This window comes from Plecotus auritus, assembly GCF_963455305.1.
Source record: "Plecotus auritus genome assembly, chromosome: 14".
In the NCBI taxonomy this organism is placed as follows: Eukaryota; Metazoa; Chordata; class Mammalia; order Chiroptera; family Vespertilionidae; genus Plecotus; species Plecotus auritus.
In genome coordinates this window covers 16,503,225-16,564,172 of record NC_137780.1, presented here as the reverse complement: position 1 = coordinate 16,564,172, position 60,948 = coordinate 16,503,225, and the positions used below count along the sequence as shown (strand labels likewise).

The window sequence follows — 60,948 nt, the reverse complement described above, 5'->3', positions numbered from 1 at the left end:
TTGGCTGGCGCAGGGCTTTCCAGGGTTTGGTGTTTGGAAGGGGCAGTGCGGTCTGCCCCCTGGCACACTCCGGGGTTTCACGGACACTGGCCAACCTCCCTGTTGTCTTTGTGGACCTGGCACCGTGAAGACTGACTAGACCTCTAGTCAGGATGAGACCAACACAATACACAGAAATACAGCAGCCACGTTCATATTAATGGAGAATTATTATTGGCCCTCGGAAATGTCAGTGATTTAACGGGGAAGACAAAGTTGCTCATAGGGAAGTCAGAGTTTCAAATGCAACTTTCAATTTACTCCACTACACACCCTGAGAAGGCCACGGCCAGCTGCCTGCAGAAAAGGAAGCAGCTTTTGTTCTAAGGAGGAGAAATGGTCACCGGTCTCCTCACACCCTTCACCAGCAAACACCCCAAAGCTAAAAGGGTGACAATAAATGCCAAAGGAAAAACCTAAATATTATGAAATTAGTTTTTATTTTTACCTCAAAATAAATGCTTAACATTTTTCAAAACTAAAGAAGAACACTTAAGTGTAAGGTGGAAGATTAGGTTTTCCTTCCCTGGGGAACCAGGACGTCAGAACTTCTAACGTGGCCTGGTCTCTCCTTAGGACTAGTCTAGACAAAACCCTGCCCCTCCCGTTTCTCCATTGTCAGTGTACCCACAGGGTTATGGCTGGCAGGGAAACCCCCAGACCCCCCAATCCACCTGAACAATGGATCTGAAAAGTTTGGAAAAATCGTTGAACATGTGACCCAGTGTTCAAATCTCCCTGAGGGGTTCCGTGAAGGCACGCCCTCGGCACCCCAGCTGCGGCCTCTGCCTGCCATCAGTGCCAAGCACACCAGGCAAGTTCATGCCAGTGGCTGGGCTGCGCCTTGGCCTCGCGCCAGCTCACCACAGGGACGTCTTAAAGTTGAACTTCAGCTTCAGCAGGTACTTCAGGTTCACCTGAGCAGTGTCATAGACAATGTACCTGGAGGGGAAGTGTGTCAAGGAGGCAACGGATTCCGAGTGGAGAGTGCGCGCCCCAATCGGGCAGAAGGCTCGGCGGGCGCCCCCTGTAAACTGGGCTGCTCAGGCGGGTGCCAGGCCTCACTCGGTGTAGGGAGACCAGTGAGGGGAGGATCACCAGGAGGCCATCCAAGGGCAGCCTCACCAGCCCACTGGCTGCACACGGGACCACACGTGAAGGATACTCGTTGTACAGCAGGGAGGTGTCATCGACACCAGACGACACCCCAGTCCCGAGAGGAACCTCCACCCCATCCAGAGTGATACTAGCGGAAGGGTCAGGGGTCGTCTTGCCCAAACCTGTGAAACAGAAGACACGAGTGAGACCACTGTGAGCCGACACGGCGAATGTGCCAGGGCAATGAGTCCACTCCTGTCAGATGTGTCGTTTAAAGACCAACGTCATCATCTGTCTTCTTCCAGACAGCACACGGCAGGCTATGATCGCGTTCCCAGGGCACCAGCCTCAGGTGATTCTGATGAGAAGGTGCATGCTGCACCCGCCCCCAACTATACTTGGAGCAGAATTCCAAAGCAGTCCTTTCCCCAGGCAGCCGGGACTCCCGACTCCTCAGGTGCCGCCGGCTCCTCAATCCCCTACGCGCAAGGGCCACCCGGCCCCTGAGGGGCCCTCAGCGCCAACGCACCTCGCTGCCGGTGCTCACGGATCCCCGCGGCAGTTATGGCACCAGGGCAGGCAGCGGGGGAAGCTTCCGAAATGAGCTCCAGCTGTGTCACAGCCGAGCCCCAGGCCTGCTGCTTCCGGGGAGCTCCCGCCTGTGCCCCCAGGTGACGGGGACAGAGCCCAGCTCTGGCAACACTTACCTTTGACGCTGTGCTTGCCCTTGGGCAGCTTGCTGACGTGCAAAGCGTGCTTCAGCTCGTACCTGTTCGAGAGAGGAGCGTCTCAGAGGGGCTCCGGGGACACGGCTCTGACTCACAGACCAGGTCAAGGGAGGGAGGGAATAAGCCCCGAGAACCTACCAGTGGTCGTCACACTCATTAGTCAACAGAGCCAAATGTCAACAGTACAACCATTGAAATTTCTTTTAAGGGCCAGATTTTTTAAACTTAAACTTCTTCTAACACCACTTCTTCAAAATAGACTCGCCCAGGCCGTGGTATTTTGTGGAAGAGCCACACTCAAGGGGCCAAAGAGCCGCATGTGGCTCACGAGCCGCAGTTTGCCGACCACGGACCTAGCCCATCGCCCTGCTGGAGGCTCCCTCCACTCCGGCTTCCGACATGGAAGGCTCTTCTGCACAGCTCGTGCCAGCGACCCCTGCTCTGCAGCCACGTGCACAGGACGGTCCTGTGCGGAGCCGTAGCAGCCACGCGGGGGCGGGAGAGGGGGCGTTGTTCAGCCCCCCATCCCTGGACCCACAGGTTTTCTCTGCAGGTATTTAGAACCGGGACTGACACCACTTCAATCCAAGTTGGTCTCTGAACAGCAGTGGGAGGGGCAACGGGTGACCCTCCTTTGTGTAGCGCAACCTCTCTGCTTCCCAGCTCCCGCCTTGGGCTGGTGAGGCCTTCCGCCACCTTCCCTGTTCACCTCCCTTCACAGGTTCCTGCCCCCCCCCCCCCACGGGGCCTGTAATTGTGGAGGGAAAGTCCAGGGTCACCTCCAGCCCAGGGGACTCTCTTCCTGGAGCCGACCTTCCCTCCCCACCAAGGGCCACCAGCCCCAACACCAGGCACACTCACATGTTCCCAAGGGCAACCTCTCCCAAGAGGATCAAGCCCACCGGGTCTCCCTGGGACGTGTGGCAGTAGTTGGCGCTCTTGGAGACCATGTCGGCGAAATAGATCCCTTTGCCGAACATGTAGCCCGTCTGCAAGGGGGAAAGGACAGCTGAGAGCCTTCTGACGGGCGCAGCCAGCAGCGCCACCTGTTATGGGTGCCGGCGAGCTGGGCCAAGCCCACTTCCACTCCCTCACGCCCCTCGCAAGGCACCGAGCCTGAGCTCCCGGCAGCCTGCTCCGACCCCGGGTCTGCCAGGTTCTAGCGGCCTCAGTAAGTACTTCATCTCTGGACCCATGTCCTTCTCCTCTGAACAGAGGAAAGACCCGCACGGGGCTGTCGTGAACATTACATGAGTCAATAAATGCTCCCCTAGAACCTGGCACATGTGAACACCCAGTAAATGCTGGCTATTCTTTTTATTCCCTTTTGTAAATGAAACTTGAGGTTCAAAAAGGTCAGGTCACTTGCCCAAGTCCCGTGCTGTGGCACAGCACTATCAAGTCCTTAAACCTCTTCCTCCCCGCCCCCCCCCCCGCCCTTTTTACAGCCCTAAAACGAGAGGCTTGGAAGACCACCGCCAAGTCCCTGTCCAGCTGCTCCCATCTGCCATCAAGTGGGTGACACAGCCACCCCGGTGTTTGGGCAGGGCTTTCCTCAAGGATCACCGTATCCCCGAGGAAGACAGGGGGCTTCATGGAGGTCACCCAGCTGGGAGGGGTACAGCAGGTGGGAACGCAGCTTGGCTCACGGCCAGTCTGTTCTCTGCATGTCCACACCCCAGCCAGCACTCACAGCCGGGCCGGCGGGACACTTCACACACGTGCAGTCACACCAGCGACAGAGTTCGGGTCAGGAGAGCGAGGGCGAAGGTCCTACTCAGGGGCTGTGCTAAGGGCCTGGCAACAGCCATCTGTCAGCCACAGCCAAGCCCAAACCTGCATCTTCCACCAGGCCCCTCCTCACTGGGCAGGCGCGTGTCGCACCCAAGTATCGATTGAAGCTCTCCATGGAGCCAGCTGCAGAGACAGGTACCACCACCCACTCTGTCCAGGCCAGGCACGTACCACAGGCGCTTCAGGGGGGGCGATCCGGAGACCCTGGGACAGAATGCCAGCGAAGTTGGTGGTTCTAGACCCGTGCCACAGCAACCTCCGGTTATGCAGCTGCTTGAACGGCTTGTAGCGCTGGTGTTCCCCTTCACGCTCGATCTTAAAGATCTTGTTGGAGTCGTCAGTAAGGAGAGAGGTGAGAGAAACCAGGTGACTCTGGCTAACCCAAGGGCCTGACTAGATCCAGGAGAACTGAGCTGGGAAACCTAACGGACCCTAAAGTAAGTAAGGTGTTCCAATCAGGCTGGGAGAGCGCGACCCGACTAGCCAGTCCCACCTGGCAGAGGCCAGCTACGAAAAGGAGTCACAGGTGTAGGAGATACACAGCTAGGGCGCTTCATTAAAAATAAACCCTCACCCGAGGATGTTTTTCTCATTGATTTTTAGACAGAGTGGAAGGGAGAAGAAAAGAGAGAGCCACATCGATTGGTTGCCTCCCTCAGGTGCCCTGAACTGGGGCTGGGGATTGAAACTGAAACTGACTGGGAATCGAACCAAGACCCTTCAGTCTGCAGACTGACGCTCTAACCACTGAGCCAAATCGGCCAGGGCAAGGCACTTCATTTTGGATCTCTGGTATTTCCTGATTCTAAAACCAGGTTTTAGGCTAGGAAACGTCCTTTAAAACAGAATAAACCCATCCCCAAACCAGGAGACTAATAATTTTTCAGCTCAATAAATGAAATTTACCCTGGTTATTTCAAGCAAAGTTAACTGCTTTTTTCTACCCAGGCCCAGGTTGGAAGGAGTAAGAAGAGCCAGCAGAGGGCGGAGGACGGAGGGCCTTACCTCCAGGACTTTCAAGTCATAGGCATTGTGTGTGGTCGCGTGAGTGTTCTTCACGTACTTCCTGATGACCTTGGCTTCCTCGGAATCCTTGTCCACCACCTAGGAGAGGGCGTCTGGGTATCAGAGCACACAGGTGGGAAGAACAGCACAGGCTCAGGTGCACAGGTCACATGGCCACGGCCTTTAGGGAAGTCCCGATGGGACAGAGAGCCCAGGGCCCAGGCCCCACAGCTGGGGAGGGCCCAGGCCAGCGGCCCCACTTCCTTGGACATGCTTTCTTTGGGCTGCGAGGAAACTAGAAACTGGGCTCTGTCAATAGAGCCTTTAGAACAAGGAGCCAGCTCCCAGGTCCAGTCCAGTTCATGGAGGTAAGACCTGTGGGCCAGGAGGGGCGCCCCAAAGCCAAGACCTGCAATCCAAAGCAGCAAGGAGGCTGTCAACCACACTGGAGGGCGGGGCTCTGGACTCCTCAGGGCCATGCACACCACGGCTCAGGCACCGCCCACTCCCTACCTGTCCACGAGTTAGTGTAATCCATGCTAAACGAGAGCGTTATGAGAAATGCTGTGTCCTATTTCACGTTCGTATCCAGTGTTCAGAAAACAGGAATTCTGCTCTCCTTTCAGCCTCTTAGCACAACAACCCCTTCACAAAGAACCGACCCCAGCCTCCCATCACGAAGGCGCCCCAGGCACCACCACACATGCCATGGCATGCTCCCTGCTCGGACCCAGTCCTGTGCTTCGTCCTAAGTGAGGAGCAAGGGCTCTCTTTAGTGATGCAGACCTGTCCTCCCAGGCTCAGCAGACTCCAGGGACCCGGACCCTGTGACTGCAGGGAGGACACAGGGCTGAGCAGAGAGGCGCCTGGGAGACGAGACCAGCTCCAGGCCAGGGAGAGCTAAGAGCCGAGGCTAACATCCCTCTCAGGCCAGCCTCCCGTGCAGAAGTCCAGGACGCTGGGCATGACCTGGAGGACAGGGACCAGCACTGCCTTTATTAGGTGCCATCAGGCACTCCCACCTCTGAAATGGGTACCGTGACTCATCTAGGGCTCCTGCCACAAGCCTCCAAAAACAGCCCCCTGGATAAGGAAGAGGTCACCTGTCAGGCCCCTCAGAACCGTCGCCCACAGCAAGCTGAGGCCTTGGCTGGAAGCCTGCCTTGCAACCAAGGTGCTCAGCTGCAGAACGGCCTGCGGCTCTCCAAGGACAGCGCCTGGGACGCAGCGGCCAGGCTGGTGTGTGGCTCCAGTCACCTGTGCTGGGCGCTCTCCAGGAGACCCTGGCACACATGCAGGTTTGGGGACCACACACTTGGGGCGAGCACTGAGGATGCTTCAGAAAGGGTGAGCCCGTCACCTTAATGTCGGTTTTGAGCTTCTCATAGTTGACATCGATGGGGTCCTTGCTGCTGTCATCAGACCCTCCCCTGAGCAAACTGTAGGCCACTTCGATGTCCAGCAGGTTGTCTAGCATTTCCACCTTGGCCTGGAGGGACAGAGAAAACCCTTGAGCGAGGGGCCACGTGAGGGAGAAAGACTCACCCAGTTCTGGAACAGAAAACCTGGAACAGATAACGGCCTAAACCGACAGTGAAGGGGGGCGCCCAGCTGACCGGGCAGCCTGTCGCCGTCCAGTGCACACCATGCAGTGTCCCTGTGGCGGGAGGCGGAAGCCGTGAGGCTGTGGGAAGGCCCGTCTCTCCTGTCGCCCACACTGGTGACCGGTGACACTGGCTGCCATGCGAGGCAGGGAGGCTCTCTCACTCCGGCTCTGTCCCCAGACGGGTGAGGGGGAGCGGGGGAAGCACCACATCCGTCCTGCCCGTGGTCTGTCCCCACCAGCGTGGGCAGAACTCCACTTCACAATGACACCGAAGGGGCATTCCCAGAGCTGGCCCTGCCCTTAGGGACCACGACATGGAGGGAGTCGCGGGGCAACACCGGAGCAGCAGCGCAGCCCAGCAGACCCAGAGGCGCTACCTGCACGCTGTCCGTGTTGCTCAGGAGCGGAGGCTTCTTCATCCCGAAGTCGTGGGGGATCAGGGTGTAGAAGCGGTTGGAGAGATCCAGGATCTGGGAGTCGCTGCTGCCCTGGGACAAGGCCTTGAGGGGAGGGACAGACGGACACAGGCTGAGGCAGCCGCGAGGCCCAGCACGTGGCTGGGCTGCCTCTCTAGGAGGGGTGCGGCGGCGGATCCGGTGCCCCGGTGAGTGCAGAGCCTTCCTGCACATCTTCCCAGGAAGACTGCCTTCCTGTTGGTGCCACACCCCCTGCAGCAGCAGGACCTCCGTCCTCAAACCGTGAGGCTCAGCACACAGCCCGCTGCCTATCGAGCCTCACTGGCACAGGAGCTGTGGCGTTAGAGCCGCTGCGCAGGGTGGACTGCGTATCTAGGTGGTGGCTCACGGGAGTTGCTGTAAAATTCCTTCCACTTTTCGTATGCTTTGAAAACTTTTCATAATGCAGTAAAAGGGGAAAACCCCCTGCTATAAATTCAGTCTGGCCTCCTTCATCCGCTGAACTTCACCTTTAAGACCGGGATTTCCTTTCAGGAAGTCCAGGTGGCAGGCACAGAAGGGCCAAGTCCCCCTTTCTGCCACCATGACAATCAGTGCTCGAGATGCAAAGGTGTCAATAAACGCACAGAGAGATGGAGGAGCTGGACCAGGGATACTGCATGCTTGGCAGACAGCCTAGGTGGACCAAGGATGGCAGAGGGGCAGCAAGCTGGCATCCTGCAGGCCCGAGGCCGCAAGTCTGCTTCTCACAGGCACATTGGCGTCTCTAAGTCGTACAACTCGGGCCTGCTGCCGCCTCCTGCTCTGTGCAATGGTAGGGACACGGTCCCAGCTGGTGGGGACACTACTTGAGACCAGCTCTATGTGACTTAACTGCTACGTGTCAGGGACTCTACTCCAGCTCCAGCAGAAAGCATTTCCCCGGCCCAACGGCCGCTCCGTGTGTGCTTTTCTTCTTTCACAAGCCGAGCCTGCCCCGACCCACACCCGCACTCCCCGCCCACAAGTGGAACCCTCCAGGGCACTGCTGAAGGCTCTGTGGAGGGGGGATTCTGAATGAAAGTGAGACATTATTTAGCTTCCTACTCAATAACTTCCTAGTAACTGCATAATAAATTCAGCCTAATTCTGAAGGACACACAAAATAAAATCTGAAGTGTTTTATGAGGCAGGAGAACCAAATTCCTCATCAAGTTTACAGGAAGTTTACTACCTATAATCACTGGAAACACTGCGAATTCACTGGTTCTGTGATCGTCTTTCGCAGCAGCACTTGTCAAACTGAAAAAAATCTCAATCATCACCAACTGGGGCCAGTACATCCACTGACCTTGATAAACGTACTGCTGCACCCGAGACCAGGGGCTGGCCAGGGGGGGCTGGCCCAGGAGCGCCACTGGCAGCTGGGACAGAGCAGGGCCGGCCCCTCGCTTACCTGCTGGACCTCACTGAGGATCGAATATGCGGCCTGGATCTGCCTTTTGCTCAGCTTCCCCAAGGGCATCTTCTGAAGGTCAATCTGAGGAGACAGGGGATCCCCCTGAAAGGCAGGTTCTGTGCAGCATGGCGCCGGGCGGGGTGGGCGGATCGCCTTCTCAGGCCTCCTGGGGCCCTGACGGAAGCATCCAGAGCTGCCTCATCTTCCTGGGGAGATGCAGTCACCCAACTCCGCAGACTTTGCAGTTCGACCCCCACTCAGGGGCCGAGAGTCTATGACAGGGGTGGGCAAACTTTTTGACTCGAGGGCCACAATGGGTTCTTAAACTGGACCGGAGGGCCGGAATAAAAGCATGGATGGAGTGTTTGTGTGAACTAATATAAATTCAAAGTAAAGGAGCGGAGGGGAGAGCAAGAGAACCGGATAGAACAGCCGGATCCGGCCCGCGGGCCGTAGTTTGCCCACGGCTGGTCTATGAGGAGATTCTGGCTACTCATGAGTGTCAGGCAGAAGCCAGCCAGGCTCGTTCAATGAGAAATAGCCACGCACTTCCGGAAGATGCAGCGCATTCCCAACTCCTTCCCAAGCGAGGATGAGGTGAGCCAAGGCAGTCCCCGGAAGGGAAACACCGTAAAGTGACTTTAAAAGAGCCCACTCCTCAACACGTTTATAGCGTCGCCAGTGTCTCGTCACATCAGCCACCACCCGGGCCAAACATTTGCGCTGACAGTACTGCTACTGCGCACCCCCACCCTCCATACCCCTGGGAACCACCACCAGGAGAGGGAGAAGCTGACATGGAGAACAGCAAATCTGCAGCCAGAAGGCCTGGTCACCAGCTACTCGCTGTGCACCCACTTCTTAGCCTTGGGCTCCTGTCTCTAATCGGGGACCCACATCCACTGTGAGTGACCTGCCTGGACCGCTCCCCCGGCCCTCTCACACATCTGTGCGCGGGGACCCCACTCTGTATCCTGAGACACGGTCTCTGGGGCTATTCCCAATGGATCCTCTGTGTCCCGGGGCCCAGACCCCCTACCCACCTCTGCATCCCCGGCACCTGCAGTGCCTGGGACACAGATGGAGCCGAACAAGCACCTGAGACAGGGAACCACTTGGGGAGTAAATGAAATAGACATGGACGTGCTCACAGTTCACCACGCACCAGCGGGCCAGGGTCTAACAGCTCCCACGGCCATGGCACACACATGTCGCAGCACCCTCAGTGCTGCCGATCCTGAGGGAGGGCTGGCTTCCGGGAGTTAAGTAGTTGGAGCTAACTCTGGGGAAGAAGGTGGACAATCTCTTTTGAACCAAGGAGCTATAATAAAAGAGCTGATCTGTAGGATGAATTACAAAGTGGTTCTAAAAGCACATCTAGAGGAGGAACTCCAGAAGACGTCCTGACCCAGGGCAGCGTGACCAGAGCTGAGAGCAGGCACTGTGAGAAGAGCAGTGTTCCCCATGCGGTACATTTTAACGTTTATTTTAAAAAGACTGGTCTCTAATCTGCACCCTCAAAACACACCCACAGGCCAGGAACAAGAGGCTGAGGCAACACAAGCCGCCCCCACGCTCGGCAAACAGACTCGAGGCACAGCCCTGCGGCAGGCTGGGCAGCAGCTCCAGCAGCTCGGCTCCGGGAGGACCTGTGAGCGGGCGATGCCGGGGCCCAGAGCCGCCCCGCAGCACAGGGAGGCTTCCTGGGCGTCGCCAGGCTCTGGGTGGAGCCTCCTCCCTCCCCGGGCACCACTCTGCTCTGCGCTCAGAAGTCACCTCCTCGCAGGGAGCACCAGGTGCCCCTCCTGGGCATAAAGCTCCCAGGGCTCCCATGTTTACTATCGACCCGGTTACCCGGCCCCACGGGAAACCCGCCAGGCTCCTCGGAGGAGCAGGCACCCTCCGCTCCCCCTCACGGGCTGCCTCTAGCCCAGGGGTGGGCAAACTTTTTGACTCGAGGGCCACAATGGGTTCTTAAACTGGACCGGAGGGCCGGAACAAAAGCATGGATGGAGTGTTTGTGTGAACTAATATAAATTCAAAGTAAAGGAGCGGAGGGCAGAGTAAGAGAACGCTCCGCTCTTTCGGCTCCGCGGGCCGGATAGAACAGCCGAACAGGCCGGATCCGGCCCGCGGGCCGTAGTTTGCCCACGGCTGCTCTAGCCTGTTCCCAGGCAGGGCCCCAGCCCTTTAGGTGAGAATTTCTGTAAATCACAGAAAAACCAGAGTACAGGAAGCTGGGAATGACATGTGGGGCAGTCCATCCGGGGCAGGAGAGAGGGGCTCAACCCTCCCCTCCACCCCCTCACTCAGCGTGGGGCCTAACCCCTTCCTAAAACAGCTGGAATGAATTTCATCTGTGAAGCAAGTGTCAGAAGTTCCCTGCACTGTTGTCAACGGTGACCACAGCAGTTCAACTCGAGTGGGCTGTGCCCTGGACTTGCTGCTTGTAGGGCAAGAAGATGCTACAGACCCTACGATGGCAACAAGGAGGAGCAAAGGGCAGGGGGACCAGGAACCCAGGGGACACTCTCCAACACACCTCTGCAAGCACCCCAGGCCTCAGTACACCTCATCTACCTCTGGCTTAAGAACAGGCAAAGATGCCAAACCCAGTAAGAGCTGCTGAGCGCCCACTGCCCCCAGCACGGGCTCTCAGACAGAAGCACCAGTGCACGCACCTCATACTCCACCATGGCTTTCTTCATACTTTCCACATCGAAGATCATCTTAATGAGGTTCTGGACCGGCTTGGGGAGCTTGGACTTGGTTCCAGGGTTTACTGTCAGTTTCTTCACCGCCTCTTCATCCTTGGGGGAAGGTATGTTACGGAGGAAAAGGAAATCAGTAAGACACCCCATTGAACAACCCAACGTGGTGGCCGTGTTTGGGCTGCAGGTAGGGTACCCAGGGTGGAGTGCCACCAGCAAAAGGCTAGGCATCGACCAACAGGGTTTGGGTGGTAGCCACCAGAAAGAGCGTGAGTTTGCAGAGGGAACAGACACACCCCGGCGCCCCCAAGTCCTCTGGACTGCCCCATATTCTTACTCCAGCTGGCACTGCCGCCACTCACATTCCCCTCACACCCTCACCACTTCCTGCTCCTTGTCTCCTGCCCTCAGGCTGCTGGTGTCCTGCATGGGAGTTTGTTCAGTGCCCACTCGTGCCCAACCCAGAAGGGCTTGGCAGCCAGGAGGGCAAACCCTGGATCGCGGGAACAGTGGACAGATTCTCCCTGCTTCTCTTGCACCGCCTCCTCCCAGGCCAACTGCATGAATGACCAAGTCTATACATACAGCCTTCTCCACAGCCCCAAAGCCTCAAGCCAGGCCGCCTGGCAGTGTTCAGTGCATCCAACGTAGCCAACCCCACCCCCAAACCCGCACCCCTCCCTCCTGATAAACTAAGAGCAGGAGGCTCGACCCCCGCTGCCTGGCGACCCAGGCTCCGCCAAGAGCACACTGTCCCACATATGTCTCAACGTCTCTTACTTCGGAGGCACGGGGGCAGGGCGGTGCTGCCCATCAGTGTCCGCAGAAACATGTGCTTCGAGGGGAGGGAGCCGGCACTGGGCGCTGCTCCTGGGACCCGCGGGGCTGCACCCGATGCAGAGACCTGTGCTGTGCCGTGCTCATGGCTGTTGTGGATGAACTTTTTTTTGGATGTACTCTTAACACGGAAACACTCAGCTTCTGGTTCTAACCTCACCGAGGAACAAACTCTTAACATGTCAAAAAGCCTTATTTAAATGCACATACTCTGGCCCTAGCTGGTTTGGCTCAGTGGACAGAGCGTCAGCCTGTAGACTGAAGGGTCCCAGGTTCAATTCTAGTCAAGGGCGTATGACTGGGTTGCGGGCCAATTCCCAGTAGGGGGTGTGCAGGAGGCAGCCGATCAGTGATTTTCTGTCATCATTGATGTTTCTCTCTCTCTCTCTCTCTCTCTCTCTCTCTCCCCCTCACCCTTCCTTGCTAAAATCAATAAAAATATATTAAAAGCAAATAAATGAATGAATGAATGAATGCACATACTCTGCAACTCAGGAACTCCACCTCTCTGGTAATAATCAGAGGTATAGGTATTTATGTTTATCAGCACTGTTAAATCAAATACCTGCAACTAATCTAAATCCCTATCGGGGGAGGCACATTATATTGTTTGGTAAATTATGAATTATGGCCACCCACAGGATGGAGTTCTATAGAGCCTTAAGAAATGATTCTCTAGATCAGTTCAATACAGTAGTCCCTAGTTTTGAAATGTGGCCAGTCTAAACTGAGATGCACAGTAAGCGTTAAAAATACACCCAATTTCAAAGAAAAGAAGTTAAAACCTCTCCACCTCACACTCATGGTGCGGACCACATTCATGAAGGGTACTGGATTTTACTGAATGCTTTTTCCTAGCCTATTATGACGATCATGTGGCTTTTAGCCTTTATTCTGTTCATGTTACGTTACACTGATTTTCGTATGGTGAACCAACCTTGCATTCCTCGGATAAACACCTCCTGTGCTGCTAGACTGCTAGTATTTCATTGAGGGTTTTGCATCTAGACTCACAGTGATATTGGTCTTCATTTTCCTGTGATGTCTTTATCTGGCTTTGGTATCGGGCTGACACTGGCCTCCTATAATGAGTTGGGAGTGTTCCTTCCCATTCTGTTTTTTGAAAGAGTTTGTGAAGGACTTGTACTAATTCTTTAAACATGTGGTAGCATTCACCAGTGATGCCATCTGATTCATGGAATGTCTTTAAAAGCGTATGGTAACCCTTTCCTTTACAAACACTAGATGGTGTAAGAGGATTCCGTGATTACCTGGCCATAGTCGATCTCTAGAGGGTAGAACTTTTTGGGATGCTTTGTGAAGCTCTCGGAGTGCCAGGCATTCCCGGTTTTCTCTTCATATAATTTCATGAAGTGCTCAACGGCATCCTCCTTGGACGGCATCTGCTCCAGTTTGTTACTACCAATCACCGTGCCCACGCGGCCCCAGGACCTGAATATCCAGTACCTGTGAGGGCAGCAAGGGAGAGAGGAGGAGCAATTATCCATCTGTGGGTCAGCTGGTCCCATTTCTGGAGGAGATTCCCTTCCCGGACAGTCCACTTGGGTGAGAAAGAACTCAAATACACTAAAACGACGAGTGACAGCGGAACGAAGGGAACTGACATTACAATAAAGAACATTTATTTTACTTTTATTGAATTGACGATTTTAAGTTTAAAGTAATTAAAAAATGGCCTTTCAAATTGCCTATAAAAAGTGCCCAAAGAAATGCAGCAAGTATCATTTAGAAGTCATGTGTTTCAAGAGATGCAGCCATTAACAACATACCCGCAAGATAACACAGAGTTTTTGGTTCAGCTCAGCAGCTGAGGTGCGATGAAATGGCAAGGTGTGGGGCAGTGGCATACAGGGTCGGCCACCTTCAGACACAGGTTACCATTTGTTTCCATCTCAACTTCGGGCACACATCATGGGTACTCTCAAAAGCCTAGCTTTGGCTAAGTTAATTTTTCTTAGTGGAGGTAATGGATAAGTTAAATCTTACATCACTGTAAGTATAAATATAAAACTTGCATGCGTTTTTGAGTTCAAAGGCTTGGCCAGCGTGGCTCAGTGGTTGAGTGTCAACCTATGAACCAGGAGGTCATGGTTCGATTCCCGGTTAGGGCACATGCCTGGGTTGCAGGCTCCATCCCCAGTGTGGGGCATGCGGGAGGCAGCTGATCAATGATTCTCTCTCATCATTGATGTTTCTCTTTCTCCCTCTCCCTTCGTCTCTGAAATCAATAAAAATATATTTTTAAAAAAGAAAGAAAATGTGGGGCTTTCTGCTGTTTTCCTGGGCTGTTGCCCAAAAGCTTATAAATTTATTCTATTAGGTTCTTTTGCCTGGAAATGTTTGGAAGATACCACACTGAACTATCCTGAAATCATTTTCTGACCCTAATAACCCACACAACCCTTTCACTCTAAAACCCAATAAACCCAGGCCCCAGGAAACCGCACACATCCACAACCACCATTAGAATCTTGCTGGGTTCTAATTCAACGTTATTCTCATTGCCTGTCATTTAACAGACCATGACTGCATTTCTACAAAAACCCAATCCTTCTCCTGCAGTACAATAAACATCTAGCTTTCCAAAGGTATATTGTTACAAGCAAGAAACCATTTTTGACTTTCAAATCTCAGACAGAGTAGGTAATGAACTAAATGACAGTTGCAGTATATTTCTTTAGACATGTTTAGCAGCCAACCAAATACTTGGTATTCTTTACGGTCACCTCTGACGTCCCCTTTTTAAATGAAACGTTTGTGAAAGATGAAGAGGTAGGAAGAACGTGAGCCTGTAGACAGAGGCTGCAGGGTTTACCAGCGCTGGCTTTTCACTTCCTGGGGCTGCCCACCCCTGGGGTTTGCCTTTCCACTAGGAAACCTTCTGGATCTCCTGGAGTTACAATGGGTACGTGGTTTCCATGTCTCCAAGAGTTTAACATATGAAAGTAATTTTGTAAAAGTATTTTCACCATTAGAATGAGTTCCTTCCACACAACATTCCACCCACACACAGCCCCACGCCACGTCGGCTGTAATAGGGACATCAACCAGTGGTGTGGACAGAGAAAGCAGTCCAGCCCCTCAGCACCCCAGAACTGGCCCTCGCCTCGTTCCATCAGGTTTAAAAAATAACAACAAAAAAGGCAAATCCAAACCTCTTTAGTAACTAGAGTCTGAAGTAAAATTTGCAAGTTCAGTTCTTGCCGAACTTGACTTGCTCCAGAAGTGGAGAAACATGAGTGAGGGTATGAGAAACTCTAGAATCTTCAAGGGAATGTAAGGAGAGTTGGCAGATTATGTGACACACCCTATGAAGATGGCCCGCTGGACCCAGGAGAGCCAGGCTGTCGGGGAGGTGGCGTCCTTCCTCTCCCACTGAAGCCTCATCACACCCCGTGCTCCTTGTGAGGGAACAGAGGCCCAGGCATGGAGAAAACGCGGGTTCCTGAGGCTGATGGCACAGCAAGGCGGGCCCCCCTCCTGGAGCACAGCTCCCCGAATGCCCCGTCCCCAACACACCTGCTTCCTTTGTCATCTTCCAGGAGCTGCAGCTTGTAGTAGGAGTTGGTTCCTTTAACAATGTCCACCAGGCCCAGCGTGGCGCTGAAGACCTTCCCGCCTTTCTCCAGGACGTGTGCAGAGCGTTCCAGACCTGTCATGGAGGCAGGGCTCCATAGCTCCTCCTCCAAGAGGGGCCAGGGTGCTCAGGGGTGAGGGGTCTGCGGGCAGAGTCCACACCTGCTTGAACACCCTCACACCACCTCTGGAGGTTCCCCACAGGTGTGTGCTCTCAGGACAGGATGTGGTGGTGGTGGGAGCCCCTGAGGGCAAAGGCGGGCCCCATTCTGCTCCCATCATCCCTGCGTGCTTACCAGAATCAGGATCAACAGCAGCTCCTCCTTTAAGAGTTAATTTCACTGTCTTTTCAGATTTGTTGTTTCCTGGGAAGGGGAGAGAGGAATGTGAAGATTAAATTAAAAAGGGGAAGCAAGACAAGTGGGTCATTTCCACTTGCATCCGATGGCAACACGGGACCCGTGTGCCTTCCACACCCAGGCCGTGTCAGGGGCACGTGCAGACTGGGGACAGACAGTGCCCTAGGACCCACTGGGCCGCTGGCAGCACTGGCTCTGTCCCCAGAGGGCAGCTCAGGGCCTCACCTTCCTCTTTGACGGGGGCCTTGCTCTTTTTGGAGACTGCAGCCCCCGACTTCCCTTTTGGGGCCACGACTTGGACAGGCTCCTGCTTCACCTCGGCCCCCCAGGGGGACAAGAGGTGGGCTGAAACCAGCTCCCGGAAGCTCTTGGTGGAGGCAGCAACGTCCTGGAGGAAACCCTCGGACACCACTCGAATGTTGCCCTCCTTTACTTCCTCCATCTTCTTATTCATCTTTTCCACCTCCTCTGTTCAAATCAGGCGGGAAAGAGAAGAATAAACAAGTGCCCTCGTCACCCACAGCTCTCCTTTCCTTCCAGCCTCGCACTCTATTTCCACAACGGCCTTTGCCAGCACCATTCCCTTTCTCTCCGGCACATGAGCCAGCGCCACCTTCTCCAGACCATCCCACAGAAGGAGAAGTTAGCAGAAAGGGCCCGGACGTCAGTGTGTTTGGAAAAGGCTGCACGCTGTTTCTCTGGTCTTAGAGGTATGACAATGGCTGTCGGTATAATAATGCTGCAAAGAAACCCATTTACCGTTGTTTAGCTGCATTTCGCAAATGTACTTAAGTTGCAAACTTTTGTTTTGGCAGCAAACCTGCGAACCCCTTGTGGCAGAGCACCAGGAGATAAGAGGAAGAACAGCAGCCTCAGTCTTTAGCGGGAGTAGAAGGACCTGACACGCTCCAGTCCAGAGCAGCGGCACCAGGCACACCAGCTGCCGCCCTTCCTCCAGAGCAGAGCAACCATGCTGTGCGTGTGACACGCTGCGTGACCTCAGCCTCACCTCATTCAATCCGCATCACGATCGCAAGAGGCAGAGAGCATTATCTCGGGCTGCCAGTGCGGCTGCACTCACTTTTAGTGCTGATGCACAGGGACGCCTTGTTGGCCGTCCCAGTCAACTTTCCCCCGAGTTTCTCGACGGTGGCCTTCACTTCATCCTTGTTCCGGGAGAGTTTCCCAAGAGTCAGGATCTTCATGTTGGACAGCGGCTTATCTGGGATGGGAGAAGAGAAGCGTGAGGCAGGGCTGCTCTTCAGGAAGGGGGTGGGGGGGTGGATAGAAAATCAGGCAGCAAGCTCTCAGGAAAAAGCCGGAACAGGCTGCAGGGCCCCTGGACAGCCTCAGCACCCCTCTTTCGTCAGCTTCTCCCGCGGGAAGAATATGAAAACAGAAGTAAAGGCTACTAGGTAAGCAGAGGACAGCCAGCCAGTGCCACCGGGGAACTGCACTCATCCCTGGGCACAGAAAGGCTGTAGTCGGAGCCTGGGGACCAGGGACAGGAAGCCGGCAGAGGATGGGAAGGAAGCAGAGAGGTAGGTCATGTGAATACCCAATCACTTTTAATTTTCTTTTCCTCCCATTTAAAAGCAAACTGCAACTTCTTATGCAATACTTAGCCATTAACCCCATTAAAAATCGGACATGTTCTTGACAACGCAAAGCTTCTACCACAATGACCGACAACCGATTCCAGGGAGAAAGAAGAGCCTGCACTCAACCCCGCTAGAGGGCCCTGGACGGGGGCGCCATGTTTGCGGCTGATGGGAATGCAGTGCTGGCGGCATCCTACGACGAGGTACCGCAGGGAAAAGTCCTGCCAGCTCCCCCCGCACGCCCCCGGCCCGTGCCCTGAGGACACAAAGGCGGTGGGGCTTTCTCCTGAGAAACGCAGACCGACCCCACGGCTCTGCTGGTGTGGAGCATTCTCACTACTGCCCACCAGTACACAGAGGCCTCTGCATGCAAAGGGGGCCAGCGCCACCTTAGGCTCTGGACGCCTGGTGGGTGCAGGGCTACCAGAGGCAGGAAAGCGAGACCCGAAGATGCTCTGCAGTAGTTGGGCAGGATACCCTGCAGGCCATTCCAGGTAAGGCTATCTACCTGGCCTCCCTGCTCCTGCTGGGGGGAGGGGCGGGGAACCAAGACAGGGCTTCCTCACAGGATCAGCAACAACGACCAGAGAAAGACAGCCTGTTCCCCCAAAGCACAGGACCTCAGCCCCCGCCCCCCCCCCCGCACCCCGACCCTGGAGCTCTACCTGGTGGCGCAGAAGAGTTCAGGGTGGCGGGCGCCGAGGCTGTGGGAGGCGGCGGTGCTGCTGCCACGGGGGCACTGGTCTCGGGGGGGAATATCCGGTCCTGCTTTTTGACCTTCAGTTTCTTGAGGTAAGGGATTTCTCGGAATTCCTGAAGAATTTAAGTTTCAGTTAAGAAACCAGTTCTCCCTTGAAATAATCACCTGATAGAGCAAAGATAATTTCTGTTGTCCAAATTAAAAATCTCTTGTAGGGAGTGGTTATAGGGTTAAGCCTCAGACTACCTGTTGGCACAGCCTCTTAGCGTAAGTAAGCTTGACCTTGTGATGCTCCCTAGATCCTTCCTGGGTAGCTAATGGCTGTGGGAGGGGCAGCAAGTGCTGCCAAAACAAGTGAAACTCACAAGAACATCGTAACTATGGTGACTACTACCTTGTTTACCTCTGGCTATAAAAGGCTCAGCTTGCAGACTGGATCTTTTCTCTGTGGCCTCAGCCAGGCAAGGAAGATCCACCTAGACCCAGCTTATTCTCTTTGTCTGTCTTTTCTACATCCTTCACCGCCCTCCCTCAGGCTTGCCGAACCCTTGGCTGTGCTGGCACGGCACACTCTTTCTTCTTTTTGTAATAAAGAATAACATTAAGGCCCTGGCTGGTTTGGCTCAGCGGATAGAGCATCAGCCTGCGGACTGTAGGGTCCCAGGTTCTATTCCGCTCAAGGGCACATGCCTGGGTTGTGGGCTTGATCCTCAGTAGGGGGCATGCAGGAAGCAACTGATCAATGATTCTCTCTCATCATGGATGTTTCTATCTCTCTCCCTCCCTCTTTCTCTCTGAAATCGATAAAAATATATTTTTTAAAAAAAGAATAACATTAAGAAAACGTGAGGCTCCTAGTATGAATTATTACAGATATGGAAGCACTCCTACATTTATGTTAGAGCGTGTGTTGTGGATGCGGTAAAAAAGCTTTAAAGAGCGAGTCTGCCATCTGTGAACCACTGCTGAACAGGATTACCACCTCCAGGCCTCATTCTCAAGTTGTTCCCCTCCAGTCAACCTCTCTGGGTTCCAATGCCTGTCCCATGACCCAAGGCCCACCGACTGCACACACTGGGAGAGATTCCGCAGAGGGAAATCAGGGCAATTCCCTACACTTCTTAGGAAAAACACGCAGCAGAGCCCAGTTGTGGTCAATGTTCCATGCAAATTCCAGGATCAGCACAGTTCTCTTCATCCCATGTGATCTATAACAGGCTGTGCTGAGTGGTCACTTGATTAACATCAAATACAGTGGGTCCCCCACTTAGCTGCCTTTTAAAATACATATATACTTTTATTGATTTCAGAGAAGAAGGGAGAGGGAGAGAGAGATAGAAACGTCAATGATGAGAGCGAATCATTGATTGGCTGCCAACTGCTCGCCCCCTACTGGGGATTGAGCCCGCAACCTGGGCATGTGCTCTGCCGGGAAATCAAACTGCAACCTCCTGGTTCATAGGTCGGGGGCTAGCCGCAGTGTTGGAAGTTTTAAAGCTCACACCATCCTGCAGGGACATGAATCATCCCTTTGTCCAGCACCTCCTAATCTCCTAACTGCATATGCTACCTGCCCACTAGTTATTTAATAGCCATTCCAGCTATGGGGTCGAATGTCATGACATTGCAGTGCTTAAAGTCATCCTTACTTTACTTAACATGTATAGGGTTTGGCATTATCCATGGTCTTAGTCATCCACTGGGCCTATGGCCTGCAGACAAGGGGGGCTACTGTACGTGAAGTTCAGGGAACACTAGAGATCTCATGCAACTAAGTGTTCATCCAATCAAGAAGCAGCCCTCCCTACCTTATCCACGTTCACTGAACGCCAGTGGGATGAAAGAGGTAAAAGCCTCATTCCCAACATATGCTGAGCACCTACCATGTGTCACGTGTCACAGTGAGGCTGAAAAGACAGTTCTGCCCTTGAGAAAGTCCCACCAAGGCAAGCGTTAACCTAGGAGCCAAGTTCTAAACTGGAGGCATGCTCCGGGGCTGCAAGACGGCAAATGCTGGAAGGGCTCCCCAGAGGCAGGGACCGCTCAGGAGCCTCTAACAAGGGCTAAGCAAAGGCATGCGACTGACCTATCGTGGTTTGCTGGGAACCGCAGGTAGTTAGCTCCCTGCTGCTGAAGTACAAAGAATTAGAGGTTTGTGTATACACAGGGCTGGTGAGAGTAGTATGTAAGGAGGAGAAGGGTGGCAGAAAAGGGCCACAGAAGGCCAACACAGCCAGATCATGAAGGGCTTTGGTTAGGGCTGGGGGTTCCAAGCTAAGGAGCTGACCTTGCCTCTGTGGGCCAAGACCCTGGGCACAGCAGAGGTACTGCATGGAGTCTACAGACCCATGCACTTGCATGGGCAGCAAGCAAGCCATGGGCCTGAGGAAATGCCTCACACGTGCAGACACTTTTAATTTTAGAGAGGAAGGGAGAGAGAAACATCGATTGGCTGCCTCCCGCATGCCTCCTACCAGGGATTGAGCCCGCAACCCCGGCATGTGCCGACTGGGAATCAAACTGGGGACCTCTTAGTGCATGGGGTGATCCTCAACCAAGTGCGCCACACTGGCCAGGGCTGCAGAGACCCTTTTAAAATACTCCTTTAAAAATATAGGTAGATGCCAGTCCTGGCTGGGTGACTTGGATGGAGTGCATTAAAAGGTTGTGGGCTTGAGTCCCGGTCAGGGCATAAGTAATAGGCAACTGATGGATGTTTCTCTCTATCTCTCCCTTCTCTCTCTAAAAAATCAATAAACTTATCATTGGGAAAAATGTATTCACATGTATATGTGTGTATATGTGTGTGTGTGTGTGTGTATATACACATACTAGAGGGCCGGTGCACGAAATTCGTGCACGTGTGTGTGTGTGTGTGTGTGTGTGTGTGTGTGTGTCCGTCCCCCTCAGCCCGGCCTGCACCCTCTCCAATTTGGGACCCCTCGAAGGATGTCCTACTGCTGGTTTACAGGGATAGGGCCTAAACCGGCAGTTGGACATCCCTCTCGCAATCTGGGACTGCTGGCTCACCTGCCTGCCTGCCTGATTGCGCCTAACCACTCTGCCTGCCGGCCCGATCACCCCCAACTCCCCCCACTGCTGGCCTGCTCACTCCAAACTGCACCCCCCCCCCCACTTTCCTGATCACCTCCAACTGACCCCCACTGACAGCCTGCTCGCCCCCAACTGGCCCCGCCTCCCACCAGCCTGATCACCCACAACTGCCCTCCCGTCTTGGCCTCTACCTCGGCCCTGCTACCATGGCTTTGTCCAGAAGAATGTCTGAAGGTCTCCTAGAAGGTCTCCCAGTCTAATTAGCATTTACCCTTTTATTAGTATAGAGGCCTGGTGCACATGTGGGGGCCAGCTGGTTTGCCCTGAAGGGTGTCCCGGATCAGGGTGGGGGGGGTTCCCTTGGGGCATGGGGTGGCCTGGGTGAGGGGCCTGTAGTGGTTTGCAGGCTAGCCACGCCCCCATGGGGTGGGGGTCCCCGCTGGGGTGCCTTGCCAGCCTGGGTGAGGGGCTGATGGCTCCCAGCCCCTCCTTTTTTTTTAAATTTTTATTTTTCAGTGCCTCCTTGAGTGGAGGCCAGGGCCAGCTGGAAGCAGGTATCTGGGATTTATTTATCTTCTATAACTGAAACTTTGTAGCCTTGAGTGGAGGCCAGGGCGGGTGGGAAATTTGGCTTCCTCCATTGCTGGGGGCAACCCAAGCCCCCTGCTTGCTCCAGCTCCGTGGCCGCTGCCAACTTTGTTGGGTTAATTTGCATACTCATTCCTGATTGGCTGGTGGGTGTAGCAGAGTGATGGTTAATTTGCATGATTCTCTTTTATTAGTGTAGATACTGTGCAATCTAAGCAACCATTCGACTGGTAGCTATGACACTCAATGACCACCAGGGGGCAGATGCTCAACTCAGGAGCTGCGGAGTGACAACAGCTTTGCAAAGTGCCCTCTTACACTCTGGGGCCCCCTGGGGGATGTTGGACTGCCGGTTTCGGCCGATCCCCATAGGCCAGTCGATCCCCACAGGCCAGTCCAAGGGACCCCACCTGCCCAAGGGATCCCGCTCACTCTGCAGACACCCTTCAAGCTCCGGCGCTGCCCCAGTTGCGGCCGGCCAGGGAGGGACCATGGGAGGCCGGCTCCAGGGCGTGTCCAGACAATCTTGCTGAGTCCTGCCCACTGGCCACCTTCTAATTTACTTTCAATGTGCACAAATCCATGCACCAGGCCTCTAGTTGATATATAAAGCACAAAATAGTTCACATTATTTACATTATTATTTTCTCAAAGATAGAAGGAATATAAATACCACAAAAGGGCCTGTTACATCTGTATATTCAGAAAAACTGAAAATACTAGTATTTCTATAGGAACTGAGGAATCACTATAAGATATTAAGGGTGCGGGAAGCAACAAGGCCAAATTTGCTGAATGACCACTCAAGAAAAAGGACTGAGAGGGAAGGAGTAAATTATGGTAGTGGACAGAGGAGGCAGGAAATGAATGAGCCTGGGCAGGAGGGCCGGCAGAACCATGGAGTTCTGTTCCAGATGCTGGGTTAGCAGTGCCAATAGGACACTCAAGTACCAATGACCAAGTGCTTACTACATGGCACCCTGCCAAATGCTCGCCCCTCAGAAGTATGCACAGGGAGAGATAACTGGATGATCAAATCCCGAATCCTAGTTAGTGGCAGTCCCAACTCTGCTCCTGGCAGCTGGGTGCCAACTCAAGCTGAGTTTGAGGACACAGGTGGAGTCCTTCCAGCAGACAAGTCCCCAAAGACACTATCAAACCCCCACCCTGCCCACAATTCCAAATGAGGTTCCTCAATTGAGATTTTGCACCTGAGAATTCAACATGTAGTTCCATTATAAAAGAGATTAAAATAGAAGATAACTGAACTCTGGAACCAGCTCCCACTTTAGCATAAAAGCAAAGAAATATTCTTAAGAAAAGCTCTCCGAACATAAAGGCAGGAATGATCCACTTACTCCCCATCCCTCCCCTGTGCTTAGAACATGCCTGGCACAGAGGAAGCACTTGCTGAGCAGGAACAGAAATGATCGACATTCTTGGCCAGCAGGTGGACTTTACTCCAACTGGACAAACCTGTACTCCAGTACCAAGTGCTTTGGTTCTCCATTTGTGAAGTTTTTAAACCATGGAGCCAATAATATAATTTTACATTCTAATTGTGAGGATGGGCCAGATGTAAAGAAGCCTGAAGAATGCTGCCCTGCCGTCGTGGCTGCTTGGAGTGAGGGGACCATATTTTTCTGTCTACAGACCCCAGGAGCCCCCACTTACCTTTGGAGTCACCCATTCCTTCCGGTTGGGCGTCTGCGTCCTAACCATACATTTGGTCCAGGCAGTGATGTCCCCCGTGCAGTAGTAGGCGTCACTCTTGAAGACCAGCTGGCCTGAGCACTCCTCGCAGGGAAGGAGGGCACCGAACACAATGCCATCAGCCACGCGGTCCAAGATCTGCCAGTGGAGAAGCGTGTCAGAGACAAAGCGTGACAGAGACAAGGAGGGGATACAGTGACGTTACCAACGTGGGATGAAGAATCTGCAAACTGCATGCACCAACACAGAAGAGAGGGCTCGCCCCAGGCTTGCTAAATGCCCACCCCTGGTTGGCTGGTTGACAGGTGGAGCTTAGATTTTTGTACTGCTAAGTCCACGCATGTTCCTGCATTCCTACTGCCCTTGGGGATTTAGAAGTAAAGGGAGAGCCAGAGCACCCACTGCTTCTGCACAAGAACAGTGCCACCGTCTCCCCAGAGCCAGCAGGACAGGCCTGCTGGGAAGCTGGTCTCACGAGGTGGTCCTACTCCCTCCAGACCTCATACTCCCTCCAGACCTCACAGCCCTGGGGCAATGTGGGCAGAAGGCAGCAGAGAGCTCCTCAGGCCCGTGTGGCGTGAATATACAAGGCAAACAGAAAGCCCCTTCAGTCCTCACCAAAATCCTAAACCAAGGGCTACCTTGGGGAAGATGCCGGAAGGGCCTGGGAGAGCCTGCTCCTTCCTGCCCCTGGGAAATGGGGTCACGATGATGATGACCATACAACACAACCACGGAACTGTCACTCCTCCAATGAATACTGGCAGGTGTTCAACCGAGGGCCTCCCACATCCGAGAGGACAGTCACTCCACAGTGGCCTGGCTGCCTCCCGTAACACAAAGGCAACTCACCGCCGACTCCCCGGAGGGCACTTGCTGCTTGTTGAAGATGAGCAGCTCTTTCAGGTCATTCGTTGAGCACGCTTTCTTGAGCTCATCTTTGGTGTTCCAGATCAGGTCGTTCTGGGCCTGTGGACAAGACCCAGCTGCTGAGCGACCAGCTCTTTTCCACATCCATCTCCACCACCAAGGAGATCCCACTGGCCTTGCTCATCTCCAACCTCATCCTTAACTGAGCTGCTCTCCAACGTCAGCATCATCAACAGGCAAGTGTGTGCCCAATCCCACTCCCGTGGATGCCAAGGTAAGCCCAGAGCGCAGCCTCTCAACACCACCGTGGGAGGTGGGGAGACCATGGAGGGACGTGGGGAAGGCTGCTGTCAGGAACCAGGGTCCCTGGAATCAACCACTCAGAAACCAATGCCCGGAGACTCAGGAAGGAGTCTGGAAGCCCAGGGTCATCAGCCCCACATCCGGTACTAGGGAGGCAGGCGTGGCTGCTCTCCCAATCTGAGAGTGCATGGGGGAGGGGGTGTCCAAACACCTATTTCCTCAGAGCAAAATAGCACAACTCTACTGCAGCCAGATGTGGACCACAACAAACGTTTTTTACAAAGGGCAACCACACCAAATTGTCCTTCTTATCGAACAACTGGAACAAGATCAGAAATTGCTTCTAATTTTCACACCACTGGAAAAAAACTGAATACTTATGTAAGATAGCAAGCAGATGCCTCACAGAAATCAAGTTCCTAAGAGAGACTGCATGTTCTCCCCTAGATCCCCAAACAGCTAGCACTTTCTGATTAACAATTTGTACTTTGCTTCAGTGCATGTGTAATCAACAGCGATGAATCTCTGGTCTGTGACTACTGATTTAATGGGTAGTCTTCTTTTCACTATGTTGACTTCTATTCCTTTTTCTTTTAAACAAGAGCTTCATTAAAAACAAAAACAAAAACAAAACAGCAATAACAACTTTATCTCTTCAAGGCACTTGTCTAAGGCAGGGGTGTGGAACCTCCTTTCTGCCCAGGGCCATTTGGATATTTATCACATCTGTGGGTCATACAAAATTACCAACTTAAAGATTAGCCTTCTATATTGGTCAAACATTGCATTAACTCACCCCTAACGTCTAGGCAGAGCCAGACCATGATTTCATGGGCTTTATATGGCTCCCAGGCCCGAGGTTCCCCACCCCTGGGCTAAGGTAAGAACGTTTGGCATTTTTTAAATTACTATTCAGTTTGCATGCTCACCAGCGACCCTACAGGTCAGGATGCAGTGATGTGCTGTGTGGCTGATGCAGGAATCTACCAGCTCAGTGAGGCTGGTGCGTGGGGCCCGACTCTAGCTCCTGCCTGAGCCTGGGTGCTCTTCTGGCACCTGGAGCCCAAAGGGAGTTCTCCTTCAAATAAGAACCGTCTCTTTGGGAGGAAGAAAGCCACCTGGGGGAAACCATGCTTTTTAACAGCGGCTATCAACCTGGGGATTCCTAAAGGTCTTGGTAAGTGGGACACACACCTCCTTGAACCTTCTTCCCAGAACGAGGGAAGAACTGAGGCAGAATGGCGCAGGACACGGCTCAGCACTCACCTTGAGAGCCTTTTCAAGCTTGGCGTCCTTGTCTTTCTCTTTCTTAGGTTTCTTCTTGGGCACTTGGTCTAGGCCATCTACCTCGTCGCCTTTCCTCTTTCTGAAAGAGACACAGAACATGAGAGAACCAGAGCCACGAAAACTCCGACATCCAACGTGGGCGCCACGTATCTTATCTCAACTCTCTGCAGGCCCCGCTTGCCGTCTCTCAGGGCGTCTGCGCGACGTCATCCCCTTCAGAACATACGCTGTTGCCAAGGAGTGATTTGGGGTTGCTCCAGAGCCTTGGGACAACCCAGTACAGAAGTCACTGGTGGGCCCTCCCATCCTAATGGTAGCACCGTATGAAACCCATGCCCTTCTAAATCTTCAACCAGGGAACTGCTCCCCTCCCAACGCATGAAAAACCCGTGATGATCCTCCCAGCACCATTTCTCAGAGACACCCAGACACCAAGGAACATGTCCACAGGAGGAGGCCATGGGGCCAGGAAAGTGGGTCATGCAGGGGCCACAGGATCAGACACCAGGAGCACCCTATAGCCCTTCCCTGCCGCCCTCCACTACCACAGCGGGGGAAGAGGCAGCACTGAGCTGTCGCCATCCCTCAGTCTGCACCCTGGCTTTCTCAAGGTTAGCAAGGGGACACAGGACTGGTATGCAATCTGTGGGATCTCTGGGCCTCCACCAAGCCCCGCATTGAACCCCCCTAACCCTCCCGTTGGCCCTCCACCCACACTTCGCTCTTGACTCCCGGGAGCTGCTTCTCCAGGGCTTCCTTATCCTCCGGAGCAAGCAGGCTGAAGCCCTTGAGCTGGCTCGCACTGTATTCGGGCCGGAAACCCAGCTCCTCCCTGTTCTCAACAAAGCATTCTGGGTGGTACCAGCGGTCAATCATGCCCAGCTGGGGCTTCTCCGGGTCCAGCATCTTCTTGGACAAGCGCACCTGGCCCTACAGGAAAAACCACATGTGGTACTGAGAGACAAGGAAGGATGGGAGACATCAGGGCTGGGGGTGACCGAGCCAGCCCGTGCTCCAGCCAGTGAGAGCCTCAGGCCCATCTCAAGGGCGACGTGAGGACTGCGGGGAGTTTTTGGCACTTTCATACCACCAGTGAGTGTGTGGTTACCCTCAAGCCCCTGCACCCCATTTTCAATGGACTCAACTTCCACTAGTTATGTATTTGCCTGGGCAAGTCAAGGAAGTGGTAACTGAACCTTGAGAAAGACACCTGCTAAGAAAGGCTTGTGGGGGCCAACGAGGCTCAAATTAAAACAAAACAAAACAGACCCCAGCAGCGGTTTCTACCGAAGGGCCTCTCGCGCCAACTGCCCTTCAGGGAGAGGCCTGCACTGCGTTTCTGCCACCCGAGTCAGCCCTGATAACAGAGTTCCTGGAATCTTATTTTAACCACCAGGACTGAGCTTTCCACATCCAGAGCTCTGCACAGCTCTGACAATCAGAGTGGCTCTATTTTGACCCATCAGGACAGTGCCTTCTGGACCAATCAGAGAATTTGGAGTCCTCATTTGCATGAGGATGGAACAACTAAGAGCCATCAGGGACCAGGGGCGGGGATTTCTGTCCACATAAGGCAGCTCCCCTCTGGCTAGGAGACCCCCGAAGATGGGACTGCATTTCCCCAGTGTGTTTCACAGCTGTGCTCTGTCATCACCATTGAAGCTATCTGCACTGAATGAAGCTTCCTTCTCCCCCGCACCCCAAATTGGAGGTTCCTGTACAGCAGACTGGGCAGAGCTGAGGACCTGAACTGCACCTGGGATGCTACACTCCAGGCCCAGAGCCTGAGGCAGGCAGGCCTCCAGTCCCAGCAGGGACTTTCTGCCCCGCCCTCCCCCAGCCCCCCTTTCTTCTATCTGTTGAACCCAGCCCTTCCATCCTGCCCAGCTTCACAATTCCAGGCCTGACATTCCTAGAAGAGTTCCATGACTGTGAGCCCCAGACCTGGGCAACGCAGCATGAGGGGTGCTGACACTACGCAGAGCTCCATTTCAGGGCAAGCATCACTCAGCAGCACACGACTTCTGACATTCCCCTCAGAACCTAAACTTTTGCCTCATTTTGTAGTGATTAAAGGTAGCTGGAGATCTTTTAATAATGTCATGATTTTCCTTTCTAAATCCCACTGCCCATCTCCAAATTTCTGGCACAGCACTCCAAGGAGGCAAAGCCTTCGACCAATCAAATAGAATATTCGCATAAGATCAGGGGAGGGTGACAAGGCAGAGCACAGCCCCGGCCTTGCACCCCTGTGCTCCCACAATCGTCCCGGTAGCGTTCCCAGTCGGCTGCCATTCTTCAGGGACAATCGGCAGGAAAGGGTGATTAATGAAGGTAACGACCTCCAGCGGAAGAAACCCCGAGTCAGGTGTTTGAGCCTAACCTCACCTTGTCTATCCTCTCCAGACAGCCCTTGCAGGTGCTCCTGTTGGACTTGGCATACTCGGCCGCAAAGTCGCCCAGTGTCTTCTCCGTCTTACTGCCAGCTCCGCCTTGGCCTTTGCCTGAAGGATCAAATACAGCAATGCTCAACTCACAGCCGTGTCCCGGCCCCCCGCCACGTCCCAGGGGTTCTACTAGAACACTTGTTCTGGGTGATGGCAGTTGGTCCGTTTCCTCTATGCCATTTCTAAGCACTGTGGCTGCTGAACACAGCTTCTCTTCTGGCAACAAAATAAAACCTTTCCCAGACAGGCTCTTGGAAACAGCTCAATGTTAGCTTGTGGCTGCCTCACCCTCCACCTCTCTCCATTTCCTCCGGCAACCCCCTCACTGTGGAAAGTACTTATATCGATGAAAGTGAGATGCTGCACTAAAGGGAGAATCTTGGTACGGACACAAGTCTATGTAAGGTAGCATACGGTGGGGGGCATTTCTCATTGGTGGGAAAAGGCTGAATCATTCAGTAGAGTCTTGGGGATAGACAGCCAAGCATTTGGGACAAAAGCCAGGTTCTTTTCTGATATAAAAATGAGCTCCAAGGCTGAGTGTTTTTCCTGTGATCAGGAATGAGAAAAGCTGTCTCATCTCACCACTTACTTGACATTGTATTTGAGATTCTATAAGTGCCTTAGGGCAAGAAAAAGAAAGAAAAGGTGCAAGTTTAGAAAAGAACAAGGAAAGCCATCTCTATTTGTAGATGACATGATGGTATATGTGGGATACCTTAGGAATCTACAAAAAAGCTACCGGTACGGTTAAGTGAATTTAGCAGATTTGCAGAACACAAGGTCAATAGAAAGACATTTCTATACACCAGCAGTACACATGCAACAAAAAGAAAGTGAAGCACGCTATTATGTAAACAGCCTTCATTAAGCCCTGGCCCGTGGCACCATCGGTAGGAGCATCATCCGTACACCAGAAGGTGGCTCACGGCCCGAGCAGCTGTGGGAGGCAACTGGTCGATGGGAGTGTCCCTCTTCTCCCTCTCCTTCTGCTACAACTGACACTCGCTCTCCATACCCTTTGCTGACAAATTTACTGTTACTTTTATTCACAATTCTGAGCTGTGTTTCTGATCCGTTTCCAACACATCAGAAGCAACTGGAGACAAATACACTGACAGTTGTAAAAAAGACAGGAAGACAGAGAAAATAGTTTAGCATAGGCACAGCTTAGTCATAGAACAGGTTAAACTGGGTCAGTTTAGGAAGACAGAGAAAGGAGAATGTGGTCTCAGAGGATCTCCTTCAAAAACGGCTAAAAAAATAAAATAAAATTGCCTATTCAAAATTTAAAGGCATCCTAGCACGTTAAGTTCGTAGATATCAACAGTCAAAAGATCCAGAACAGCCAAGACAACACGGAAGAAGAGAGTCAGAGGACTGACACCGCCTGACTGTACGACTTACCATAAAGCTACGGCCATCAAGACAGCGTGGTACTGGCAAAAGGCACACACTGATACACAGACGAGAATAAGAGCCCAAAATGCACCCACCCAAATATGGTCAAATCGACGTTTCAAAGGAGCAAAGGGCAATACAACGGAAAACAGGCACCTTTTCAACCAATGGTGCTGGGGAAATTGGACATCCACATGCAAAACAGAGTTAGACAGACTGCATACCCACTACAGAAATGAACTCAAAACGGACCGCAGACTTAGATGTCATGTGTAACATAAAACTCCTCCTGACACAAAGGAGAAACTCCAGTTGAGCTTGGCTGGGTATGATGATGGCTTTTTTGATACATTAACAGACATGATCCATGAAAGGAATAATTGATGAGATAAATTTCACTAACACTGAAAATGTCTGCTCTGTGAAAGACATTGCCAAGAGAATGAGAAAGACAAGCTACAGACTGGGAAAATGTCTTTTCAAGCACAGTTATTTAAAATATACGAAGAGCTCTTAAAACTCAAAACAAACATTAAAAAATGGGGAAAATATCTGAACAGCCTTCTTACTACAAATTAAAACAAGACACCACTACACACCTATTAGAACAGTCAAAATACAAAACACTGACACCACCAAATGCTGGCGGAGACGGAGCAACAGAAATCCTCATTCATTGCTGATGGAAATTCAAAAAACACCACGGCCATCTGAAAGTGATTGGTAGCTTCATACAAAACTAAACATACAACCTAGCAATCACGTTACCTGGTATTTACCCAAATGAGTTGAAAAAGTTAGGTCCACATAAAAACCTACATGAGGGTACAAACTCATCAAAATTCAAAAACCAACAACAAAAAAACCTACATGTTTATACTTATTAACTGCCTAAACTTGGAAGCAACCAAGATGTCCTTCAGTATAAATAAACTAGTTACCAGTACGAATAAATTATTACATCTAGAGATTAGAATATTATTCAGCATTAAAAAGAAATGAGCTAAAAAAAAAGAAAGAAGCTATCAAACCATGAAGAGAGACCGGCCAGAGTGACTCAGCTGAGTGTTGTCCTGTGCACCAAAAGGTTGCCAGTTTGATTCCGAGTCAGGGCACACACCTGGGTTGTGGCCCCAGTGGAGGCACATACGGAAGGCACCCTGTTTCTCTCTCACACTGATGTTTCTCTCTCTTCCTCTCTCTAAGCACGTACTCAGGTGAGGATTAAAAACCACCCGAGAAAGGCATGCAGGAACCTTAAATGCATATGGATGTGAAGTAAGCCAATCTGGAAAGGCTCCCTGTGTGAGTCCAACTGCATGACCTCCTGAACTAAGCAGAACTATGGAGACAGTATAAAGATCAGTGTTGGCCAGGGGCTGGGGGAGAAGGAAAGATGAACAGACGAAGTGCAGAGGATTTTGGGCAGCGAGAAATATTCGGCTGTGATGATAAATACATGCCCTTGTACACTGGTCTACAGAACGTACACCACGAGTGAACGTGACCGTACACTATGGACTTGGGTGAAGACGCGCCAATGCCGGTTCATGGGTTGGAACTAAGGGCTCCTCCAGTGGAGGGTGCGGACGATGGGGAGGCCAGGCTTCTGTGGGTCAGGAGGAATAGGGGAACTCTCTAATCTTCTGTTTAATTTTGCTATGAACCGAAACTGCTCTAAAAAGTAAAGTCCATTAAAACAACTTTAAAGACCACGTTTCAAGCGTCGGGAAAAAGATGTCCTGCAGCAGGACAAAGCCGGGTCCCGCAGGTGCGGCCGAGCAGCAGGGCCCTGTTCCCCGTGGGCACGTGAGAATCAGAGGGCGAGCCAAAGAACGTTCTGTGCTCTCGGGGAAAGGTCCCTGGAAGCTCCGGGGTTGGGGGTCACGACCACCTCGGCCCCCCCCGCCCCCCCCCCCCCCACACCGTGCGGGTGTGTTCGGACCTGCCACGCCTCCAGCCTCGGCTGTCTTCTTCACTTTCTGCTGGTCGTCCCACCGGAGCTCCGAGAACCCGTCCACCTCGACATCAGGCTGCCAGATGGAGTGGCCGACCTTCCAGAAGCAGGAGAAGTGGTACCAGTGCGGGACTTTGCCATCGAACATGGGCGACTGGGAGGAGGAGAACCGGAGGGAGGTAAAGGGACAGTTAGTTGACCTCCAATGCAGCCTCAAGCCCAACCCTCAGCAACGGAACCTATCAAGGCCTTGTTTTCTTATCTGTGACCGAGGGCAGCCTTGCCCCTGTCCCCACACGGCCCGGGGAAGCTGCAAACGCATGAGAAACAGCAGCAGCACATTGTACATGTCTCCAGGCTCTTCCCCCACAGCTGAGAGCTGCCCGCTGAGCCCGCGCTCAGGACATGGACCCTGTGGGAACGGTGGCATTTTTGGACAGGACTGTGTCATGTACCTTTGTAACCACACGCCACTGCGTTCCAGTGACACGCTTTACCTCTGAGCACAGTAAACACACAAGACGCCTGTCCTGTGCCTGACCCTGCAGGGTCTGCCCAGGAGTCAGGCCGGACTCAGGGGGCCTGTGCGCCCCAAAGGGTCCTGGAGAGCCTCTGCAGTTAGAATGACAAGGAGCTAGTCCCAGGCAAAGAGCCAGGCAGAGAGAATGTGTCAGCGAAGGGGCAGGCTCGTATGTGAATGGAACGAGTTAACTTCCACGGGGGGGGGGGGGGGGGGGGGGGGGGGACGACACACGGATCAGGGAAGCAGAGGCCAGCCAGGGCAGACAACAGAACTCCCAGGCTAGGCCACCAGCTTGCCCACCACCTTTGGGAAGTGGAAGTGGGGCCACGCGGGAAAGGGGGTTCCCCTCATGGCAGGCTGTCCTTCCTCGGAAGCCTCACACTCGGGTTGGTGCCGTCAGTGTCACAGCGATAAACACTGGTATTTACTTGGCCCCTGGCACACTCAACTGCGTCTGGGTAGAAACCAGCACCCCCACTGATACCAGGGGGAGGGGGTCCCCACAAAGGCAGCTCCGACACCACGGTTCTTTCCACTTCGACGCTGGGTAGGAAGAACTACTTAAAAATACACAGCGGTTCTGACTAAAGCCAGGGAGACCTCAGCATCTGCTGTTATATACTAACATAAAGCCAATGTCAGGCAGATGAAATAAAAAGATGAAGAGCTTTAACAGTAAACACCATATAGAACTTTTGGGATGGCGTTACGGAGACAGGGGAAATACTGTGAAGAGCAGTGGCAGGGTCTCCCAACTCGCCCTCGCCCACTACGGAGTGGTCTTTCTAGATTTAATGGATTAAAACGGAAGGCCGAGGCTGGCACATCAAGGACTCCTCACACCGCGCAGTCTGGTTACAGCTGTTTCCTCAGCCCAGAACTCGCCCCGTCCGATGCAGGGAAACGGCACTTCCTGGGGTTCCCATAGGCCCTTCCCACTGCTAAGGATGATCCATTTGGCTCTGGCCAGTTCTTGGTGGTTAGAATATCGGCCCGCGCACTGAAGGGTCGCAGGTTCGATCCCCAGCCCCAGTTGGTGTGTGTGGGAGGCAATCAACTGATGTGTCTCTCACATTGACGTTTCTCCCTCCCTCCCTCTCTTCCATTCTCTCTAAAAAAATCGATGGGAAAAATACCCTCGGGTGAGGATTAACAAAAAACCAACAACAATGACCCCCGTGGGTGATGACTGATCAATGCCTGTGCTGCCCACACTGGGTTGGAAGTGCCCTGAAAGGCACCATGTCCATCTGGCTGGCATCTGGCAAAGCCTGCTCCTAGTGGGCCTCATGGTGTCTGTGAAACGCCCTAAGACTGTGGAGGGAAGGAAGAAGAAAGAAAGGAGGGGGGTCCCTGCTGTGGAAGAGTTCCCCTAAACCAGGCAACAAATGGCAATCCAGAGTAGACATGCATTCTGGCTCTCAAACTTTCATCCAGAAAGACCCATCCTCGGGCATCAGGGCACCTCGTACACACCCGCAGTGGCCCCCGCACCCACCTGGTGGCACCTCGTACACACCCGCAGTGACCCCTGCACACACCCGGTGGCACCTTGTACACACCCACAGCCCCCCCAACCCCGCACACACCCGCAGTGGCCCCCGCCGGCCCCTCCAGCCGTGGCACCTTGTCTTCCTCCTCTGCGATGTTCATGCAGGGGAGGGCCCGTGGCGCAGTGGCTTTGCCCACGCTGGAACTGTGACTGCGCCCTACCTTCTAGGCTCGGCCAGGGCCTCACCCTGTCCCCTTCACCTTGGTCTGGGTGCTGTGACCCCTGCATGGGTGACTGGGCCCCTTCTCCCTCAAGAGGAAGAATCTTTGACTAAAGAAAAGCTTCAACCCAGACCTCAGGACTGAGATGACATGGCAGGAAGGGAGCTAAACCAAGGTCACTATCACTTGGCAGCCGGGTCGCTCTCGCAAGAGCAGAATCTTTGTGTACTTAGCACCTATCTCATACCGGGGTCCTCGTCGGCCACTCCACTGCCCGCCCACGCCAGAGAGCAATGGGCGAAGTGGGCCCCAACCCTCCAAGACAGGTAAGATAAATCGCTCACCACAGCCTCCTCCCAGCCCAGCCCCTCCAGGCCGCCTGGGGCACACCAGCTGAAGTATCAGGTATTTGATACTCCCAGGACACCCTCCCATACAAATGCAAAAGAGGGCTTTTAAGTACAAGTGCCCAAAGAATGGCTTCTTTCTTCCTGCCCCCACCCTCCCAGACGACCAACTTGACATTCGTTACAATTAAGGACGACCACACTTACTTCTAATGACAAAGAACGTCTTTCACAATCAAGTTCGCCCACGGAGCCATCCTCCAGGCAGAGCCGCCCCTCCCCACAGGGCTCGCCCAGCACACCGGCAGCACCGGGTTTCCTGTCTGTACTCAACAGGGCAGGGTCCTCTCGCTGCCTGGTGAAGCCTCCGTGTCCCTTCTCAGAATAACATTTACAAACGCAGCACGGAAGACAGGTTCACACGTGGAACCCAATGCACTGAAATAGTTACCAAGACATTAAAAAGCTTACTGGACTACAGTAACCCTTGAGCTTCGAGGCCTTAAATAACAAGAACTAGCCCCCACGCGAATATCTACGCTTATCTTGAGGCAGTGATGAGCGTAAATACTCGGAGAAATCCCCACCAGATGTCGAGAGAAAACATCTGTAATTACCGGTGGTGACAAAGCACCGGTGCTAACACGCCTTGGTGGCCGTGCTCCTGACTGGAGGAAGTGATGCCTCCATCTAGACGGAGGCTGGTGGAGGAGGAGATGCAAATCTGTTCTCGTTTAAACTCACAGACCTCTGCCCCCTCAGGAGCCCCAGCGTCGGAAGAGAACTTCTTAGCATCAGCCGCCCATGCACTCAGGGTATAAAGCTCAGCTGCGTGGTGGGGGACGCGCTCCTCAGATGGCAGGTCTGCTGCTCCACCCTCAGCTGCCCGTGGTCAGGGGTCCGGGAACAGGACACCTGACCACGCCCCGCCTGGGCACCAAGCCCGAGGCACAGCGCCATCAAGGGCGCCCACCCCGGGACACTGCGCACCATCACCTTCCTTTTAACCACACTGAAGCTCTTGGTGTCCCTAGGACCCAGCGCAGGGCCTCGAACCTACCAGGTGCTTGGCCAGTGTTGAAGTGATGAGGTGTCAGGTACCAGCTAGGGAAGCCCCCTGGACACCCGGGTCATAAGATGAGATAACCAACCACTCACACCCACTCCCCTCGGGAGCACACAAGTCCCAGCAAGGACTCTGCGGTCACTCCTCACACACCAGGCCTCACGCGGGGAGGGAAAATCAAGTTCCCTGGACCCTGAGCACCGCGCCGGGGCTCCAGGCAGCTTTATGGAGGTGGAGACAGGGCGGGCGAGAATCAAGACCACATGAGCAAAATGGAGGCGGGAACCCCTGGCAGGGCCTGCTGACACCACCTCGGAGCCCTCCAACCCCATGGGCGTCCCTGAAGCCCAAGGGAACCCGGGAAGGGGGATCCCCAATCTGTCAAGAAGTCCCCAGGAGGAACCCTGAAGCCATTCTTACTCAAACCGGACAGCTGCACCCTGCATCAAGAGAACTCCACTAGGAACCTGGAAAGTTTGGGGAAATGTTATTTTACATTAAAAAATCAGGCCGAAGTGAACGCACTGTACAGAAATGACACCAACGTGCATAGCTTTGCATAATTTATAAAAACGAGGGTGAGCGGGTGTTGAAATGATAGCCAAAAACAGCTTTAGAAATCCTCATGCCAGTCGCCGCCACAAAAGTAGGACAAAAACCGCCAGAACAAGGTCGCTCCAAGTCGGACCCGCCTCGAAAGACCCGCACACGCCCCGCCCCGCCCCCGCCCCCGGGGCGAATGGGGACAGAAACGGTTCCTCCTTTTTACGAAGCAAAAGGCACCCAGTTCCAGGCTACTTCCCCGGTTTTTCCTGCAAGATCAAAGCCTGGCGGCGGGCGCCCCCGACGGGCTCCACGCCGGCCGCGAGCAGCAGCGCCCCAGGCCCCGCGTGGCTCCCAGGCCCGGCCGTTCCTCCGCCGAGCCCGCCCCTCCGGACGCGAAAGCCCGCCGCGCACAAAGCGGCCTCCCCGCACCTGCACCATGATGGCCATGCGGAGCGAGTCCTTGGGGATGCTCTCGCTGCATTTCTTGCAGGAGGCGCGCCCGCTCTTGGCGTACTCGACCCGGTAGAGCTTGTCCGAGGACTCCGCCATCCTCCCCTCGTGTCGCTGCCGGTCCCGGAGCCCGCCGCCGCCTGAGGACACACAGCCGCCACCCGCCGCCTCGCCGCCGCGCCGCCCTTCGCGTGCGTGCGTCCGGCCGTCAGTCCGCTTCGCTCAGGAGCGCGAGCGCCCAGAACCGTCGCCAAGCACGTCGCGCCGACCACCCGCCGCTCGCGGATAGATTGCTGATGCCTGGCGGCGGGCACGCCCCCGCGCACGCGTTCTAGGGGCGGGGCCTCTGCGCGCGCGCCCCCTACCGGCCGCGGAGGGCGGAGCTCCTCGGCGCCTGCGGCGGCGCGAGCTGGGCGGGCGGCGGCGCTGCGGCCTGAGCTTAGGTTTGCTGGGCGCCAGGAGCTCTGGGAGGAGCCCTTGAACCGTTTTGTCCGCTGGAAGGCGCACACGCTCTCCCAATTAATCCTACCTTCATTCCCTTTAACACGCGTGTGCTCTCTCCCCCGAGGGCGGCCCGGCTGGAGGGCGCTGGCCCGGCTCGGGGATGTGGTTGATCTGCCAAGGGGACCAGCTGGCCCTCGGCGGGGCGCTAACTGCGGTCTGCAAACCGTCGGGACGAATACTAACTGAAGTCCAGCATCGCCTTCTTTATGGGTTTTAAATGCATGAATACAACCCCCAGGCGGCAAGTGATCACAGATGGTTTCATGCCACTGTACACGTGTTGGAGGCAGCTCAGGACTGTCACGCTCATCACGACTTGAAGTTGCGGGCGTTAAGACCTGCTGCTACTAGATCTTGCCATTTAATGTAGAACTGTATTTTATTATTACTTTTTAGTTTATAGAACTATATTTTTATATAATTGATTTCTCTTTCAACCCTATGCAGTTTATTCTATTTGTTTAAAGCGCAGTGTGCTGTGTTTGAGAATATTCAGCCCTGTTATAGAAGACAAGAAAATAAACAGGACGAATGAAACTCATAAAACTTGTTTAAAGCACAGAGAGGAAGAAGGTTAGTACCTTAAGAGACCGGGATGTTGAGTAGGCAAGCAGATTATGAGAGGTGGGCCGAGCATCCTAAGTTAGGATTCCGAAGATAAATAGAATAAGTGGATTATGTCATGGAATGGATAAGAGCATTTAGAGAGCAACCAAATCAGGCACCACCATGACCGTTCAGCCTCTGGCTTAACAGCCCTGCCATCCCTAATGCCCGGCGGATGACCTTCAGCTGTGTCCACAGCTGGCCCCCTCACTAGGTTTCCGTTCTTGGCAGAAACTCTGTTTCATTCAACTTTTTCCCCCTGTGCTTGCTTGATGCTTGTCGTTTAATTGGCCCTCAGAACATATGTATTTATTCAAATTCCTGTTTTTAAAGCATAGCCTCAATTGTCTCTGAATGTTTTAGGTGCCTATTACTCTCAGTTGCCTGTGCAGCTCCAAAAGAACCCAAATTCCTGGTGTGGTGGGGGTGGGGACTGAGCAGGAGCAGGGAAATGTCCCCTGAGCTCACGTATCTGGGGACATTCAGAGATGCCTGAGGAACCCCTGAGCCCCAATACTGTTGTCTTGCTGGGGGACAGGATGTGTGGGAGAGACAGAGTCAGGAGCTTAAGGATTTTATTGTGGTTTCCTGGATAGAAGTAAACAAACACAAACAAGACAATTAAATAACATAGGCATAAATCGAATGAAGGGTGAAAGTTTTTCCTCCCTACTCACATAGCCCGGAGGCCATCACTCCTCAGTTTATAGTTTGGCCTATATCTTGCGGGATTCTTTACACACACACACACACACACACACACACACACACACACACAGAGTTTGAGATCTTACCTTAATTTTTTGAATATCCCAGAGATATCTATTCCTGTCAGAAACAGGGGGTCTTTGATCCCTTTGAACAGCTGTATACAAATTCACAATAGAGATGAACCATACTTTGTTGGTTTGTTTGAAGGGATGATAGTGTCATTCACGTTTATTTTATTTATACAGAGTTTTCATATTTCTGTAAAATATTGAGATCTGCTCTGTCCAATACAGCAGTCACTAGCAACATGGCTACTGAGCACTTCTGAGGGACGAGTTTGACTTGGGATGGGCTGTTAAGTATAAATTTACATTGAACTTTGAAGACTTTGTATGAAAAAAGTAAAGTAAAATATCTCATTAGTAATTTCTTTACATTGGTTACATGTTGAAATGATACTATTTTGGAAACATTGGTTACATATTGGGTTAAATAAAATGTATTATTAAAATACTAGAGGCCCAGTGCACGAAATTCACGCACCGGTAGGGTCCCTAGGCCTGGCTGGTGATCAGGGCCGATCCAGCCTTCTGGCTGCTGGCCAGGGCCTCCCTTCGTTCCGCACTGCCCCCAGCATGTCATAGCGAGTGATTGAACTCCCGGTCAAACTCCCAAGGGGGACACTTTGCATATTAGCCTTTTATATATATAGATAGATTTTGTTTCTTTTTACTTTTTAAATATGACTAATAAAAATTCAAAATTATGTATCTTGCATTGTGTTTCTTTTGGGCAGAGCCCATTTAGATAAGACATAAAAGTACAGAGCAAAAGATGAAAGTTCTGTTTCATCATCTACCTCCACTCCCCCACCCTGAGTTATCATTTATTATTATTTTTCCAATGTGTATTTAAGGCTATATACTTTATCCTGAGATAAGCCTTGGCTGTAGTCTTCAGATTTTGAATGCATGTTGTACTTTGGTTTGTTTGTTTTCATATTTCATTGGTGATTTTAATTTTTTCTTCTGTTAATTTCCCGTACTACCTTTTTGCCCATTTAAAAATATTCCCTACAATGTTTAAGCTTTGTAGGTTTGTTTTTTTAATGGTGTAAACATGTCTTACTTTATTTCCCTGTTTGCTCCTAACTTCCAAATGCTCTTTACCATGCATTATGTTGCCTGGTTTATTAACAGAGTGAGACTCAAGGAAACATGCTGGTGCCTGAGGGGAGACTGTGGTGGGCGGTTCGAGCTGGTCTGTGCAAGGGTGAGAGGCAGAAAGGCTGTTTCCATGGCTGCCTCTACCCACTCACCTAGCCCTCCTTTCCATTTTCCTTTGAAAAAAACACCCCACAATATAAACATCAGCCTTCTTTCCCTTCCCCCTGATTATATAATACCTTCAGCCTGTAAAAACATTAAAAAAAAAACACACATTACTTTTGAGTATGAGGAAGAATGTAAGACGCCTGCAATTCTGTTCTGTCAACATTTTGGTGATGATACCAGGAAGCAGGTGGCTGGCAGGCAGGGCTGTCTGCATGAATGTGGCCCATGAATGGCTATGGCTCTCCCTCACTTGGAGGACCACCACCCAGGCCTCATGCAAGAGGAAGACTTGTGGTTTGAGCTGAAGGAGCACCTTGAACATGAAGGCCTCATGGGGGCCAGGCTGGGAGACAGGGAATGAATGACCAGGAGGTTCTGGCTGTTTAGTTCAAAACCAAGGCCATGGCTGTGCTGGAGCCAGTGCCTCCCCTCCCCCAGCAGTCTGAGCCCTGGCATCTTTGGGGGCATCATGACCATTGTTGCCCATGGACCTGAGATGGAACCATTTTAATCAATCAGAGACGTTCTGGTGGGCGGATGGAGAGAGGTCCCACTTATTAAAAACTATATGTTTTTATTGATTTCAGAGAGAGGAAGGGAGAGGGATAGAGAGATAGAAACATCGATGAGAGAGAGAGACATTGAGAGGATTCCAAGATGGCAACCGACAGGACGGCAGTAAGGAAGAGAGTGTGAGTGAGTAAAGGAGTGAAAGAGGATTGTGTGGATGTGTGGTGTGTGTGTGTGTCTGAGTGAGGGACAGCTAGATCTTGCAGGACCTTCAGGGGCTGGCGGACCGAGCTCGCATAGCTGGGCAGCCTCTGCTACTGCTGTAATCTCTCCTGGAGCACCAGCTCTGCCACAGAGGCTATGCCATCTTTAAGGGTAGAGCTGCTGTGACTGGAAGCCCAGCCTCACCTCCACCCAGGATGCTCTCAGACATCACCTGGGATCCTACAGCCATTCAGCCAGAGACCTGCTGCCTGGGCTGCTGACCCACGGACACTGGAACTTAAGCCCTCCCAGCTGAGGGCTCCTGTGAGTTCCGGAGGGCACTCCCCTCCCCACAGCCAGAAGCTTTAGCCCCAGGCAACAAGACTGCACATGCAAACAGCTAAGCCTTATGCAGCAGCCCAGGGCTCTGAGACTGTGTGAGCGCAAACAGCCAAGCCTTACCCAGCAGCTCTGGGCACCACGACGACCCCAGCAGCCACGTGAGCAGCCACTGCCTGCAACCACACGAGGAGCAGATGCCCTGCAACTGCCCCAGGAGCAGCCGCTGCCTGTGACCACGCAGGGAGCAGCTGCCACCCATGACCGTGTGAGGAGCAGCTCCCTATGCCCCACGAAGGAGCAGCTGCCTCACAACCACCTGAGGAGCGGCCACCCTGTCCTTGAGCAGCCACTGCCCCACGACTGCACGAGGAGTGGCTACACCACGACTGAGGATCAGCCACCATCCACGACCACCCGAGGAGCAGATACTGCCCAAGATCACCCGAGGAGCAGCTGCCACCCACAAGCACACAACCCGCCACCAAGCCCACCACTATAGCCACAGGCCCTGTGCGACTCGACACCTAGGTCCTTTTGTGAGAGCAGAAATGGGGAGACAGAATAACAACCCTCAAAGGAAAGAAATGGAGGAATCACCAGGAAAGGAACTAAATGAAACAGAGGCATACAATATGTCAAAAAAAGAATTCAGAATAAGGGTCATATAGTTCATAAACCAGGTGGATGAGAAAATCAACAACATATGTAAGAATCAGGAGGAAATAAAGAGTGATATCGTTACAATAAAAAGACAATATGGAAGCTTTCAACAGTAGACTAGGAGAAGCAGAGGACCGAATTAGCAAATTAGAAGACAGAAAAGCAAAATACATCCAATCTGAATTGCAATTGGAGAAAAAAATCAAAAGAAAGGAGGAGAGCCTGAGGGAGCTTTGGGACAACATGAAATGAAGCAACATATATATAATAGGGGTGCCAGAATGCCAAGAAGAGGAGCAAGGGTTAGAAAACTTATTTGAAGAAATAATGTCAGCTCTAGCCAATTTGGCTCAGTAGATAGAGCGTCAGCCTGTGGACTGAAGGGTCCCAGGTTCGATTCCAGTCAAGGGCACATGCCTGGGTTGTGGGCTCGATCCCCATTTGGGGACTTGCAGGAGGCAGCTGATCCATGATTCTCTCTCATCGTGGTTGTTTCTATCTCTCTCTCCCTCTTCCTTCCTCTCTGAAATCAATAAAAATATATTAAAAAAAAATGTCAGTAAACTTCCCTGATTTGGCGAAGAAAAGGTCACACAAGCACAGAGAGTCCCAAACAAGATGAACCCCAAAAACCCACACCAAGACATGTCATAATTATGATGGCAAATGTTAACAATAAAGAGAGAATCTTAAAGGCTGCAAGAGAGAGACAGAAAGTTACCTACAAGGGATCTCCCATTAGATTATCAAATGATTTCTCAACTAAAACACATCAGGCCAGTAAAGAATGGAAGGAAGTATACAAAGTGATGCAAAGCAAGGGACTGAATCCAAGAATACTCTATCCAGCTATCATTCAAAATCGAAGGGGAAATCAGGAGCTTCATAGACAAAAAAAGGCTAAGGGAGTTTATCACTACCCAGCCAGCAATGCAAGAAATGCTAAAGGGACTGTTGTAAAAAGAAGAAATAGAAAAGGAAAAAGGAACACAGGCACAAAAAATAAAAATGGCTACAAACAAGTAATTATCTAAAATAATAAAAGCATAATATGCTAATTAGACCAGATGTCCTTCTGGACGACCTTCCGGATGAAGCTGGGGCTGCAAGAGAAGCCCGGGTCCCCAGTGCCTGCTGGTGGCCGGAGAGAAGCCCGAGTCGTGGGTGCCAGAGGGAAGCCGGTGCCAGCAGCCGGAGGAAGGAAGGCCTACTTTTTCATAAATTTCATGCATCGGGCCTCTAGTCAATAATAACTTTAAATGTCAATGGCCTAAATACTCCAATCAAAAGACATCGAGTGGCTGAATGGATAAGAAAACCTGACCCATATATATGCTGTCTACAAGAGACCCATCTCAGAACAAGAGACTGACAGAGACTGAATGTGAAGGGATGGAAAAACATTTTTCAGGCAAATGGAAATGAAAAAAAACCCCACACAAAACTGGGGTAGCAATACTTACAACTGACAAAATAGACCTCAGAGTGAAGGCCATAACAAGAGATAAGGAAGGCCACTTCATAATACTAAAGGGATCGATACAACAAGAGTATATAACTCTGGTAAACATATATGCACCCAATTCAGGAACACCCAAATACATAAAAAAACTTGTGGAAGATATCAAGGGAGAAATAGACAGCAATATGATCACAGTAGGGGACTTTAATACCCCACTGACATCACTGGATAAATCTTCTAGACAAAAATCAGCAAAGAGCCTTGACTGGTTTGGCTCAGTGGATAGAGCATTGGCCTGCAGACTGAATGGTCCCAGGTTCGATTCTGGCCAAGGGCATGTACCTTGGTTGTGGGCACATCCCCAGTAGGAGATGTGCAGGAGGCAGCTGATCGATGTTTCTCTCTCATTGATGTTTCTAACTCTCTATCCCTCTCCCTTCCTCTCTGTAAAAAATCAATAAAATATATTTTTTAAAAATTAGCAAAGAAACAGCTATTCTAAATGACTCACTAGATTAGATGGACTTAATTAGCATATTCAGAACATTTCACCCACAGAATATACATTCTTCTCAAGTACACATGGGACATTTTCAAAGATAGACCACATATTGGGTTACAGGCAAAGTCTCTCCAAATTCAAGAGGATTGAAATCATATCAAGCATCTTCTCAGACCACAATGGCATAATATTAGAAAGCAACTACAATAAAAACAATAAAAAAATTCAAACACTTGGAGTCTGAATAGCATGTTATTAAACAATGATTGGGTTACCAAAGAGATCAAAGAAAAAATTAAAAACATCCTGGAAATGAATGACAACGAAAACACAACAATCCAAAATCTATGGGACACAGTGAAAGCAATCCTGAGAAGAAAGTTCATAGCATTACAGGCCTACCTCAAAAAAAAACAAAAAACAACACAACAACAACAACAACAACAAAAAACACAAGAAAAACTGGTAATAAATTATCGAACTCTACAACTTAAGAATTAAAAAGAGAGCAACAAGAAAAGCCCAGAGAGAGCAAAAGGAGGAAGATAATAAAGATTAGAGCAGAAATAAATGACATAGAGACCAAAAACAATACAAAAGATCAATGAAACCAAGAGCTGGTTCTTTGAAAGTATAAACAAGATTGATGAACCTCTAGCCAGACTCACCAAGAAGCAAAGAGAGAAGACCCAAATAAACAAAATCAGAAATGAAAGAGGCGAAATAACAACAGACCCCACAGAAATACAAAAGATTATAAAGAAATACAATGAACAACTCTGCTCCAACAAACTAAACAACCTAGAGGAAATGGACATATTCCTAGAAAAATACGACCTTGCAAAACTCAATCAAGAAGAATAAAAAAGCCCTGACCAGTTTGGCTCAGTGGATAGAGCATCGGCCTGCGGACTGAAGGGTCCCGGGTTCGATTCCGGTCAAGGGCATGTACCTTGGTTGCGGGCACATCCCCAGTAGGGGGTGTGCAGGAGGCAGCTGATCGATGTTTCTCTCTCATCGATGTTTCTAACTCTCTATCCCTCTCCCTTCCTCTGTAAAAAAATCAATAAAATATATTAAAAAAAAAATTACAACAGGCCAATAACTAAGGAGGAAATTGAAGCAATCATCAAAAACCTTCCAGCAAACAAAAGCCTAGGGCCAGATGGCTTCACAGGGGAGTTTTACCAAACATTCAAAGAACTAAAACCTATCCTTCTCAGACTATTACAAAAAATTCAAGAGGACAGTACACTTCCAAGCTCTTTCTATGAAGCCAGTATCACCCTAATCCCAAAACCAGATAAAGACACTGCAAAGAAAGAGACTTACAGGCCAATATTCCTGATGAACACAGATGGTAAAATCCTCAACAAAATTTTAGCAAACCAGATCCAGCATTACATTAGAAAGACCAAGTGGGATTTATTCCAGGGATGCAAGGCTGGTACAATATCCACAAATCAATAAACATGATACATCACATAAACAAATTGAGAGACAAAAATCACATAATCAGCCAAAACCGGTTTGGCTCAGTGGATAGAGCGTCAGCCTGCGGACTGAAAGGTCCCAGGTTCGATTCCGGTCAAGGGCATGTAACTTGGTTGCGGGCACATCCCCAGTGGGAGGTGTGCAGGAGGCAGCTGGTCGATGTTTCTCTCTCATCGATGTTTCTGACTATCTATCACTCTTCCTTCCTCTCTGTAAAAAATCAATAAAATATGTTTAAAAAAATCACATAATCATATCAATTGATGCAGAAAAAGCATTTGACAAAATCTAACACCCTTTCCTGATAAAAACTCTCAGCAAAGTGGGAATAGAGGGATCATACCTCAACATAATAAAGGCCTTATATGACAAACCTACAGTCAACATCATACTCAATGGGCAAAAACTAAAACCGTTTTCCCTAAGAACAGGAACAAGACAGGGATGCCCACTCTCACCACTCCTGTTCGACATAGTACTGGAAGTGCTAGCCATAGCGATCAGACAAGAAGAAGAAATAAAAGGCATCCAAATTGGAAAAGAAGTAAAACTGTCCTTATTCGCAGATGACATGATATTGTACATAGAAAACCCTAAAGATTCCATCAAAAAACTACTACAACTAATAAATGAATTCAGCAATGTAGCAGGATACAAAATTAACACCCAGAAATCTATAGCTTTTTTATACACCAACGAGAGGCCCAGTGCATGAAATTCGTGCACGGGGGAGGGGGTCCCCTCAGCCCAGCCTGCACCCTCTCCAAGCCAGGACCCTTTGGGAGATGTCTGACTGCCAGTTTTGGCCCGACCCCAGGGATCGGGCCGAAACCAGCAGTCAGACATCCCTCTCACAATTCGGGACTGCTGGCTCCTAACTGCTCACCTGCCTGCCAGCCCGATCACCCCTAACTGCCCCCCCCCCCCCCGCCGGCCTGGTTGCCCCTAACTGGCCCCCTGTCAGCCTGGTCGCCCCTAACTGCCCCCCCACCACCGGTCTGGTCGCTCCTTTAGTGACCCCCTGCTGGCCTGTTCATCCCCAACTGCCCCCCTTCCCACAGGCCTGGTTGCCCCAAACTGTCCCCCCCCCACCAGCCTGGTCGCCCTTCACTGCCCCCCTCTGCCGGCCTGGTCGCCCCATGCAGCCTGCTGTTCAGTCATTTGGTCGTCCCTCACTAACCCCCCTGCTGGCCTGGTCGCCCCACACAGCCTGCTGGTCAGTCGTTTAGTTGTCCCTCACTAACCCCCCTGCTGGCCTGGTTGCCCCACGCAGTCTGCTTCGGTTGTTACTGTGAGGGTGTCATGACCAATTTGCATATTACCCTTTTATTAGTATGGATAATGAACTCACAGAAAGATAAACTAAAAAAAAAATCCCATTTATCATTGCAAAAAACATTTAAGATACCTAGGAATAAACTTAACCAAGGAGGTAAAAGACCTGTACTCAGAAAATTACAGGACACTGAAAAAAGAGATAGAGGAAGACATAACCAAATGGAAGAATATACCGTGTTCATGGATTGGTAGAATTAACATCATTAAAATGTCCATACTACCCACAGCAATCTATAGATTCAATGCAATCCCCATTAAAATACTAACTGCATATTTCACAGACCTAGAACAAGCTCTCCAAAAATTCATTTGGAATAAAAAAAGACCCTGAATAGCTGCAGCAATCCTGAGAAAGAAGAATAAATTTGGAGGGATCACAATACCAGGTATCAAGCTGTACTACAAAGCCACTGTTCTCCAAACTGCCTGGTACTGGCACAAGAAGAGACACATAGACCTATGGAACAGAACAGAGAACCCAGAAATCGACCCAAACCACTATGCTCAATTGATATTTGACAAAGGAGACAAGAGCACACAATGCAGTCAAGGCAGTCTCTTCAATAAATGGTGTTGGGAAAATTGGTCAGATACATGCAAAAAAATGAAACTAGACCACCAACTTACACATATACAAAAATAAACTCAAAATGGATAAGGATTTAAACGTAAGACAGGAAACCATAGAAATTCTAGAAGAAGCCATAGGCAGCAAAATAGCAGACATTTGTCATAGCAATATCTTTACCCATACATTGCCTAAGGCAATGGAAACTAAAGCGAAAATAAACAAATGGGACTACATGAAAATAAAAAGCTTTTGCACAGCAAAAGAAACCATCAACTAAACAACAAGAAAGTCCCCTGCATGGGAGAACGTATTTGCCAATGTTATCACCGATAAGGGTTTAATCTCTAAAATTTATAGGGAAGTCATACAACTTCACAAAAGGAAAATAAACAATCCAATCAAAAAATGGGCAAAGAACCTAAATAGACACTTTTCAAAAGAAGACATTCAGAAGGCTGAGAGACATATGAAAACATGCTCAAAGTCACTAATGATCTGAGAGATGCAAATCAAAACAACGAGGTACCACCTCACACCTGTCAGAATGGCTATCATCAACAAATCAACAAACGACAAGTGCTGGTGAGGATGCGGAGAAAAAGGAACCCTCGTGCACTGCTGGTGGGAATGCAGACTGGTGCAGCCATTGTGGAGAACAGTATGGAGTTTCCTCAAAAAGTTAAAATGGAACTTCCATTTGACACAGTAATCCCACTTCTAGGAATATATCCTAAGAAACTAGAAACACCAATCAGAAAGGATATATGCACCCCTATGTTCATAGCAGCACAATTTACAATAGCTAAGATTTAGAAACAGCCTAAGTGCCCATCAGCAGGTGAGTGGATTAGAAAACTGTGGTACATCTACACAATGGAATACTATGATGCTATAAAAAATAAGGAATTCTGCCCTAACTGGTTTGGCTCAGTGGATAGTGTCGGCCTGTGGACTGAAAGGTCCCAGGTTCGATTCTGGTCAAGGGCATGTACCTTGGTTGCGGGCACATCCCCAGTAGGGGGTGTTCAGGAGGCAGCTGATAGATGTTTGTCTCTCATCAATGTTTCTAACTCTCTATCCCTCTCTCTTCCTGTCTGTAAAAAATCAATAAGATATATTAAAAAAAATAAAAAAATAAAAAAGAAGGAATTCTTACCATTTGCAGCAGCATGGATGGACCTGGAGAGCATTATGAAAAATAAGCCAGTCAGAGAAAGATAAATCTCACATGATCTCACTCATTTGTGGAATATAATGAACAACATAAACTGATGAACAAAAACAGATCCAGAGACAGAGAAGCATCGAACAGACTGTCCAACAACCTATGAGGGAAGGCGGGGGGTGAGGGGGTAAGAGATCAACCAAAGGACTTTTATGCATGCATATGAGCATAACCAATGGACACAGACAGTAGGGGGGTGAGGGCATGTGCTGGGGGGGGGGCAGTGGGGGCAGCCAGGGAGAGGTCAATGGGGGAAAAAGGAGACTTATGCAATACCTGAAACAATAAAGAATTTAAATTAAAAAAGAGAGAGAGAGAAAGAGAGAGACATTGATCAGCAGCCTCCTGCCGCCTCCTGCACGCCCCCTATTGGGAATTGAGCCTGCAACGACACTCTATTCCACTGAGCCAAACTGGCTAGGGCCCATTACCCCTTTATGAGGCAGCCTCCGAGGTGCCCTGCCCAGTACTCCTGGGCATGGAGAGTGGGTACTGGGATGTGTATGTTGGGTGGTGGGGGATACAAAACTGCCAGAGTGCCAAAGAGACTCTTGGGAGAAAAAGGCAGGACCCAGGCTGTCTGGTGTGGCACAGTGATTGAGTATCAAACCATGAACCATGAGGTCCCGATTCGATTCCCAGTCAAAGCATATGCCAGGTTGCAGTTGTGGCCTGAGGTCCCCCGGCCCTGGCCCAGCGCCAGGGCAGGGGGTGCAGCCTCAGGTCCCCCAGCCAGGGTGAAGGGCACAGCCTGAGGTCCCCTGGCCTGGCACTGGGGCAGGGTCATGCCTTGAGATCCCTCGTCAAGCCCCGCCAGGCGGGAGGCACAGCGTGAGGTCCCCCGGCCGGGCACCGGGGTGGGGGGCATGCCTTAAGGTCTCCCGTCAAGTCCTGCCGGGCGGGGGGGCACGGCCTGAGTTCCCCTGGTCCGGGGCAAAGGGCATGGCCTGAGGTCCCTTGGTCCTGCACCAGAGCAGAGGGCACGCCTTGAGGATCCCCCTCAAGCCCCGCTGGGTGGGGGGGCGTGACCTGAGGTCCCCCGGCCCAGTGCCGGGGTGCAGGGCACAGCCTGAGGTCCGCCGGACTGGTGCCAGGGCGGGGGGTGCGCCTTGATGTCCCCAGTCAAGCCCCGCCAGGTGGGGGGTGTGGCCTGAGGTCTCTGCCCTGGCTGGGGTTGGGGGGGGGGCGTGCCTTGATGTTTCCCGTCAAGCCCTGCTAGGCGGGAGGGCATGGCCTGGATCCCCCTTCAAGCTCCATTGGGTGGGGGGCACAGCCTCAGGTGCCCCGCCCCGGCCCAGCGCCACGTAGCCTCAGGTCCCTGTTGATGGCTTGTTATGGGAACCCCGCCTCTGCTGTAGGCGCAGCCATCTTGTGTTATGGGAACCCTGCCTCCGCTGTGGGCGCAGCCATCATGTGATGGTGTGAGGGTTAATTTGCATATTCCCTCTTTATTATATAGGATATGTTTGTTTTTTTAATATATTTTATTGATATTTCACAGAGAGGAAGGGAGAGGGATAGAGAGCTAGAAACATCGATGAGAGAGAAACATCGATCAGCTGCCTCCTGCACACCTCCCACTGGGGATGTGCCCGCAACCAAGGTGCATGCCCTTGACCGGAATCGAACCGGGACCCTTCAGTCCGCAGGCCGACGCGCTATCCACTGAGCCAAACCGGTCTCGGCTAGGATATGTTTTTATTGATTTTAGAGAAAGAGATTGAGAGATAGGAACATCCATGAGAAACATTGATCAACTGCTTCCTGCATGCCCTCTACTGGAGATCGAGCCCGAAACCCAGACATGTGTCCTGACCGGGAATTGAATCAGTGACCTCCTGGTGCATGGGTCATTGCTCAACCACTGAGCCACACTGGCCAGGCATAACTAACCTCCGACTGTTTAACCAGGAAGGGATCTCGGCGCTGTGTCTGGTCTCCTGGACTTACAGCTGAGGTCGGAGGTAATGAGATTTTCCAGTGAGTTGGCAGAGGGGCCATGCCTTCCCCACACGGTCCCAGTAGGAGCTGGTGCTCTGGGAAGAAGCGTTCTCTAACTGTGAGATGAAGGTGTGGCAGGGCTGTAAGGCAGCGAGCGCAGTGAGGAGGTCTGTGATGACGCAGACTCAGGGAGCCAGGTGTACCCAAGCCGAGCTCGACCTGGGTATGCCACCAATGGGGCATGGGGATAAGGCCCCTCTTCACTACCAGGGACTGTGCCTTCTCTCACAGCTGCCCAGAGCCCCAGCTGAGCGCACGGACTCCCCTCAGCCATAGGCCGCGTCCTGCTTCACAAGCATCAGCTCACAGGGCTGGTTTATCCCTCCAACCTGGGAATCCTTGAGGACAAAGGCGATTTGGCTCATTTGGAAACTCTCTACCTAGCACAGTGGTAGGCGGGTGGCTGTAGGCTATAAACCTCCTTTGCTATGTTGACCTAATTGTGGGGTCAAGAGTAATCTTTGCTTTTAAAATCTGGCTCTGTCCTAAATCTTGGATGTTAGGAAGCTTGCCTAGGGCTTGGGGAGTTTATTCCATAGCCTGAAAATAAGTTGCCCTACCGTCCACTAGATGGTGTCACACACACACACACACACACACACACACACACACACACACTCAGCCTGCACACACATCCCTGGAAACGCACAGTGAGGCGTGATGTTGAAAGCCACCGGATCCAATCCACCCTGCTTGCTTGTCTCGTTTTGCTTGCTGGCAGCGTGCGCCAGGAGACATTTGGGAGCGGTCATGAGAGGAGGCGGAGAACGTGCCTGAGACAATGTAGGGCTGTTGCAAGAGTGGAGGCGGAGAAAATCAGGGAGCCCTCCTGGTCAGAGGGGATGCCGGCCTGGACCAGGGCCGCGGGCAGTGAGGCTGGAGAGGAGTGGATGGACTAGGGGCAGGAAAGACAGGCCGTGATGATGGATGGGATACAGCACTCTTTGCACCCACTAGTTTCAGCCTCTTCCTTTACAGCTGGTATTTCCAGAGCTGCATAGAGTAGATACTCAGTAGGCACTTTTTGGATCATAAATAAGTAGTTAACATGTATTGAGTGCTTTACGGACCCTTCCACGCACTTTGCATATATTAATTTCCTTTATCCTCCCACCCCAACACACACGTCAGGCCCCTCCCTGCCCAGATCAAAACCTCTGGGACAGTGCTGGCCAGTGTAACCCAGTGGATACAGCGTCAGCCTTCGCACCAAAGGGTCCCGGGTTCGGTTCTGGTCAAGGGCATGTACCTTGGTTGCAGGCTCCTCCCCGGCCAGGTTCCTGTTTCTCTCACATTGATGTTTTTCTCTGTCTTTCCCTCTCTATTCCACTCTCCCTAGAAACCAATGGGAAAATATTCTGGGGTGAAGATTACCAAAAACACACACAAAAAACCCACAACAACAACAAAAAACACCTCTGGGACGACTGGGCCGGAGCCACTGTTTTTGAAAGAAAGCACAGGTGACCCTTCAGCACTCCCCGCCCTGCTGGGAATGCATTGAGCCCAAGCAGGCTTATCCTGCGATGGGGATGGAGCATGGGCCCCCTGCCACCAATCAAGCCTTCCTAGTGGCCTCAGACACGTTCCTCTTCCACGTTGACCTCATCACTTCCATCAGCCACACACCATGCACGCTCTTTTCTCCTTTCTCTCTTCTTCACCAAGACCCCAGGCTCTGCCCCGTCCCTCTCCTGTCCCTTCTCCCTTTCATGAACGGTGCTCAGGTCTGGAGCACATCCATGGAGTTGGCCCTGGTCCCCTCATCCTCGAGGTGCCCTCCAGGGAGGCTGTTCTAGCAGGCTCCTGGCTCCTGACCCTGCAGGGCGGCTCCACCTCACCCCACACCCGAGCCTTGGGCGCTCCTCATTCCTTCTTCTTCTTCTTTTTATTGTTACTTATAAGAGTTCTTTTTTAAAAAAATAAATCTTTATTGTTCAGATTATTACAATTGTTCCTCTTTCCCCCCCCCATAGCTCCCCTCCACCCAGTTCCCACCCCACCCTCTGCCCTTACCCCCCACCCCCACTGTCCTCATCCATAGGTGTATGATTTTTGTCCAGTCTCTTCCCACACCCCCACACCCCTTTCCCCCCGAGAATTTTCAGTCCACTCCCTTTCTATGCCCCTGATTCTATTATATTCACCAGTTTATTCTATTCATCAGATTTTTTATTCACTTGATTTTTAGATTCACTTTTTGATAGATATGTATTTGTTGTTCATAATTTTTATCTTTACCTTTTTCTTCTTCCTCCTCTTCTTAAAGAATACCTTTCAGCATTTCATATAATACTGGTTTGGAGGTGATGAACTCCTTTAGCTTTTTCTTATCTGTGAAGCTCTTTATCTGACCTTCAATTCTGAATGATAGCTTTGCTGAGTAGAGTAATCTTGGTTGTAGGTTCTTGCTATTCATCACTTTGAATATTTCTTGCCACTCCCGTCTGGCCTGCATAGTTTCTGTTGAGAAATCAGCTGACAATCGTATGGGTGCTCCCTTGTAGGTAACTAACAGTTTTTCTCTTGCTGCTTTTAATATTCTCTCTTTGTCTTTTGCTCTTGGCATTTTAATTATGATGTGTCTTGGTGTGGTCCTCTTTGGATTCCTTTTGTTTGGGGTTCTCTGCACTTCCTGGACTTGTAAGTCTATTTCTTTCACCAGGTGGGGGAAGTTTTCTGTCATTATTTCTTCAAATAGGTTTTCAGTATCTTGCTCTCACTCTTCTTCTGGCACCCCCATAATTCGGATGTTGATATGCTTGAAGTTGTCCCAGAGGCTCCTTACACTATCTTCATATCTTTGGATTCTTTTTTCTTTTTGCTTTTCCAGTTGGATGTTTTTTGCTTCTTCATATTTCAAATCTTTGACTTGCTTCTTGCGATTCTCTAGTCTGCTGTTGGATCTCTGTATATTATTTTTTATTTCAGTCAATGTATGCTTAATTTCTAGTTAGTCCTTTTTCATATCCTCGAGGGTCTCACTAAATTTATCGGCCTTTTCTAGGATATTCTTGAAAAGCCTTATAACTGTGGTTTTGAACTCTATATCCAGTAGTTTGCTTTCCTCCATTTCTTTCATTTGTGACCTGTTTCTTTGTCTCCGCATTTTGGTTGTTTCCCTGTGTTGATAGAGTGGCTTTGTGTGCTAGGTGTCCTATAGGGTCCAGTGGCTCAGCCTCCCCAGTTACCTGAGGTGGACACTCTTGGTGCACCCCTTTGTGGGCTGTGTGCACAGTCTTGTTATAGTTAAGCCTTGATTGTTGTTGGTATCACTGGGAGGAATTGACCTCCAGGCCAATTGGCTGTGAGGATCAGCTGTGTCTATGCTGGGAGAACTCCTGTGCTGGAGACACCCTTATGAGACAAGACTTGCAAAAGCCTCTGTGCTCAGCTTGGATGGGGCGGAGTCTCAGGGTGAAGCAGACAGCAATGGCTTCCCATCAGCGTTGCCCTAAAAGGCACCTGGGTCTCAGTGTCCCGTGGTAATCGCTGCAAGCACCTCTGAGAGAAAGCCGCCCGCGAGTTCTGCCCGCTGCCAGACAATCCAGTTTCTCCCTGAACGAGTCTGGTTCCCCAGAGTCTCGCCCAGAACTGGAGTTCGGAGCAGTTGGGAGCTTTTGTCTCCCTCCTGATTGAGAAAGCCAGCCTCATACTCAGTTGCCAGCCCTCTCAGCATGCACGCCTCGGTACTTCTGCCTTCTGCAGCTCCTCTGAGTCTCAATGTGCTTTTCTCTTTCCTTCTAGTTGTAGAATTTCCACTCAGCCAGCCTTCCTGTGGTTCTGGATGATGTCCATTTTGTCTTTTAGTTGTAGTTTTGAAATTGTTGTGTGAGGCAGCATTTTAGGTGTTTACTTATGCCGCCATCTTGGTTTCTCCTATCTCCTCATTCCTTTTTGCTGGCGGCTTTCTTCAGGCCTCGGGCTGCCCTGCTTCAGAAGCCTCCCTTGGGGCCCCCTCCCCTGTCCCATCTCTGCTGCCCTGTCTTCTCCCCACCAGTGCTGGGAGCGAACAGGGGTCCAGACAGCAGGGAGGCTGAGGCCTGGGCCCACAGAGGCCCGAGTATGTGCCACCTTCAAGGCCCTGGCTGTGCTGCTCCCGTTCATGGGGCACCTGCTGGACACCAGGCCCTGTGCCAGGCCTGGGCTTCCCCAGGTGAGTGAGGCCCCCTCACCTCTGTTTGCAGAGGCAGCCACATGAACATGCTACACGACACCTGGGAGAGAAAAGGTGCAGCATGCGGTGGTCACAGGGAAAGGGGGTGGGAACTGCGGCGAGAAGGCATTCAGGCCACCCTAGCGCCCCTAAAACTGGCCTCCCATGTCGCATCGACCAGGACACTGCATGACCCTTGTGAAGACCGTGGTTGACTGCAGAGCCCTGCCTCGGGGCTGCCAGGACCCCGTGCCCTTCCCACATCGTCCCCTGCCTTGTGAGCAATGTCAGGTAGGAACCGTTTCCACTTCCCACTCCAGACACCTGGACCCTGCGCACAGTAGGTGCGATGTGTGTGCTTGCTGAATGAACAGGAGGTGCCCTGTGAACTGGGAGGATTTAGAGGGTGAGGACAGGATGCGGGGGGCAGGGGGAGGGGGAGGCGCGTGGGGGGCATGGGAAGGGGAGATGCGACCAGGAAGAAAGGAGACAAAGGCACGCGGCCAGACTGCTCTCTGCCCCTCTCCCCGTTTGCTCTCTGGGATATCCGAGCGACACACGCCTCCAGAACCACCAGCTTTGCGGGCCACCAGCAGAGCCAGGTGCGTTTGCTGACCCCCGTCCTCTGGGGTGGGGCATTTGCATGGCCTAAAAGGAAGGTGTGTGATGGGCTCACGCCCCTGGGCACAGGGGCACTCTCCTTTTTCTGCCTGCTCAGCAGCCAGGGCTGACTCTGCCAATCTCCTCGCTGGGTGAACTTTAGACTCACCAGGGAAGCTTTTTAAAAATCCCAATGCTTTATTTAACTGGGCTGGGCTGGGCCTCAGGGAGTGTACGTTCTGAAAGCTCCTCTGGTGATTCTAAGGCTCAGCCAGTGCCGGCAGGCCCTGCCTCCCCACGGCCTCTCCCCGGCCTGCTCTGATCTGCTCCCAGCCTCCTTCACAGCAGTTCCATCTCCCACAGCACATCCCAGAGCCCTCTCAACACGGAACATACACCCCGCAGACTGCTGCCCTGCTCTGAGGCCAGAGCTGTGGAGACAGCTCCTGGCAGACACGTTAGAGCGAGCTCTCAGTCAGTCAGCAGGAGCCTAGCAGAGACTCTCAGCCCCTGGAGAGAGAGGTGGGGGGGGTATGGGGGGATGACAGGTGGGGGAACGATGGAGAGATCAAGAGAGGGGAGCAGGAGCTTGCAAGGGCTGTCTCTCTGAGAGAAGCCTCTGGGCAGAGGGAGAGAGGAAGGAAGTCATAGGGAGCGCGAGCCACCACAGGCGAAGAGCCCCTCTGCCGGGGTTCTTGTTCAGGCATTAAGAAGGGTTCAGCAATCTGGAGAAAGGCTGTGTAACTGAAGTAAGAATCCAGAGACGAAAGATAATTTTGAAAGGCATTGGGGGTTAGAGGAGTCTGGCTGAAGAAACCAAGTTCTCCTTGTCTCAGGACCCCTTGCTTTTTATTAACACAAATTGTCCTAAGGCAAGGTGGAGATACACACTTCAAAGGGTAGGGTTTCGGATAGAAACACTGTCAAATTGGGGAATTGCCTGTGGCTGTTCAGGTGTTTGGCCAGTAGGAGGCAATAACATGTAGATTAAGATGCCCTGAGCTGTCTGGCAGCAAATAATCATCCTATTCAGGTTTGGGGAAATGCCTTTAGTCATTCCAACAGGTGATAACATATGTGACTCAGCCCTTGTTGAGTCCCCAAGTTCCATCAATCTTTTGTTGAAACTCTTCCAATTATGACATGCTGGAATTGGCTTCTGGCACCCCTCCCCCAAGCCCCTCCTGGGAGGCTGGGACAGAAGACACTTGTCTGGCGTGGAGGCTGCAGACGGCAGAAAGGTCACAGGCAGGCAGCCCCCACGGGTTACCACTTGGGTGGTGGGCAGATGGGTGTAAAGGCCTCTCGGGGCGCAGTGAGCCCTTAGTCAGATAAAAAGGGGGTGTTTGAGGGCCTCCTCTATCAGCCCTTTAGGGCCTGAGCCAGATGTTTCCATCCTAAGGACCAAAGACAGGGTGTCCCGGCCCTGACAGCAGGGGCTTCTACAGGCAGGGGTTCCTGGAAGTGCTCGGTCATTGTTTCATAAATTTTATTATTGATTTGAGAAAGGTGCAGGGAGAGAGAGAGAGAGAGAGAGAGAGAGAGAGAGGGAGAGAGAAATTGGTTGCCTCCCATATGGAGATCATACTTGGGTATGTGCCCTGAATGGGAATCAAACCGACTACTGTTTGGTGCATGCATGATCAGATAGCCCACGCTTGGCTTTCAAAACTTTACAGCTCACACGCCAGAGTTTGGATCAGCTCATTGTTAAATTGAATCACTACTTTGGTTGAATCATAGTTAAAAGTGTTGTGTGTGTTGAAATAAGTGAATAAAAAGATGAATTCACCGACGATGAAGAAGAGGCTGTCCAGGTCCTCTTGTTAAGAACTGAAGGCTGCCTCGCACATCCTGGAGTTGTATCGGGAATGGAGGGGCCTGGCGGGGAGTTGGGCTGCTCCCCCTTGGGGCACCTGGACTCCGGAGGAAGGAGTAGGTAGATGTGTTCGTCAGGAGGGTGGCTGGACCGATGAGCAGGTATCTATCCAGGGTGAGGACCTGAGGCCCGCAGGCTGCTGGGAAAGCTCATTTATCCCTCACCCGGAGGCCACCCCTATTTCCAATTAGCTAGAGGCCTGGCAGGCAGTGGTGGCCTCCAGACTCCACCACATTAATGAAGGCCTGTCCCTGCTGGAGACGGCGCTGAACCAGAAAGGAAGTGAAATTAGCTTATCTCCAGAGGGCCATCCAGCTTTAGTGGGGCTGTGGCTTCCCTCCGCGGGGCCAGGGTGCTGCGGTGGGAGACGTTCACTCCTGGAGCTAAGCCTCAGGGGGGAAACAGGGGCTGAGATCAGAGCTGGGGGTTCTGTCATTTTAGGCTCGCAGCAGAGAGGAACCCTGCGTCCCAGAGCTGGAAGGACACTGGGCATCGTCTATCCTCGTGTCCATGAGGCAGGGACTGGGGGTGGAGGGGAGGACTAGGAAGGCTGGCCCCTCAGAGTGATGGAGGCGGCCCAGGCTCCATGAGGGAAGTCTGGCCAAGCCGCAGGCCCTGGCTCTGTAGACAGAACTGAGGAGGGAGGGGCTGGGAGCTCCTGTCTCTCCAGGCAAACACCGCATGGCCCCCGTGCTCCTGGACAGTTGTGGGGGAGCCCTGGGAAGCAGCCCACACTCCCAGGGGAGGCACAGCCCGGGGCGGACCAGCCGTCCTTATCGATGTGCCCTCTGCCATCAGATGCAAACAAGCTTGCACAAAACTCAGAGAGACATCTGAGGAAAATAAAGTAGCAGCAATAAAGCGTGCTCTGGGGAGCTTGTTCTTTCCTGCTTCCTCTCCTCAGAGGACTTGGAGGGGGAGATGGAGGCCAGTTGGAGAGCCTCGTGCTAACCCCAGGCTGCCCAAGGGCCAGGAGCAGCCCTTTGTCCTTTTGCCTGGATCCTCACCCGGAGGCCACCGGGTAGATGAGTAGAGGCCTTGACAGGCGGGGGCCCAGCCGAGGGAGACAGGCCGGCAGCTGAGGACCCCACCCCCGGCACCTGGCCGCCGCCTCCATGACCATCATGAAGATGACGAGCTGAGTGTGGCCAGCACTGGACCAGGAGATCTGGAAGGAAGGGGAGCATGGGCCACAGATGGAAACCACACTTCCTCAGTGGAGCCTTGAGACTGCGGAGCCAGGGACTTGGGCGGGGTTCAGAGGGTGGGTGGCCGGAGCGGCCAGGTCCCACGGTCTCGGCGTGCAGAGTCCTGAGAGAAGCGAGATCTGTCCACAGACTCAGTCTCACAGGGTCCTTCCCAGGGCCCGGCGTGGAAGCGTGGTCCAGCCAGAGGTGGGAAAGGGCGCCAGCCAAGTGAAGTCCACTGAGAATGGCCCACAGAAGGAGGGTGCAACTCACACCCGTGCTTTCTGCACTCGTTGCCTCATGGCAGTTCTTAATCTCTAGATTCTAGAATAATCTTGAGGATGAGGTGTGCCAGGCCTCACTCCCATAATTCTGACTAAGGAGGCCTGGGGTGGGGCCCTCTTAGTAATTTGACGAATTTCCGCTTTTGTAAGGAAGTCTAATGGGGCCGTGGAGCCTGCATCCTCTCTGGAGGATGGGTTCTCAGTCTGGAGACTCTGCCTGCCCCAGGGCCCGGCTGCCAGCCTTCCTAGCACAGGTCTGGGCGGGGATGGAGACAGTTAGGGTCTGGCCAGGTGGCGGGGCAGGGCATAGAGGTGGCCTCACCTCTGTGGGCCGGCAGCGCCTCGCCTCCTGCTCAGGGTACTGATCTGTGCTGTTGCTCCGGGTCTCCCCTCTGCTGTGGCTGGGCAGTGGGCCCATGGGAACCGGAGCCACTGTCTTGTCTCTCCCAGACCCGGAGGTTAGAGCTCCCTGACTTCAGGGAAAAAGAAGTAAAGCCAGCATTTACTGAACACACCCAGTTCTCTGAGTCCATTTAATTTTCCCTGAATGAAGTGTCTGTAAACATTCATGTGCAAATAAATCTCTTCGTGCTCAGGTGTTTTCATTTCTTTTCAGTAAATACGAAGAAGTGGAATTGCTGAATAATATGAAACATGTATGTTTAACTTGATAAGAAACTAGCCGGTTGCTTCCCAAAGTAAGTGTATCATTTCACACTCCTATCAACAAATAGCTTTACATTTTTATCAGCACTTTGGACTGTCTTTTAAATTTTAGCCATTCTAGTGGGTATATAGTAAGCAGTATCTAATACAAATTTAATTTGCATTTCCCTGATGATTAATGATGTTGAGCATCTTTTCATGTGCTTGGCCATTTGTAAACTTTTGTAAAGTGTCTTTTCAAATCTCTTCTCCATTTTTTTATTGAGTTACTTGTCTTCAGAATACTGAGTTCTGGGAGTTCTTTATGTATTTCTCGCTGAGCGTTCAATTTGCATGCTTTTGAGGCTGGGCATCTTCACTTGCTTCGGAGCTATTTGTACTGCCTTTCTTGCGAACTGTCCAGTAATATTCTTTGCCCACTCTTCCTCTTCTTCTTTTTAAAATATTTTTATTGATTTCAGAGAGGAAGGGAGAGGGAGAGAGAGATAGAAACATCAATGATGAGAGAGAATCATTGATTGGCTGCCTCCTGCACGCCACCCACTGGGGATCGAGCCCACAACCTGAGCTGAGCATGTGCCCTTGACCAGAATCAAACCTGGGACCTTTCAGTCCGTAGGCCAATGCTCTATCCACTGAGCCACAGCAGCCAGGGCTGCCCACTCTTCTTTTGAGTTGTGTCTTTGTTCTAGCGATTTCTAGGAGGTCTCTATCTATTAGCGAGGTTAGCCCTCTGAGATAGGAATTGCAAGTACTTCCCCTTGCTGGTTGTCTGCCTTTGACTTAGCTTACGGTGTTCTCCGCCATGCAGAAAGGTTTTATTTTTATATGTTTGAATTTGCCAATATTTTCTTCTGTGACTCCTGGATTTTGTTAGAAGAGACTCTGTGCAAGATTACAAAGGAAGTCCACCATGCTTCCTTCTCGCATGTCTTACTTAGCCCAGGAGACCTTTCTTTTTTTTTTTTTTTTTTTTTTTTTTTTTTTAAATATATATTTTATTGCTTTTTTACAGAGAGGAAGGAAGAAGGATAGAGAGTTAGAAACATCGATGAGAGAGAAACATCGATCAGCTGCCTCCTGCACACCCCCTACTGGGGATGTGCCCGCAACCAAGGTACATGCCCTTGACCGGAATCGAACCTGGGACCTTTCAGTCCGCAGGCAGACGCTCTATCCACTGAGCCAAACCAGTTAGGGCCCAGGAGACCTTTCTTTCTCTTTCTCTAAGAACCTCCTCTTTGCTCAGCAAAACTCCTCTCCCTTGATGGTGGGAGGCATCAGGCTTTGCTCTGGAATCCATTTTTTGCTATCAACGCATCCCTGCGTGAACCAGTCACTTTGCCTGCTGAGTACCAATCACAAAGATGCTGTTTTCCCAGCCAGAGAGTTGGGTGATTACGAGGGGGAGATGGCAGGAGGCAGTGGGAAAACAGCTTGTGAGGTAGCCTGGCCTGGAGTTAGTCCTGCCCTCTGGGGCACACAGCACGTCGGCCATTGCTCTACAAGGCCACTGCTCACTTTTCCAGCCCAGATGTCTCCTCTTTCCCAGGCCAGAGGTGTGGTAGAATCAGGGGAAGCTCTCTGCCTACATGCCAAGAAAAGTTTCTTCCCAGAATTGGCTCACATCCACTGTTGAGCCATCTTTGTTTTACTGTTTCCAAGTTTTATCTGGCATTACAGCATTTTAAAGATACTTTGGGGAATATTAATATGTTATGCTTCTGTGCTTCAGAGAAAGACAGGTTGAAGCAGTCTTATCTGGGAAGGGTGAGGCAAGAATCCGGGAGACAGAGAGACCAGGCTCTGGGTGCCTCGGGGACGGCTTGGGCCGTACATTGCCCAGTTGCTGTTAGGCTGGTGGGAGAGTCTGACGCTCACGGCCAAGCTCTCTTATGTAAAACTCTCAAACGCCCCCAGCACTAGTCTTATGATCTCCCCTTTCCTCCTCTACTCATTCTCTTGGGTTTGAAGAGCCTTTATGAACGGGAGGAAATGAAGTTCATGAGTTGGCTAATTAGAATTTGGTTGCGAGAGCCCTGGTCCCACCTGCGTGGGGTCAGAGTGAAATCAAATAACTTTGTTGAAGGAGATGAGCTTTGAATGCTCTGCCCTAGGATACCAAACAGACACGCCTGTCCCTCCAAACACTCCTCAAATGAGGGAATGCTCCAGCCAGGTTGCCTGTGGCTGCAAGTAACAAAACACATGGCAGGACTCACTTAAACCACAAAGACAGCTGCCGTCTCGCACACTCAGTCCTAGGGGGTGCCTGTACGGTGGATGCCGTCCAGAGCCTCTGGCTGTTTCTCTCACTCAGCCCTCCTTTGGGTGCTGGCTGCATCTTCAGGCTGGTGCAAGTTGGCAACCCAAATTCAGCTTCATGGTCAAGTAGGATAATGTTTGCAGAAGCCGTTCATCTCATTGGCTTAAATTAGGTCACATGCCCTTTTTGGAACCAATCACTTCAAAGGATATGAGAGTAACTTGAGACTAATCAGACCTACTCCTAATATTG

General features: G+C 51.7%; 1 protein-coding gene across 1 annotated transcript; it reads right to left on the bottom strand.

Moving 5' to 3' along the window:
* Positions 1 to 460: 460 nt before the first annotated feature.
* PARP1 (poly(ADP-ribose) polymerase 1) lies at positions 461 to 36,542 on the bottom strand. Its single transcript, XM_080651090.1, has 23 exons — positions 36,174 to 36,542; positions 31,538 to 31,703; positions 28,133 to 28,248; positions 26,460 to 26,674; positions 25,724 to 25,823; positions 24,137 to 24,253; positions 23,246 to 23,422; positions 17,895 to 18,042; positions 16,710 to 16,850; positions 15,854 to 16,096; positions 15,566 to 15,634; positions 15,213 to 15,345; positions 12,944 to 13,139; positions 10,806 to 10,934; positions 8,122 to 8,205; positions 6,648 to 6,770; positions 6,025 to 6,153; positions 4,665 to 4,763; positions 3,831 to 3,983; positions 2,727 to 2,854; positions 1,845 to 1,906; positions 1,205 to 1,319; positions 461 to 981 (listed from the first exon to the last, which is right to left on the bottom strand). Exons 1-23 carry the CDS (start codon positions 36,291 to 36,293, stop codon positions 900 to 902), a joined length of 3,045 nt encoding a protein of 1,014 aa, XP_080507216.1. The 5' UTR covers positions 36,294 to 36,542; the 3' UTR covers positions 461 to 899.
* Positions 36,543 to 60,948: the final 24,406 nt, after the last annotated feature.

Bases quoted from the DNA above. Each gene is read 5' to 3' on its own strand.
- PARP1 (XM_080651090.1), bottom strand. From the start codon at position 36,293: ATGGCGGAGTCCTCGGACAAGCTCTACCGGGTCGAGTACGCCAAGAGC. The intron at 24,254-25,723 runs GTGAGTGCTGAG...TCTTGTCCACAG, and splicing joins AGCTTGAAAAGGCTCTCAAG to GCCCAGAACGACCTGATCTG. The intron at 4,764-6,024 runs GTGACGGGCTCA...GCCCTCTCCTAG, and splicing joins AGCTCAAAACCGACATTAAG to GTGGTGGACAAGGATTCCGA.